This window comes from Prunus avium, chromosome 7, assembly GCF_965620075.1.
Source record: "Prunus avium chromosome 7, drPruAviu1.hap1.1, whole genome shotgun sequence".
Lineage (NCBI taxonomy): Eukaryota > Viridiplantae > Streptophyta > Magnoliopsida > Rosales > Rosaceae > Prunus > Prunus avium.
Window position 1 is genome coordinate 21,753,431 of NC_142290.1, and position 57,699 is coordinate 21,811,129.

The 57,699-nt window shown below is 36.3% G+C and overlaps 7 protein-coding genes and 2 pseudogenes across 19 annotated transcripts; 6 read left to right on the plus strand and 3 right to left on the minus strand.

The window, feature by feature from the left end:
* Nucleotides 1-3,301: 3,301 nt before the first annotated feature.
* LOC110748791 (uncharacterized) lies at nt 3,302-3,970 on the plus strand. Its single transcript, XM_021948743.2, has one exon. The coding sequence runs from the start codon at nt 3,302-3,304 to the stop codon at nt 3,968-3,970; it is 669 nt and encodes a 222-aa protein (XP_021804435.2).
* Nucleotides 3,971-8,084: 4,114 nt separating this feature from the next.
* LOC148293129 (uncharacterized) lies at nt 8,085-11,662 on the plus strand. Of its 8 annotated transcripts, none has more exons than XR_015825608.1 (7): nt 8,088-8,572; nt 8,771-9,029; nt 9,230-9,386; nt 9,817-9,913; nt 10,026-10,080; nt 10,326-10,394; nt 11,346-11,662. XR_015825608.1 is itself a non-coding variant. In XM_088243929.1 (6 exons), exons 1-5 carry the CDS (start codon nt 8,334-8,336, stop codon nt 10,369-10,371), a joined length of 798 nt encoding a protein of 265 aa, XP_088100055.1. In that variant the 5' UTR covers nt 8,090-8,333; the 3' UTR covers nt 10,372-10,394; nt 11,346-11,662. The 8 variants fall into 8 exon arrangements, 3 of the variants coding, with proteins under 3 accessions (XP_088100055.1, XP_088100056.1, XP_088100057.1); XR_015825610.1 differs by having other exon boundaries at nt 9,835-9,913; XR_015825612.1 differs by lacking the exon at nt 10,026-10,080 and having other exon boundaries at nt 8,085-8,572; nt 9,213-9,386.
* A 2,404-nt stretch (nt 11,663-14,066) lies between these two features.
* On the minus strand, nt 14,067-18,009 carry LOC148293130 (uncharacterized; annotated as a pseudogene). Its single transcript, XR_015825613.1, has 11 exons — nt 17,728-18,009; nt 17,307-17,403; nt 16,617-17,029; nt 16,449-16,506; nt 16,086-16,268; nt 15,647-15,942; nt 15,487-15,542; nt 15,204-15,298; nt 14,821-14,960; nt 14,587-14,701; nt 14,067-14,441 (listed from the first exon to the last, which is right to left on the minus strand). The product of XR_015825613.1 is annotated as an uncharacterized LOC148293130 (transcript).
* Nucleotides 18,010-18,265: 256 nt separating this feature from the next.
* Nucleotides 18,266-20,741, plus strand: LOC110748788 (uncharacterized). Of its 3 annotated transcripts, none has more exons than XM_021948739.2 (2): nt 18,266-19,906; nt 20,242-20,741. In XM_021948739.2, the coding sequence occupies exon 1, from the start codon at nt 18,277-18,279 to the stop codon at nt 18,982-18,984; it is 708 nt and encodes a 235-aa protein (XP_021804431.2). In that variant the 5' UTR covers nt 18,266-18,276; the 3' UTR covers nt 18,985-19,906; nt 20,242-20,741. The 3 variants fall into 3 exon arrangements, with proteins under 3 accessions (XP_021804431.2, XP_021804432.2, XP_021804430.2); XM_021948740.2 differs by having other exon boundaries at nt 20,140-20,740; XM_021948738.2 differs by having other exon boundaries at nt 20,232-20,740.
* A 1,591-nt stretch (nt 20,742-22,332) lies between these two features.
* LOC110748742 (amino acid transporter AVT1A-like) lies at nt 22,333-27,684 on the minus strand. Its single transcript, XM_088255886.1, has 12 exons — nt 27,268-27,684; nt 26,145-26,431; nt 25,646-25,860; nt 25,332-25,355; nt 25,057-25,237; nt 24,726-24,945; nt 24,496-24,631; nt 24,377-24,400; nt 24,122-24,263; nt 23,801-23,844; nt 22,972-23,034; nt 22,333-22,643 (listed from the first exon to the last, which is right to left on the minus strand). Exons 1-12 carry the CDS (start codon nt 27,450-27,452, stop codon nt 22,551-22,553), a joined length of 1,614 nt encoding a protein of 537 aa, XP_088112012.1. The 5' UTR covers nt 27,453-27,684; the 3' UTR covers nt 22,333-22,550.
* A 1,952-nt stretch (nt 27,685-29,636) lies between these two features.
* LOC110748794 (uncharacterized) lies at nt 29,637-31,644 on the plus strand. Of its 2 annotated transcripts, XM_021948747.2 has the most exons (5): nt 29,637-29,770; nt 30,276-30,393; nt 30,486-30,558; nt 31,083-31,148; nt 31,236-31,644. In XM_021948747.2, the coding sequence occupies exons 1-5, from the start codon at nt 29,740-29,742 to the stop codon at nt 31,485-31,487; spliced, it is 540 nt and encodes a 179-aa protein (XP_021804439.2). In that variant the 5' UTR covers nt 29,637-29,739; the 3' UTR covers nt 31,488-31,644. The 2 variants fall into 2 exon arrangements, with proteins under 2 accessions (XP_021804439.2, XP_021804440.2); XM_021948748.2 differs by lacking the exon at nt 31,083-31,148.
* Nucleotides 31,645-33,706: 2,062 nt separating this feature from the next.
* Nucleotides 33,707-35,858, minus strand: LOC148293131 (RING-H2 finger protein ATL54-like; annotated as a pseudogene).
* Nucleotides 35,859-41,825: 5,967 nt separating this feature from the next.
* LOC110748728 (coiled-coil protein) lies at nt 41,826-47,081 on the plus strand. Of its 2 annotated transcripts, none has more exons than XM_021948676.2 (6): nt 41,826-42,087; nt 42,772-42,864; nt 42,973-43,215; nt 43,555-43,716; nt 44,835-44,924; nt 46,478-47,081. In XM_021948676.2, exons 1-6 carry the CDS (start codon nt 42,078-42,080, stop codon nt 46,672-46,674), a joined length of 795 nt encoding a protein of 264 aa, XP_021804368.2. In that variant the 5' UTR covers nt 41,826-42,077; the 3' UTR covers nt 46,675-47,081. The 2 variants fall into 2 exon arrangements, with proteins under 2 accessions (XP_021804368.2, XP_021804376.2); XM_021948684.2 differs by having other exon boundaries at nt 41,826-42,047.
* A 1,516-nt stretch (nt 47,082-48,597) lies between these two features.
* Nucleotides 48,598-52,465, plus strand: LOC110758100 (phosphatidylinositol 4-phosphate 5-kinase 5-like). The gene is made up of 8 exons (XM_021959890.2): nt 48,598-49,937; nt 50,224-50,391; nt 50,560-50,725; nt 50,824-50,943; nt 51,068-51,261; nt 51,380-51,510; nt 51,609-51,681; nt 51,850-52,465. The coding sequence occupies exons 1-8, from the start codon at nt 48,742-48,744 to the stop codon at nt 52,139-52,141; spliced, it is 2,340 nt and encodes a 779-aa protein (XP_021815582.1). The 5' UTR covers nt 48,598-48,741; the 3' UTR covers nt 52,142-52,465.
* The last annotated feature ends 5,234 nt before the right edge of the window (nt 52,466-57,699 follow it).

Below are 57,699 nucleotides of genomic sequence, written 5' to 3' on the forward strand. Positions count from 1 at the left end.
TATTCACCCACTATTTTGAGTTAGTTCTTGACATTTTATAGCTTTTTACTTCTTTTTTGTGTTTTAATAGGTTTTACCTTGGTTTGTATGAAAATGAGCTAAAAGTGCATTATTTGATATAAATTCTGTTTTTGTTCATTTTCGTAGGTCAACTTCGTGGCCTTGGATCAGCATGTTCCGGTCCTTGGATGAGGTGATGATCTTCATAAGACTTGTTCCAATGGATGTTAACTACAACATATCCAAATTTGAGCTCCATTGGGCAAGTGTAGCCTATCCAGCTGATCGGACAATTGACGCTGGCTCTGGATGTTTGTTTTGGCCCAGTTTTCACCCCCACTTAATAGCATTTTATTTCTACTTGTTACCACACCTTTTGGTAACAATGGATTGCATTTGAGTGGCATTTCCTGAGTCAATTGGAGCCTTGGATTATACCTTAAAACAAGGTTTCATCATTTGCAAGGGGACAATGGGCAATAGCTTTAGAGAAAGAATAAGTTTTATACTAAAAGAAAAGCTGGAAAGGAGGAGAGAGAGAAGTCAAAAGGGATTGCAATCAGATTTGGGGGAGTTTTTGCAACGGGAGAGAGGGTATTCCACCATTCTACACAATTGAGAGCAGATTTTGGAGCTTGGAGCTAGGAGAAAGACAAGGTGCAGTCAAGAAAAGTGGAGAAGAAGACTTCCACCATTGATGATCTTGAAGCTTTCATCATTTTCTGAAAATCTGTAAACTCTTTCTAATTTCATTTTGAATTTGTGTTTGAAATGATTATGAGGAACTAAACTCCATAGCTAGGGCTTAGGTTGAAGCCCTAAACATGATTACCTTATTGTTTTGATGCTTGAGTGTATGAATTTCTAGATGTTGTTGATGAACCTCATTCACTAATTGAATTTTATGATATGTGTTTGCTTCCTTTGCTTAATCACCTTAGGTTGTATGCATGTAGCTAAAGTTGAGAAGTTGTGTAAGATAACCAAGAACACAATTTCTAATTAGCAACAAATGATTGAACTTGTTTAAGTGAGCATCATGTGAATTGGTTTCTTGACAACAATTGATGAATTCCAATTCACCAAATTAATCTATCCTTGATGTGTGTTTTCCTTGATTGATTACCTTTGAAAGCATGCTTCTTGAGGTTGTTGGGATTATGTGTATCTTCATGTTTTCCTAAGCAATAGATGGATGGAGTAAGAACCATCCATGTGAATTGGTTTCTTGAATACCTAATGTAAACACCATGCTATTAGGGTTCTTGTGATGTTCATATTCTCTTTGAACTTAATGGGTTTTCCTTGCAATCGAATCGAAGTACGAACCATACCTAGGTTCGGTTATGAGGAGGGCACAAGTATTGTAGCACGAACCATGCACTTTACGTATATTAGAGAGAATCAATGCGTCTTGAGCCACGACCCATGGTCTTGATTGCGAACATCTTCATCAATACATTTAGAGTTCATCACTTGAGTATCCATGAACATGGGTAGAATTGTTTAGGGTGGATTCCGAAACCCTAGTGTTTGTTACATTTTAATTTCACATTTTGATAATTCATCTCTGCCATTCACATTTAAATTCAAAGTCCATTTACTTTCATGCAATAGAAATAGGTCACTTGAACCAAATCAAAAAACCCCCCCAATGTGTGTGTGAGTTGCGTGTTTGACACGTTTTGTGTCTTTGTCACTGAATTTTGTTTGTTTCGTAATTGTTTTGGACTTTTGGTCCGCGTTGTATTCTTGCATTTTCTGTGCTGATTCCAACCGTATAAAGAACGTGAATTTTGGATAAACGGTTGGAAAGTTATAGGTCAAAAACTGGACAGAGGTCGAAACTGAAAAACAGAGAAACGAATCTGTCCAAATGGTGATAAACGGGTGATAGAAAGTGCTGTTTGTGTTTTTCTTTATTTTCTTGTGTTGTTTCATTTCTTTTATCTTCCTTACTTCATTTTTAGTTTCCAATTTGTATTGTGTTTGTGTGTTGTGTAAAATTAGTGTTCTTTACGTACTCAAATTAGAACTTATAGGAAACCGACAAGTTCTTCGTGGGATCGACCCCGTACTTACATAATCTATACTTCATTAGATTCGTGCACTTGCGGGTATTTTTAATTGGTTGTTTGCACATTAATTTGTGTCCTTTTAGGAATGCAACAAGACTTCACGCTCACGGGAGAAACGTTCCTCTCACTTGACGAAGTTGTTTTCAAAACTGTTAGAACCCGTTCGACCTTAACGCAAATGTACAGGGAGAATATACTATTTCTATTACTCAAAACACAATACAATTCAACATACCAACTAATGCTGACTAACCTCCTAATATAGTAGGTTGGCAAGATTACAAAGACTAAAACACCCTTGGAATCCTATCAAAAACGGGCAATTGCAACCCGATTGTAGCATAACGAGTTCAACCATGGGATTGATCTGATGGCTATAAAGTTAACCCTGCACAACTTACCCGGAGCAAGTCCACCCATGAAGGCTAAGAGCAACTCCACCCATTTGCCCCTTGCCATGGCAATGGGGGGGGGGGGCTAGGGCAGCCACTATTCATGTGAATAGTGGTTGCCCTTACAAATAGTATTGTGTGTTTCCACCCGTTGCCATGGCAAAGGGCAATTACTATTCATTTTTTTATTTTTTTCACAATTTTTTTTACCTCAATACTTAATTTGGATAGTATTTTCGGATAAGATTTTCGGGTTCCTACGTGTCAAGACTATTCATAATCGGATAAAATTTCCGGATAAGATTTTTGGGTTCAAATTTCGGATGAATTTCAAAATTCAAATTTCAAATTTATGATGAATTTCAAATTTCAGATAAGATTTTCATCCAATCAAATCAAGCCACGTGGCATCTCTATCTGGCCAAAATTTTCTATAAAACCAGAGGCTCAGCTCATACCTCTCACACCACATCTTTCTATATTTTCATTTATGAGAGTTTAGAATTCATACTCCATTTTCAAATGGAAGATTTTAGGAGATGCTTGGAGAGGCAAGAGCGAGAAACAAATAAGAGAAGCCATAGAGCAGATTAAAGAAATATGTTGCAGAGAGAAGAACATGAACAAGTTGTCATAGCAGTGGCTTTGCTTGATGAAGAGAACCAAGTTCGCCGCCGTGGTTCACAAGTCGGCCGTCGCTGGAATGTGGACAGACATAGGTAGTCTCGGGGTAAAAATCTTTTGGAAGATTATTTTATCCCAACTTGTTTGTACTCTAATGTTGATTTTCGAAGGCGATATAGAATGTAACCCCATTTGTTCAATAAAGTCATGCATGATATTTGCAATTATGATGCATACTTCGTTCAAAAGTGTGATTCTGCTGGGGTTTTCGGACTTTTTCCGAAACAAAAGCTTACAGCTGTTATACGAATGTTGGCGTATGGAGCATCTGCTGATCAGGTGGATGAGATTGCCTGGATGGGGAAATCCATTACGTTGGAGGCCTTGGTAAGATTTTGTGATGCAGTTGAAACTCTGTACACTAGGGACTACCTGCGCAGACCTACTCCCAGGGACCTCCAACGGGTTCAACAAAAAGCCAAATCTCGAGGATTTCCAGGAATGATTGTTAGCATCGACTGCATGCACTGGCAATGGAAGAATTGCCCAACTGCCTGGCAACGTGATTACGAAAATAGAAAAGGCCAAAAATGTATCATCCTTGAAGCTGTTGCTGGCTTCGACACATGGGTTTGGCATGCCTTCTTCGGAGTTGCTGGATCCCAAAATGACCTCAACGTGCTGGGTCAATCCCTGGTCTTCAACGATGTTTTGAGAGGCCAAGGCCCCAATATCACCTATCAAGTCAACAATACAATCCCAGAAGCAAAGATTATTTGCTACCTATCAAGAAAAATACAGGAAAGATGTCGAAAGGTGTTTTGGCATTCTTCAAGCTCGGTGGTTGATAATTCGAGGTTTAGCCCGTATGTTTGATGAGGAGGTCCTCAGAAGCATTATAATGACTTGCATCATCCTCCATAATATGATTGTGGAGGATGAGTATGATTATGATGCTGCAGAGGTCTACGAACCGGATCCCATGAACACGGCCTTGACAAGAATTTATGAAAGGCCCATGGGGCCAAGTAGAGAACCATTTGAGCTGGATCCGTTGGTTAGGGATGGTCGTTTCATGACCCGTATGATAGATCGATATATAGAGATGCAATCTTCGTATATTCATGAAAGGCGTTAACTTGACTTGATGGAGCATCTATGGGCGGTGAAAGGCAATGAAGATGAATGATGGAGCATAGATCCGTTGGTTAGGTTTTATTTAGTTATGGTTTGGTTGTGTTGTTTTTTATTTATTATGGTTTGGTTGTGGTTTGTTATTATTATTGTGCCTTGTTTGTAGTTTTTTATTATTTTTTATTATGCTTTGGTTGTGGTTTTTCCTTTTAATTATGTTCTGTTTGATGTATGGAATATGTTGAATAAAAAGGTATTTTATTGAATGCTTTGTTTATTAAATAAAGAAAGCCAATACAAGTCATTAAGAATTACTACTACTAAAATAAAATACATGAATTACAAGAACTTTAATAGAAAACATGAAAAATACAAATACATAAAAGGTATGCCAACTAATTTAATGGTTTTGATCATTTAACCAATCAGTGTAGCTAGGTCCATCATCCTAGAAAAGTCTTCTTCTCATAACATCCCTTCGTTCTAGCTTCCAAAATTGTTTTGTTTCAGGGGACATATGGCTTGTATCCATCGCCATGGTTTCCAGATCCGTCTTGTCGATCTCTTTTTTGCGCAAATACTCCCTTTCTTGTGCATATTCTGCTCACATTGCCATCTCATTCTCTTGGCGTTTCTGCTCCATTTCAACTCTTACTTGCAATTTCCTCCAAATTTTTTGATGTATTACTGCTCAAATTACCCCCTTTCTTTGCCTTCGCAGCCTTTCAGCCAATGGGCCTCGGCTCCTTTTCGATGGGTGAGTCTTGACTCATAGGGGAATCGAGAGGTGAATCCGATGTCATTGAATCAAGGAGTGGCGTCTCGTTTAACATAACGGCGGGACCCGTGGGAATTATTCTGAAGCGTTTGCAATTTTTCACCACCTCCCAACATTCATGATGGTTGAAACTTTTTTTGCCTTGCCCAATTGCACCAAACCACATCTGTGCTTGAATCATCTATTAAATAAATAAATAATGGACATGCAAGAAATATTTAAAATATATTGGATATGCAAGTAACAAAAAAATAAATAATGAAAATGCAATTAACCTTACAAATATATTGGAAGTGCAAGTAATATTAAGAAACAATTGGAAATGCAAGAAATATTAACAAAATATTGAAAATGCAAGAAATATTAACAAAATATTGAAAATGCAATAAACATTAAAAATATATATATATTAGGACATTAAACTTAATAAAACGAAAATTACAAAATACTTACCTCGTTACTAAGATTTTCCCCGCTTCTATGGTTGTCCATCGCTTTTGCCAAGGCATCCCTCCATTTTCCCAACTCTTTATTGAGAATTTTCCACCTACTAGACAATGCCATTTCCGTATGAGTTGACCCCGTAATTTTTTCACAAAATTCGGCATGAATTTTTTTCCACATATGAAAAAATTTCATCTCATTGCCTGACACGGGACAATGACAAATTTGGAGCCAAGCCTCACATAAGGAAACATCTTCCATGGTGCTCCACGCCCCTCTGGTTTCGATAGAAGAAGCCATAAATATAAGAAATAAAAATACAATTTGAAAGAGAAGAAAATGTTGAGTAAAGAGTGAATAATAGTGGCAGCCCAGATAGAGGCCTGGGCTGCTCGTTGGAGTTGCTCTAAGGCAAGGCAAGAGTTGTCACTATTCATGTGAATAGTGGCAGCCTTGCCTTAGTTGGTTCCACCCTTGAAGGCTAGGGCAAAGGCAAATTCTATTAATTTTACTTTATTTCCTATTTTTTTATACTTCAAACCATTAATTTTGATAAGTTTATCAGGTAATATTTTCGGTTGTCACGTGTCACTATTTATTATAAAATTATCACCTAAACTTTCAGATAACATTTTCGGATCAAATTTTTGAATTAAATTTTCGGATAAGATTTTAATTATGGTTTATTTTGTGTGTTGTTTGCAATAAATGAAGGTTTGTTTTTAATTAATCTTTGTTGTGATGTGCAAATATTTTTAATAAATAGTCATATTATTTGATGCATTTTTTTATTGGAAAGTAGTAGAAAAATGTGAGTGGAAAGTAACAAATATTGGAAGGAGAAGAGTTTGTATGAAGATTTGGTATGGAAAGTGAATAAAATTGTTATGTATTTATAGGGAAAACATCCATAATTTTTTGATTTTTTTTAAAATAAAATTTGAATTTTTTTCGAATTTTTTCGAATTTTTTTTGGCTCGCTAATGTCAGCACATTCGAACTGAAGCCCAGACAGGATTTGCCCGTGGGCTTGCCCGGGTTGGTGGGACCCAGGTCTTGCCCGGGCTTCTTCTCTCGCGCTAGATGTATGCTGGGCTTGCCTGGGGGGCCTCTTGGTCGGTTTGATGCAAGCGCTGGACTTGCTCTTAGAGCATGTCCACCCCACTAGGCTAAGGCAAGACTAAGGCAAGGTAAGGGCTGGCACTATTCACATGAATAGTTCCAGCCTTGCCATTTTTGGTTCCACCCCAAAAGGCTAAGGCTAAGACAAATACTATTCATGCTACTTTATTTCCTATTTTTTTATTTTTTTTTTTGTTTGAATTTTTTTATACTTTAAACTATTAATTTTGATAAGCTTTTCAGATAATATTTTCGGTTGCCACGTGTCACTATTTATTATAAAATTATCACCTAAAATTTCAAATAACATTTTAGAATTAAATTTTCGGATAAGATTTTTGGTTGCCACATGTCCATCATTTTTCAGAAAAGATTATAGGGAAAAAATCCAGTATTTTTTTAAAAAAATGAGGGCCATCAGATTTCTAGAAAAAACCCATCGCAGCGTCTAGGATGCGCCACGTGGCGTTTTCCCGTTGGGTTCTGTCAGGCGCTGACGTCAGCGTTCAGCGCGACGTCATGCCTGACTTCAGCGCCTTTGGGCTGCAGCTCAGTCAGGATTTGCCCGTGGGCTTGCCAAGGTTGTTAGGACCTACCACTTGCCCAGGCTTCTTCTCTCGCACTGGAGGTCTCCTGGGCTCGCTTGGGCTGCCTTTTGCCCGGTTTTGAGGGAGCGGTGGACATGCTCTTATAACTTGCCCCTCATTATAGTTTCACCCAAATTTGAATTGGATATCAGGCCAGCCCAGCAGCCTTCCCCTCATTATTTAATACGGGTCAGAGGAATAGGGTTTGTATATGTTATCTTGTGTGTATTGGAGAGGAGACAGCTACGCTATGATGATGATGATGAAGAGCATGATGCTGGTGAAACCAGCGGAAATCCTGTCAGATGTGAAAGCAGACAAAACTATAGTTTCGCAGTTGACAACAAGAAGACTAGAGTTCCAGCAAAAAAATACAAGAAGACTAGTGGCTTCTTATACAACTGATGTTGCTCCTCCTCCTCCTCCTCCCCAATCATCCGCTCTCCGCCGCAGTGTTTCGAAGAGAACAAAAACACTGGGCAACCCCTGCCTTGATCTCTATTTTCGCGTCTTACCAAACACCCGAGCCCCCTACAAATATCTCGACCAACTGCTGCCGCTGGCCTGGTCCCACGACTCCCTAACCACCCTCAAGCTCATCTGCAACCTCCGAGACGATTATGATCTCGGAAAATCCTATTTACAAGCGTTTTACAGGGCGGCGCTTTGGCTCCATCACAACCACCCCAAGACTTTAGCCTGCAACGCCGACACTATCGTCTCCGAGTTTTCCGAGTCTGTCGGGACTATGAATGACCTCATCGAGATTCTCTACCGCCTCAGTAAGAAAGACAAAAATAATAGGGAAATAGCGGTATATGCCACCAAAATTATAATCTTAAGTGAAAATACCACCCATTTTCAAAAATTGTAAAACTATCACCTATAAATATATATTTATTGTCCACTTATTGCACAGATATCACTGTTACAGAAATTTTGGTCTCTCAGCTCCCTATTCACTCTCTCTGCGTTCGCTTGCTCTCTCTCTCTCAGCTCTCTCTCACAGTTCTCTCTTCCTCTCTTAGCGCTTTCTCTCTCCATCGACCACCACCACTCTCTTTCTCCCTTTGTCGCGAAAACGTAAACAGCACTCTCTCTTTCTCTCTCTGCAGTCAATGTTAGGTTTTGTTGAGGGGGTTCTTGAAGATGAAAGAGAGGGTTTCTTCGTTAAATGCTCTCTCCCTTCAACAATCTCTCAGTTCCCTATCTTTTCATGTCTTCAATCGACGTCTTTCTCTTCTCCTCTGCTCCTTCAGGGCCTCAAAAAACCCTAATTCTTGGTTTCGATTCTGACTTTTTTCACATACTTCCTCCTCATTCTCAATCCTCTCACAGACAAAATTCGTGCTTTTCTTTAGGTGTTTCTGGGATTTCCAATTTGGTTATGTGCGCAAAACGAGTGATTCTAAGGTAGGTTTTGTATTTGTTATTGACTAGTTTGTCTTTTTGTATGGTTTTCATTTGAGAAGGATAATTTCACTAACCTGTGACTGATTTTGTGAAGTTTAGTAATTACAGAGATTGGAAATTTATGTATTTGAACTGTGAATTACTTCATGCTTGGATGAAACTTCTATTGGTCTGATTGATTTTGCTTTATTGATGTAGCCTCTCCAATCAATTTCCAAGTCTGGAATTGCATAACAGAGAGCAGAATGGTCGGGTTGATGATTTATCAGCTTCTAAGGTAAAGGGGGAACTACATAAGTGTTTGAATGGGCCTGTTACAGTTGCTACGGTCTTGTTGCCTCGTGGTTTAATCAATTCAGGGAATCTGTGCTTTCTCAACGCAACGCTACAGGCTCTTCTATCCTGTTCTCCTTTTGTTCAGCTTCTGCAGGAATTGAGAACTTGCAAAGTGCCTAAGGTTTCTTTTGTTTATTCGATTACTTTGTATTTACGTGGTTTTAGTAGAATTGCTATTTGCAAAAAACAAAATTTATATAGATTGCTGATATCAGAAAATAGGAAGCTACCTTGCCTATGCTTGTTCTTTTTCTGGCTAATCACTTAACTAATATGTTGTCCATTTGAATTTGATTTTATATAGATTGGGTGCATTTGCAGAGTTCATCTCTGAATTTGACATGCCTAGTGGTTCAAGTTCAAAGAACAAAGATGCAGGTGTTCTTGAGACTGGTTGGCCTTTTAGCCCTGCCATGTTTGAAGGCGTTCTTTAAATTTTTACTCCAGATGTACGAACTAGGATCTTGGGCAGGCCAAGGTGTGTATCTGATCTGGGTGAATAATTTTCTGTTCTAGGTTTTGTCTTTTTGTATTTTTTTATTTCTATGTTGAGCCTTCTTATTGCAAATTTAATCCTTGATGGTATTGCTGGCTGAAATTGTAAGGCATGATCATTGCAAAAAGATTTAGACACATGCATCTATTTGTGGTCACAAAAGTTGTCCTTCCCTGCCACTTTTTTTCTTTTAAATCCCTTATGGATTCTTATTTTGCCATTAATTTCAGTTATTTCTATGAACCATATGATTTTCATTTTTGAGACCTTGAGTAGGACAGTTTCTGGTTTGGTTTGCCTTTGTATCTCTCACACTAGATGCTGATAAAGCCTCCTTCCAAGGAAAATTCCATTGAGATTTAGTTAGGATTTTATTACTTTTTATTTTTATTCTGATAACTCGGTACTCTAGTTTTTTCACTGGTTTTAGATAACAAGGATGATGAAGTGCGAGTCAGCAGAACAAGTGTGACCTTATTGTCAATCTTAAAACTTCAGCAAACCAAAAAGTAGGTAAACTTAGTTTTCATCCCTTTCAAGCTTGTTCTGGTGCTTTGGATTTTGGATTGCCATATACAATTTAATAAGTTAAGTTCTTTACTTTCCTTTTGGTCTTGGCAGTTGTTGTGGTGGGATAGTGTAAATTTTAAATCCAAAGCTTTTGACTTTGATGATGGTAATAAATTTGCTCATTTTATTAAAATAATCATGAATCATCATTTACAACATAGGTCAGATTACAAATGTTGGTACTACTATATCTGCTTGTTTTTGTAATTAGTGGGGCTAATGCTGATGGAAATCAGTTTGGTCCTGCATAAGTCCTTCATCTTGATGATGTCCTTTTTTTTCCTCATTATTGATACCTTAGAATGTATAATGCTTTTGTCTAATATATGTACGCATTAAATTTTTTTGCAGGTTACGAGTATCAGTCTTCGTAGAGAAGGTGCTGACATTCATGTAGATGTTGGTTTGTGTATCACTCAGGTATTGCTTAAATATTTTACTTCTTTGAAGTTCTTTATATGCTTTAATACGAGAAACTCTTGAAGATTGAGTATATGAGATGGAGAAATAGAATAATCTCTTTTAACTTTGGCAATATCTAATTGTTTTTAGGTCACCAACAAACTCAAGTGTAAGAACTCAAATGGATTTCATTGGTTTTGTGTATTTGGATCGTTTTTCTGATTGGATATTTTGGGCTCTGTTTTAGGTTGCTTGTTTGCAATTAATTTTGGCTATTTCTATGAACCCTATAATTTCGTACAAGAAATTCAAAAGGGAAAGAAGGTTTGACTAAATTTTCATATGGCCCTTGAAAGAATGCATGTCCTACTTGAACAAGAAAAGTATATGATCGTTTTTGAGTCTTTACACTCTTTGGCTGACCTTGTCCAAGCAAGTATTGGATGTTTTATAGGAACAACAAATTAGTGAAGTACTCATCCTAGCTTCAAATCCCATTGGGAGGTAAAAATGATAACTAGGATTTTAGTTTAATAGAAGAAGTCACTATTTTGTGCAGTGTATATATTGCTGGAATTTATCTGTGACGCACTATGTAAAGTAAAGTGGGTTTTATACCAATATTAGTCCTATCACGGTTCTTGAATATTCATGTTAAGGACTTTTCTTGAGAAATCTTGTACTTGATAATGTCTAATTTTATGTTTACATGTTAAAAGAAGATATTTTGTCTATTTATATATTCTTCCTTCTGGATGGTGCTTAGGACTTATAAGTTTTGGGAAGTACTCATAATTGTACTTTCGCCTGAGTAGGAATTTTTTTCCCAGTTTGCAAGAATTGTTCATCAAATTTATATAAGTTTGTAGATAGCACAAGCATGCACCTTTGAAGAAGCACATATGCGATTCTCATCCAACCAATTCGTTGTAACAAATTATGTATCTCTGACTCTGTTTTTTCCCTCAGGCTGGATTAGCTCTTGGAGAGTTGCGAAAGGAAAATAATTCCTAAGAAGCCTTTGGCCAGTAACTAATCCACCTTCAAGTCAAGAACATCTTTTACATCCTCAACTTTTACAGAAGCCTCTCCGCCCATTCCTTGCTCGAGGGTATTTTGACGATGTAGGAGTGTAAAATGTGATTCCATTAAGGACGTCGTGTCCTATTTGTAATATGTTGTAGATTATGAATATATAATGGGAATGTGGAGTTTTTGTATTGCCTTTGTATTGCTCCCCTATTGTATTTGTATTGTCATCGTATTGCCATTGTAGTGTTGTGTTATTGCCTGGTTATTGCACTTATATTTCTATCTTATCACCTGTTTTTCAAGTCTATCTTGTGAAGAAACTTATAAGGATATTTTGTAAAAGAAAACGCTTGATTGTATTAGTTTATTTTGTAAAGGAAAATGTTAGATCATTATTCTTTATCATATAAATAAGGTATAACAAGCACCGTAGATGTATCTCTTCAAAGTGATTGATTCGTGTTCAGCTATTGGTGTAAGAATGTGATTCCATTATTGCTTTTTTATTGATTATTGATTATTGTAAGAATGTGATTCCATTAAGGACGTCACGTCCTTTTTATAAATCAAACTCATAGTTGCTTTCCCAGCAACAAATTATGTTAATTAAGAAAATCAACCAAAAAACAAAAAATTCGTTAATAAAGCATTATAATTGGTTTTCTAGTTAAAATCGTTGTATAGAATCACAGGAAACAAAAACCTAAATGTAACAGCTTGGGAACGTATTAGACGACAGCTTTAAAGATAATAAAATGTAGTCTGAATTGTTAGGGTTCGGTGGCGATTTATTTTGCATGTCTAAATTGTAGTCTGTAATGGATGTGTGTGTATTGCATGTAGATTGACTTAATATTGCTGTCCTATTACATGCGTATTGTACTAATATTGCCTTTGTATTGCGTACATATTGTATGCATATTGCCACACTATTGCATGTATATTGTGATGTTATTGCTGTTGTAGTGCCGTTATATTGCCCTAATATTGCCTCTCTAGTGTATGTATATTGGCCTAATATTGCTATTATATTGTATATATATTGACTACGGCTCATCAATGGGTTTACGGTTTAGGCCCTACTTCATTAAAAAAGAAGACGACGACGAGAAAGAAACAACGTGCCTTTCAAAAACAGGCGTTCAGGTGCATTATAATTGCACCGTAAGACATTGTAAGAAATTATTTAAAAAAATAATAACAACTAAAAAATAATTTACAAAAAAAGGAAGGTATGAATAAATATGCAAATGCTTCGTGATGGGTTGAAGAAAAGGATGATTACATTTGGTGATTTGATTATGTTTGGTGATACGATATATTATTCGTCTTAATCTTCATATATGTAATTGTTGTATTAATACTTGACACAAATTCATCTCGTACTCATCCAATTATTAAAGCTAAGTAAATGAAATGAAACAAAAGAAGAAGCCCAAAATAAACAGAAACAACAATTTCTAGCACCCTTTTATCACTTCTGTATTGCCACTGTATCACCAACGTATCGCCAGCTTATTGCGTTGATCACCATTAGTTCAAACATTATGTGATCTAATAGGGATAACTAATTTTTGGAACAACTAATGAATCTTCAAAAAGATAAAGAACAACTAGTAAACTAATGTATGCAGTTTAATTTTGCACGGGTCATAGTGCTCATCAACATGATATATGGAGGTGTACGAAATAGTTCAACTTCAAAATGGAAACAGTTTATGTGCCATGTAAGGCAATGAACATATAACAAGGTGAGTCTTCAACAAATTAAAAGTGGGCAATTATTTTCAAACAATCTGACAGCTGCCCGAGAGAACTGAGGGAGTTAAGGCATGAGATGCAAACATGATAAACACCGTTAAGCACTCGGACGAACCCATGCTATAATACAAGCCAACAGACAACCACCACCAAATTGCTCTTCAATATGTTGGTCAAGGGTGCAAATCTGTTGATGCTTCTCCAACTTTTGTTACTAAGTGGTTGTTCTTCAGACCCTAATCATTAAGCACAACAATTTAAATTCATGCCATTGAAAAGGAACCACAAGAATCTATATGCATGTGAAGCAAAAAGAAAGAAATGAAATGAAATGAAGTCAATTCCAATCTCTGTTCGGCAGCCAACTTGTAAGGCCCAAAACGCACACTTCTACTGCTTCGATGGGAATACTTTATTCATAGAAGTTGTTCCAATGGGTATCTAGTATAACATATCCAAATTTGAGCCCCATTGGATACGTGTGGAAACCTCAGGCCTTCCTACACCAAGACTGGTTCAGAAAACTCTTTTTTGTTCAACAACCAAAAGAAGACCACATGGGTTGGCAGCAAAAGGCAGCCACAATTGACATAATTTGTTGCAGGGAAAGCAACTATGAGTTTGATTTATAAAAAAGATGTGACATCCTTAATGGAATCACATTCTTACAATAATAAATAATCAATAAAAAAGAAATAATGGAATCACATTCTTACACCAATAGCTGAACACGAATCAATCATATTGAAGAGATACATATACTGTGCTTGTTGTACCTTATTTATATGATAATGAATAATAATCTGACATTTTCCTTCACAAAATAAACTAATACAATCAAGCATTTTCCTAATACAATCAAGTTCCTTCACAAGACAAACTTGAAAAAATAAGTGATAAGAAACAAATATAAGTGCAATAACCAGGCAATACCACGACACTACAATGGCAATACGATGACAATACAAATGCAATAGGGGAGCAATACAATGGCAATACAAAAACTCCACATTCCCACAATAATTTCATTCCACATTCCCACTATATATTCATAATCTACAACGTATTACAAATAGGACACGACGTCCTTAATGGAATCACATTTTACACTCCTACATCGTCAAAATACCCTCGAGCAAGGAATGGGCGGAGAGGCTTCTGTAAAAGTTGAGGATGTAAAAGATGTTCTTGACTTGAAGGTGGATTAGTTACTGGCCAAAGGCTTCTTAGGAAATCAATTTCCTTTCGCAACTCTCCAAGAGCTAATCCAGCCTGAGGGAAAAAACAGAGTCAGAGATACCCCTTGGATGCTGCTGCAGAAACAAATATTGGCTCTACAGGGCTGCATTTTATATCCAACACACTGTAGCAGGGAAAACAAAGGTAAATAGCAGCACCAATGAGTACACAATAGTACCAGTAATATTAGGAAGAACCTTGGAAATGCTTCACTCGTATTAAGATCGCAGACAAACTCTCTTTGCATCGACATTCCATGCTTTAATGCCTCCATCAGCAGTGCCTATGAGAAGCTTTTGTCAAAAGAAAAAAAAAAACACTTAAAAATAGATATATCCAATCTCAAATAATCAGAGTATGATTTCAAGGCCAAGCAATATTTGAGTTCATTATGAAAATCCAATCTGCATACCAATCGGTCAGATTTACATTCCCAGTCAAGTGACATAATTTTGGCTCCGCAATAAATGGTTGCATTTCTAGATGCCGGAGTTGATGAGTCATATGTCCATATCATATTTAAATATGTATGAAGAAATACAGATTATAAATCTGGAACCAGCAAACAGTCAAGGAGTTGAGAAATCAGCCAATAGTCAAGGAGTTGAACAATGAACACATCACACATAATAACATAGGCAACCCACGTAATGCGACACCTAGGTGTGGACAGATCTGTTAATATGTGAGGGGCCACATTCAACAGGTCACCTAGGCAGCTGACACGTGATACAAAATAGAAGGCAATGGGATTAAGTAGACTTGACAGCCAAGGTTATAACCATGAAATAATACCTTACTGTGCCATCTTCAGATGCGCTGGCTATATTGTTTCTAGATGCAGAAAAGCGGCAGCGAGTGATTGGACTTGTGTGGCCCAAAAATGTCTCCTACAAACCATGATGATTCAAAAGTTATGGAGTCCCCAATTAAATGTAAACTAGTGAAGCTAAAGAAAAAATCAGAAAAAAAAAAAAAAAAAAAAAAAAAGGGGAACTACAATATGCAGAAGCTCAAAGAACAGAAATATGAGTTTGTAACATCAACAAGAACTAATCAAGCTTTAGACGCAACTTACCTGAAAGTCCACTTTAACTTCAGGGAAGTCTTCTACATGGCTTTCCCTGCCATTTTCTGCCACATGACATTCAACAGTTATCAACAGATAATCTGAGAAATAGTTACCGCACTGTCCCCAATACACCAAGGAAAAGAAGTCAGATATAGCTGTTATATACCATTATAGGGGCCATCCTGGAACAGCTGAATAGTATCAGCAGTTCCACCATCTCCTGCACGAAGGCTTGATTGAGAACTTAAGTTAGGATCAGATTTGGATATGTTAATTTCTGGTCGAATTCCAGCAGGTCCAGCCACAATCCAATCTTGATTCACCTCTGCTTCCCCTATTTGAAAAGTAGCAGGAGGGCATGTTTCCCGAGTATCTTTAGATATAAGACGATTTTCCTCATACACCACACTTGATCAACTCTTGGTTTCTTCAGTGCTTGCATCCACTAATGATGAAGCATTACTGAGTTTCACAAAAATAAAAGAATTACGAAGGAAAAAAAAAATCATAGGATCACTACCGATGAACCCTTGCACCAATTATATAAAATTCATTAAACATGATAGTCTCGACTCTGAAGGGCTCAAACAATTAAAAAAATTTACCTTCTTAACTGCCATAACTGACCATCTTTTTCCTCCAACAAAGCCTGAAGTATGACAACTTGAGATTAAGTTGCTTGATGTGTTTTTTTAGACGGTTGACAGTGGTCTTCTCCGAATTGATTTTCAAAAGGGCTGGCATGCGTGGCTAAGTTAAGGGCATTTCTTTTTCAAATCTTAGTCATACTGTACCATAAAAGGGGAATAACCAACGAAAAACCAGCCAACAGTAGAGGAGGTTAGTTGCTTCCACTTGAAATATATAAATTCACAATAAAATAGAGTAAGGTTCATCTAAACAAAGATAAGTTTATATATATATATATATATATATATATATAAACTAATTCCGAAGGATATGAGTACCATTGAAGATCTCACTAAAGAAGTTCCTCACAGATAAACGCAAGGCCTCATACCATTCCTTTGAAAAATATATACAAAACTCAGGATCAGAGTTTGGTTTCTTTACGTATGGAATGGCTGCATCACACAATAAAAAGTGTAAATGAAGGAGAAAGTAGTTCACTATACCAAATTAGAAAGATGAAATGACAAACCCACCAAACCATGCAGCCCAGTCCTGGCCCCTTTGCAACAAATCATTCCCATTCATTCCAAAAAACTCTAAAACTTTGTCCCTCCTTCCTGACTGGATGGCACTAACAACATAGTATTTCCTACCTGTCCTTCATACGGATCAAAACCCTTCCAGCCTCTTCCTTTGTTTTAGCTTCTACCACACCTCTTGCATATGCCTCCAGACTTTAAAGTAATTTGCCCTTCGATTGTTCATCCATATCAAAACCCGAAAGTGCACTAGAGAGCCCAGAGACGGCTGATTCTGTCTCACGCCGGAAAAGTTTTCTTATTGCAGGCCAGGTTTCACTATTAGCTCCATCTAGAAGGGCTTCCACCGGTCCTGATAAGGCCTCCTTCAATTTTGCCTACAAAAATAGTTACAATATCAGCCAGGTTCCTGAGACAATTTAGTCAACAATATACATATAGGGACTGAAAACCATTGAGAAAAAGTTCGCCAAACTATAGATGCCACTACAAACCTGTCAATTCCTTAAAAATTAGCATATCAAACTAGTTTAGTTTCCGCTTCATCCCACCTCCCTTTTAGTTTCTTCTTCCAGTCAAATTCTTGCTCGAGTTTAAAATTACCAGTCACCCCAATCATTTCACAAGAGTCAATGAATAAAATATATATTATACCTCATTAAGTGCAGTAAGTTCAGCTAGCTTGGCAGCACGAACTGAAGAAACTCCCTCACAAGCTCCTATGCATATTCTCCATCTTGTCCAACTCGACCTACAAACATAAATTTCCACCTTCTTCATGTGTGAACAAAACGCATAAAAGAAATTACATTTCATTATTTATCACTGATAAAATTCTGATTATTCCAAGCTATATGACATGCTTAATTTATTTAACAAAGAATTTTAAAAAAAAAGTTGCAAAAACTATGGTTTTATCTCACATTTTGCCCCAGAAATAAACAATCAGTCACCATTTATAATTGAAGTAAAATATAGCATTAAGTTGGCAGCATAAATAAGAAAGACAAGGGGCTTAAAGAGATCTAGGGTTTACAGCAATTGAAATTTGAGGAATTGCAAGAAAGAATGGTACCTTCTTGTGGAATTGCAGATGAAGCGCAGGGGTTTTGTGATTTACAGAGGGACCTGGGAAGTCCGATTAGCTTTCCCAGGTGGAAGGTAGAGTGAGAAGTATAAGTAAAAATGAGATTGGCGCGAGAGAGAGAGAGAGAGAGAGAGAGAGAGAGTGAGAAAGACCGAAGAGAGAGTGAGAGCTGAGCAAAGACAGAGGAGCGACAGAGAGAGTGAGAGCTGAGCCACAGAGAGAGACGGAGCCAAGAGAGTGAGAGAGAACAAAATTTCTGAACTTGTGAAAATTCAGCAATAAGTGGACAATAATTTTATATTTATAGGTGATAGTTGTATAAAAATTGGGGAGTAGTGGTATTTTTAATTGAGATTATAATTTTGGTGGCATATACCGCTATTTCCCAAAAGGGTCATGCTAGGGATACCAACTTGGGATACCAACTCTCTAATAGAGGTGGAGCCCACCAATGCAATGAGTCCCATGCTCTATTAGAGAGTTGGTATCCCAAGTTGGTCTCCCTAGCATTTTCCTTCCCAAAATAATACCATTGCCATGGCCAACGGCAACACGGATTATCGGTTCCTACACGACTGGGTTTCGGATATATTTGCGGACTACTTGAGGGAAGATATTCAAAACTTGGAGAAGCAGCAGGAGGAGATACTAAGCTCAGCTGCCTTCTTTTGCCCTCCCGTCGGCTCCTCCCTCGACCGTGCCACGCTGCTGTGTGAAAGCATTGCGAGGAAGGTTTTTCCGATAGAATCCCAAGGGCTTCAGGAGGCACACTACGCGGACAGAGTCCGAGATCGGCTGAGTAAGGAGGTGCTGGTGCCCTTGGCAGAGTTCTTGAGTTCTGAGGTCTCTCAAGGAAGGGGCTGCCCAATTAAAAAGTATTTGGAGGACTTGAAAGCCTCCAAGATTGAGCTTGAGGCCGAGGCTCTGCTTCCACATGAGATCATAGGCTATGCGAATGATGGGGATGTCGGACAAGCGGCTGAGCTTCAGTGGAAGGCAATGGTGGAGGAGGTCTACTTAAAGCAGGGCAAGTTCAGCAACTGCTTGGTTGCGTGTAACGTCTCGAGTGGACTCTTCAAGAATGTGTCTGTGGCTTTGGCTGTGCTGGTGTCTCAACTGGGTGAAGAGCCATGGAAAGGAAAGGTGATCAATTTCAGTCCAGAGCCTGAGCTGCATAATTTGGGGGATGACATTGACAATGATGCTCTCATGTCCAAGTGCGCCTCTGTGGGGAGGATGGTCTGAGGCAGGGAAATTGATTTTCGCAAAGTGTTTGATATGATTCTCCAAGTGGCTGTGGATGGGAATTTGAGGCCGGATCAGATGGTCAAGAAGGTATTTGTGCTCACCCGTCACGAAAACTTTGATTGGGCTGGTGGTAGTTGCTGGGAGTCGGATTATGAGGCAATACAAAGCAATTTTAAGGAGAAAGGGTACGGTGATGCAGTGCCACAGATTGTGTTTTGGCAGCTAGACCACTACGACAGGGTGCCCGTGCCTTGTCGTAGGCGACCAGGGGTGGCCACGCTCGGTGGCTTCTCCAGTAATTTGTTCAAGTCCTTCTTGGATAAAGATGGGGAAGTTGGCCCGCACCATGTCATGGAAGCAGCCATCTCTGGCCCACAGTATCAAAATCTGGCTGTAGTGGACTGAGAGACTCGTTTGTCTCTCGATCTAAACTGGTGGTGTGATTGATCAGACATTATTATAAATAATGTTAATCTTTAAATATCAATCCTTTATGAATTTGTTTAGTTAATTCACATTCACTAGTAGCGAGCTGCGTTTGTGATTATATCTTATCCTTGTTATTGGGTTGAGTTGATTTTTCCACCTGGTAAGTTGGTTCCTTTGCATTTAGAAATTGGTTCGTGTATCAACCTGACCTCTATTACAAATTAACTCCATTTTAATTATATTTGACTTTACAAGTGCTCCTTAAAATTTCATATAGCCTTTTGACGTTCATTCATAGTCCATATAGTTAACAGATGGGGGAAGCTGGCAACTCAGAAACATGGTTAAGCCATTCTATCAGTTATCAGTCAGTCGAAGACGTGAAGGTTGAATTGGATCCACAATCCTAGTGGATTATCAGTCTTTTGAGTTATGATACTCAAAAGATGTTCTGGAAGGATCCTCGAGTTTTGTTCTTCTCTGTTCACAGGTATGCTATAATTTAAACTGATACTCGTTCTTTTGGAATCTCACACCACACGTGGAGAATTCATAAATAATTAAAATTATAGCATCAACTATGTTAAATACATCTCTTATGATATTACAAATCGAGATGTCAAAATTGAATATTCATCAAATTATGTGTAAGATGGACAAGAAAATAGATCTCATACATCAAATTTGGTCCTTGACTGTTTGTTATGTACACGCTATATTTAGGTCATTGGGAGGAGGCTCTATAATAGATTGTTTTTGCTGAGTATCTAGTCTACTGTGGTTATGTCTTAAAAGTTGGTGATGTTATGCTGAAGAAACATGCAGAAGCTGGAGTAGCAATTAGTGATTACCGCTTCCTGAAGCCTGAATTCGGCTCAAAGCATCACCAAGAACAATAGCGACATCTCATTTGATGCTGAGGAACTCCTACAAATTGGGACAAGATGTAAAGAGGTGTGATTGTTGTATCCTTGTATTTTTTGGTCTATTTTAAAGATGGCTTGTTTGGAACAAAAGAGAGAAGAGGTGAGCAAGCCTAGCATACCTGACCTGGTCTATTTCAATTTTTTTATTGAATTAGAAAAAAAAGCAGTTAAAGCGGTTATTTGAAGTACATACCTGACCTGAGTTTGATTTGAGAGTTGAGAGTGAAATATCCAAAAGCAATAGAATACTACCATTAACCTTGTTAATCTGAAGTAAGTACTCTGAAAATTCATCAATCTACAATTGTTGCAATGGCAGTTAGTTGGGAATTAAATTCAACCCTTTGTTTACTTCTTTTCTTGTTACAATCGTGCAGGCAAGTATTTATCCAGGAAAAGTTTTGCCCCTCCAATTTAATAACCACAAGGGTTTAAGTACCTGAGTGGCATGAACATATTCATTCAATGCCCTCAAATTTCACTATTTGAATGGTACATTTAAACTATAGCATTTATCTGTTCTAGAGTCCTGCATGTAATTAACTAAAATTTACTTTGATGCCTATGGATTTTGAATTCTGTTTCTTTCGCTTCTTTGTTCGTTGACTCACGCACCCGTTTTCCTTAACTTCTAGACCAGAAGACGACTACCTCAGTGTGCATATTAGAACTGCTGGAGACTGGAGTTATCAAATATACAGTCTTTTTCAAGAGGTAAAAATTGGGAAAATTGAATAGAAAGAGTTCATCAAAATTTGGAAAAAGCTTATGAATTACAGGGATTTTTCTTTTTGAACTTTTACGGGCAACATTATCTGGAGTTAAGGGCTATCCCAAAGTACACATTGATGGGCCCTATGGTGCTGCCTCTCAAGACCATGTCAAGTATGACATTGTTGTGCCAGTGGGTTCTACCACAGTGGTGGTGACTTCCCCCTCCCCACTACGGCATCCCAGTTCGAAACCCCATGTGTGCACATTGGTGCTTGAGCCCCCTCCCCTTAGAGTAGCCTATCGTTGCGTTTCAAAACAAAAAAAAAGTATGACATTGTTGTTCTAATTGGTCCAGGCATAGGTTTTACACCTTTCATTAACATCCTTAAAGATGTTGTCAATGGTGCTGAAAAATCACATTGTGATCATGTAAGATTTTCTTGGCTTGGTTAATTTGTTATACTCTGTGTTTCATTTGAGACAACTAACAAATCCTTCTGATGGGTGATGGGGGTATATTTAAAATAGACTGGTTGCAGAGAATGGAGCTTAAGAAAGGCTCCACTAATATAGAATAAAGAAAGGAAAGTAACGCCATAGTAGCCGATTAATCCTCCAATAATATTCAAAATCAATGCCCTTTTTATAGTCTATTATTTATTGTTGCAGGATTGAATTTTCTTTTAAAAACTTCTGTTATGGTTCCCCTTTGCGCCCCCCCCCCCCCCCCCCCCCTCTCCCCAAAAAAACACATAATCCTAGGTCCGTCCCTACTCCGGGTTTGAGTACACTTTGTTATTATATCGCCTATTTGTTCATATCCGAATCCTCTCTAAATCTAATTTATTTCTAGTACTGGTGTGTCGCCTATAACATCATTTGTGATTAAAATTTGAGAAAACTTATGCTTCTAGTTGTTGGGAGAGTTTATCCCACGTTGAAAAGTTAAGAGACCTAGCATGATTTTATAAAGAATTTGGCTAATCCCTCCTATTGCCAATTGGTTTTGGGGTAGAACCTCAACTTTCTTCCCTAGTATATTATTACATATAAATTATTTTGCCATGGGAAAGAAAAGCTCAAAAAACAAATCATAGGTTATTTACATGCAAAGCACAAGCCTAGAGAATGTTCGTAATTGAAAAGGTAAGACCCCTTCAATTTTGCTACTTGCCCTAGTTCAAGCAAGAGTGATGAGATTATTCAATTAATCAATTTGAATTACTCAAGTAATATGGAATGAGAAGGAAGAAGTTAGTGAGATAAAGCCACTGTATAATAAAAGTCTTCACCTTATGCCCAATCTCCAACCACAATCAATCCATTCAAGACCAAAAAGGAAAAAGTAAACAAAAAAAGAGAAAAAAAAAAAAAAACAAATCAAGTACAATACCTATAAGGCTATCTAAAATTATAGGTAGAACGCATATATGCGGCGCAGGAGCAGCAAAGCAATGCACCGGTATTATTTAACTGTTGAACCACTTGAATATTTCAATAGCTCTTCACAATTTTTGAGACTGAAGAATATGTACCAAGGGTTGCGGCAAGTATGCCCAAAGCAGCAACTGTGGTACTAGAAACAACCTAAATAACCACAAAAGAAAGCATTAAGAAGCTTATCTCATGCATTTTGTTCTCTGTTTGTGGCTCGGCTTGGACTATATTAGAGTCGGGTTCAAATCAGTTCTTATGAATCCCACCTATCTAGATGAGACTTGTATAAGACACAATATGTTGGACTACTGTTGTCCATTTTAATAAGTTCAATCGCAAAATTTATAAGTTCACTACACAGCAACTAGGACACTTGTTCAATTTAATTGGAATAATCCAGTCCAATCTGAGCCACCAAATGAGCTAAAGAAAATGCAAGATGCTTTCAGTAAAAAATTAAGGTGTAGAGTTCCCTTACCTGTACCGTTGTAGCTTTCCTTCCTGCTATTTTCAGAAAGCATAGCGACGGCACTATTACTGACTGCACCAAAGCCACACATATCAAATTGATTATTATTTTTTTTTATATGTGTTTTTAAATATTTAATATCAACACCAAAAGAAAACGAGAAGGAACAAAGAGAAGATAAGAGATGCTAGCCAAAAAAAAAAACTCATGTCAATTTGCACAAACTCATATCACAATTTTCAGTCTATCAACAGACCATGTCAATTTGCACAAACTATTTCTCAATCAAGACTAGTCTTGAGGAAGAAGAATCCAGAGAAAGAAAGAAAATAAGACAGAGATCAGAAATCTGGCCTTATTAGTCTCCATTGCTAAGGATGTAAGGCATAATGACCATGTTTGGTGACTGGGATAAAATTGAATTATGATGTAGAAGTGGATCGCACTAAATTACATTGGATTGGAGATGATAACACTAATCCAGTGATGCATTTGGTACTACATATGATTAAGGAGCTGGATTAACTGAAATATAATATTACATGGCCTAACAAGATTAGACATAATCCAATCCAGCTTAATCCCAACCTTTTGGTGGGATTCATAATCCTACTACATTTGGGCCTAGTACGATTACGGTTTAGCTCCTAGCTAGCTAACATATTGATGATTAACACTTAACAGAGGAGACCTCACCTAACATGTACAGAGTAGCCTGGTTTTAGTTCTAAGATTAGATTGCATAATTGGTTATGGCACTGTTGACTTCAACTACTTATAGTTTGTGTCATTTTATGAACTGCAGCTATGTAATTGCTGAACAGAGGTGTAAGCTTACCACAAGAATACTGAGTAGAGAGCCTATCAAAGCCATCACAAGACCTGAAATAAGAAAAATACAACTGAGGTATTTAGGTTTTACAAAATTTGACTGGCACAGGTAATAAATGCATGAAAGATAGCAGTGCAATACTTTCATAATTTTTGTTTGAATTATAAGGTTTTGAACAATTAAATCAGTTCATTATCGGACTAGGGGAGAGCGAGCAGACATCGAATGATTAATTTCTATTTCTCGTTATCGTGGAATTCGTCTAAGTTCTACAGCGACCTAGCTGAAAGGTTTGAATTGAAGTAAGTGATTGAAGCCAAAACTTACCGAAGAAAGGTATAAGAAAGGCAGCACCAACAGAAGAAATGACAAGTGCTGTTCTTAAAACAATGAAACACCAGGTACTATTAGAAAGTCCAACCGGCAGCAGCTCCTCAAGACCCCTTGCTAATGGGTTCATCAACAGGGCATATTTGCTCAATGTTAAGGAAGCAAATAAAAGCTAACCACAGAATTATCAGATTATATCGACTAATATAATATCAAAAGTAACGCACACATTCACATATACAGTCTAAAAGGATATTTACTCAATGGGTTGATAACCTGTGAAAAAAAAAAAAAAAAACCAACAAAAATGAGCTCAGAAAGCACATATTTTCATCAAATATGAAGAGAGAATCCACAAATCTTAGACTTACTGTTGTCCAGAGTGCAAATTTGGACAGAAAAGCATGTGGTGGCATGTTTAAAGTTATCTGGGACAATGTTTGTTGACCAAACATGAGATATCCCATGACTGCAACACTCCCATATAAGAGCACACACAATATAAAACTGCACAAGAGAAAAGGTGCAAGGCATATAAGAAGGAAGGCCAAGGAATGTGTATGTACGTACGAAAAGGAGCAAAGCATTATAGGTTTTACACCATATTATCATCGCCTTGCTAAATTGTCGTCTGTCTGCCATGGATTGATAAATGTTTGGAAACACAGTATGCCCAGCAAAGCAAAACCCATACACACCAATTACAAGTGGAATTCCATTCCAGTTCACTGCTTGAGCATTGTGATGAAACCCAATCCCACCAGCGGTACCAAGTAAAATTACACACAGAACAATCAAAAGTGTGGCAATCACCCCACCAGCTGCCAAAAGAAAACAACTAAGAGTTGAGTTGATTGCATCGGAAATGAAATCATTCATATTTGCGAAGCTTGGAAACAATGTGGCATTTGTATAGAAGAAGTTTGCAAAACCTGAAAGGAAGGAAAGCAAACGAAGATCCCTCAACCAAACACTTGGTAGAACAACGAGGGCAGTTACTATTCCAAATAAGTGCAAGGAGTCCAGCTGAAAACCAGCCCAATTTAGGGATGTTCCTGGGAATAGCCTGCTGAGATTATCTCCTTCCAAAATAATGAATTCTACACAATAAGACTGCATATGTGGAAAAGAAATATTTTTTAGTATAAACAACTTATGGTTCAAAACTTCAAACACAATGTAAAACTAGAATCAACGTTTCACTTACATATAGTTCTGCGTACAAAACAATCTGCACCGTTATCAGAAGATGCAATGATATCAGAAAATATTGAATACAAAAGTTATTGACACGGAAGTTCTAACAAAGATAAGCAAATTTATATATCCAATAAAATTCAATGACACTTGGCCAAATTAGACTGTAAAGTGCTTCAAATAAATTTCTGTATCTTAAAATTGACCAGAAGAAAGATAAGCATTGGTATGTCAGCAAGCAATAACAACCATATTGAACTAGCCTGCCTAACTCTTCATTGCTAATAGTCAAGCCATATATAGTGCCAATAAGTTGCAACTTACGGATATGAAAAGACGCCCATATCTTCCAAAGGCAGCTTCTCCTAAATCTGGATAAGTTGTGATGCCTTCTTTGTTCTCAAAGCAGTATCTCATGAGTACCCCCGTGTAACAACACACAACTGCAAAAAGAAGTAGCACCACCAGACCCGCCCAGCCAGCTTCTTTCACTGTAGAAGGTGTTGAAAGAAGCCCAACTCCAGCCATTACATTAATTCCTGTCCAGAAAGATTGACACAATGAACTCAAGCAAATACAGCCACGACACGAAAGTGTAAACTACGGAGTAAATGCAGACACCGAATAGATCCACGTAACTACTGATGTAGCCTTTGTTTGCAAATGCTATATTTATTTAGTAAGCAGAATCATATCAAACCATAAACAAGTATATGAAAATTTTCTCACACGAACATTAGTTCTCATATCAACATCAATACCAAATATCATACAAAAACTAAGCAAATCATATCACACACAAAAAATTAAATCAAAGGTATACCATTGAAGATGGTTTGAGTGAAGCTACAGCCATGACCAATAGGTAGTTCTCCCGTCTGCTGCTTATGCAGAGTAGATTTTTCTGACAATAATGATTGGGTTATTGATATCCTATCCAAATCAGCCTTTTGAGGAGCAGATTCATTGGTAGACAGGAATGAAGACTTTGCAATCAGATCTAAAATGCCTTTTGAATAATTGTGAAAGCTTGCATAGCTACTAGTTGGAACAAATCCAAGATTTGCAATATTTGGTGATGCTGCGATTGAGTAAGAATCGATTGTCTCCCTGTCAAAAAATAACATAAAATACAATGTGATGAAAAATTCGTCTAAGAAATCATTATATAACAACTACTCTGCAAAATAAATCAAAATTACAATGATGCATAATGTACTAGATATTTTACTTATCCAACCGAGGCGAGACGATCCATACATGATCAGCCTATCAGCTCCCATAGTTGAGTGATTTAGTTTATCTTACAATGAAGTGATTTAGTTCTTGTTGAGCCAACATCCACTCACAAGTCACGCTACTACAGATTAGTTCAGTTGATGTGCCTCATTGAGAACTTAACAGGGCGCCTACGAAGGACCATATAAAGAGGCACATCAACTGAACTGGTTTCTGCTATTCTTTGGTACCTTTGGTAGGCGCCTACGAAGGACCGTTTACCAATGGTATGTGCAATAAGATAAATGTCTTCTTTGGTACAATCTCATGTGGAAAAATAAGCTCTAAATGATGAATTGGAATATGTGAAGTCTTTTGAATTGGTTTCTGCTATTCTATAACCTATCTCCTTCTCCAACACTAGAACTAAAACATTGGTTTCTTGGTGGACCATATTTCTCTTTTCTCCCATTTTCTGCCTTAGTTTTCCGCACAGCATAAAGAACATCTTCTTGCTGATTAAAAATTATGCATAATTGAAACAGAGATGGAATTCTTATCACACAATTGGTACGAAATTAACTTAAATTTTAATCCACATAATCTGTTATGACAAAAACAAATCAAATGGCAGGAGATTTCTACAGTGTATATCTCTTGATATCAAAATGGAACCAATTAAGAATGACCCAATAAGTTATCAAAAGGGGTGAAAGGAAGATGCATACTTGTAACTCTGAGGCCATTTCTGAGAAGTAAAACTAACAGGAGAGGAAACCTCAGCATGGTCACCACCATGGCTGCTACTAGAACTGCTCCCACTCTCAGTCTTGTTCTCCTCAATATCATCGTCTTCATCTTCACTCTCATACAGAAATGGATCCGTTTCTTTCTCCTTATCCTTCTCAGCCATGGTTGGTCAGCAAAACACAAAAAAGAAGACACAGAAACAGAAACAGAGGAGGTGAAAGAATTATTCCTAGTACCCTTTTTTTGTTAGATTTTATAAAATGTTGCAATGATGAAGAAGAGTGTAAGAGTGTTTTGTCTTTGTGGGTGGATTAATATGGTAGTGTGTTTTTATGCGTGGCTGAGAATGGCAGTCCAGAATGTTATAGAAGGCTAGCTCATAAAATCATGACATGGAATGTATGTGTGGGAGGTTTTCTAGGAATTCGGGTAAATATTCAAGCAAGTACATAGAACCGAATCGGTAATCACGTGAGAGTAGGTGATTTTTGGATGCTAATAAGAATTTATAATCCAACATACTTTATTAGGAAAATACTTTATGCCCAGTTTTTATTTATTTTTCCATTACGATGCATAAGAAAAAATTATCCTATTTATAGAACCTATAAAATAGTGCAACATTGCCATTAAAATTATACGGACAATAACATTATCGTCTTATAATTATTAGTTCCTTGGTTATGTGTCGTTCAAATGACAGTTGCTTACACATGAATGTTCAAAAGAAGACTAAACTATAAGGGAGAGGAGGTTTCTCACACACATACACACACTACCAAGCAACGGTGGAGCCAGAAAATATATCAAGAGGGATCAACCTCAAATGACAAGAATTAAAACAAAATTGAAAAAAATCATATAATAATAAAATCCTTTGTATTATTAAGTTATGTATCTATATATATAAAGCAAAAGGCAGAGAATGGTGAAACATTCAAAATATCAGAAAATATCTTTGGTTAATGCAAACATTAAGAATTGAAATTATTAATTAAACTGTTACAACAACAAAAAAATCTTAATTAAATGAGGATAATATGGTAAATTCACACTTTTTCATATTAAAAAAAAATTAAAATTAAAATTAAAAGAAAACCAGATAATGGATCCTATTTTTATAGAACACAACTACCCATTATCTTTTTTTAATTCTAATATAAATTTAAATTTTTTTTAAATAAAAGGCCTCTCGCAGGCGCGTAAGCACGTGCAGAGAGGCTAATTACAACTAAAGAATTAATTAAAAGGGTAAGAAGCATAAGTTAGGGACATGCGAGACAAAAGTTTTTATCTTCTGTAAGTCAACATTTCACTTTTGTAGTTTTTTCGAAAGATAAGATGGTGAGAAGGGTCACTTCACCATTGTGAGCTTTTATTGGCTGCACTCTTACTATCAAGGTACAATGGAAATTCGAATATGATACCATTGATCTGTCATGAAGGACAACAAACTATTGGCAGGTACATAGAAACAGTGATGAAGTGATGATGTTGCCATGCTTAATTATTTCCTTGACATGCGGAATGTACATAAGATTCTCTCCTCATAACAAACAAACGCATAACCAATCCAACAAATGCCTCTCTCTCTCTCTCTCTCTCTGTCATAGTTTTGTGGGCTAGTATATTAATGTCTACAATCAGACAAAGAATGCCAAGTTATATGGCTACAATGCGTCTCTTTGTGCCGTCCACAAAAAAAGAGTGTCTCTTTTGTAGCAGCACGTGACATATAAGTAATTTGAGTGATGAGATGAGACAGTAATATTATATAGCATATGTATATTTATTAATATTGTATCTTATGGCAGTCATCTTCCATCGAAGATATCTCAAATTTATGTGGAGCACACTTTGTGGTGTTCATTATAAATTTATTTTCGTGATATGTATCATCTACTTTACAAGTCTTCATTCATGGTCTCATAAATCATCTTTACAGAAAATTACACAAATTAAAGATTATTAAACATCTAGTTGTAACCAACAAAATCAACGAGCACATACTAAAATGACAACAATTTAATTGACTAGTCAAATGGTTTCGAATTCAAATGACTTTTTGTAGAGATGATCTTTTAAGGATACATAGAAATACACGGTTGAGATCATTGAAATATAACGTAGAGTGGACCTCACACAGGGCATTCATCAAATAAATTTATTTGAAAGAATTTCTCAATTAAAGCTCTCCATACATCAACATAACCATGAGTTGGCATTATGCATCGGTGGCCCAAATTAGGCAATTGCAATATGCGTTGCTTAATGCCTATTCCATATGTCTCCTGTACATGTTGTATTCTCTAAGGTTTTGCTTCCTCTTCCTAAAGAAGCATATATTCTCTTTCCACTTTGCAAGTCACAATATTGAGGCTTGGATCGTATTAAAGCACATCAAGCTCTCCCCTTTATTTCTTCACCATCTCCTGAAAAAAATATAGAAGATGGGCCAAACTCTGAAGAAATTATCTCCTGGTACTCTCTCTCTCTCTCTCTCTCTCTCTCTCTCTCTCCAATGGGCATTTCACCAAAAATTTATTGCTCTCTTATGAAATGATATAAAAGTCAATGTTTTTCTTTTAGTTGTATTATATAACATTCAAATTCAATAACATCGCATTGCTAGCCTCTCCACATGCGCTCCCTTATTAGACATCATAAAGATTTTTTTGGTTTATCTTGTGCTTGAGAATTTTTTCTTAATCACACATTTTAATTTATTTTTAGTTGATATGTGGTTGTCTTTATTTTTTATGGACATATTTATCATAATGGTTCTTGATAAATCGTGTGACACCATAGATTTCGGCCTGACTTTATAATAAAAGAGATGTATAATAGAGTTCTCTAGTGTTTGAGGATTATACTAGTGAACTCTATTATACATAAACAATATTAATAATCTAAATAATTAAAGTCTATGTAATTGCGGATTATACTATTAATGTCACCCTGAAATTTCCCTTATATTTATGCGCAGGAACGGAGGAGAACAAGATTAAGGAAATTGTAGAGAAGTGCTATGAAAACCATTTTCCAGCCACCTTTAGGGAACCAACCTTTATTGACTTTTACCGAGCAATATGCGAAACTGTCGAGTATAAATCATTTACCTCACAGTAATTATTATTTTTTTATTTCTTTTGGGCCATGAACATATGTGCTAACCTTCCTCCCATATTTTTGGTAGAGAAATCAACAAGAAGCTTGGTAACACACAATTTTGCTTGCCAACGGAAAGCAAACTCAAGCAAGCATACGAGGTAAGCATTTCTAAGGGTCCGTCTGGTATTGTTTTCTAAAAAGTATTTTTGGAAAAGGAAAAAAAAAACCGAGAAAACGAATTTGTATTTATAAGATCTACGAATATGCATATGGTAGCTTAATTAGAAAACAGTTTCAAAAAAGAAAAAGAGTAATGTAAGAATAACATAAACAATTTATGTGTCACTTCCCTTCAACCTTAATTTTCCATTAAAATGCATCATGTATACTGTTCATATGAGTCATTTTTCAAAGTCATCTGCATTATTGCCAAAATGTAGGGCACCATTTATATTGTTCAGATGTGTAACCTAGATTCATAGTTTGACAACGTAACTAATTTTGATAAATAAAAAACACTATATCAAGCATACGAAACTCTCTTGTCAAATTGTGCATGTGTTGTCATATTGTAAATTTGGACAATTAATTAGGTTGATGTATTCCAAATTCATACTATGACAACATAAGTATTTATTTGACAACATTAATTTTTAACACTACCCAAATCATGCATATATAGGAGAATTTTCCAGTAAGGATGCCCAACGTCCATCAGATGGGTCTATATTTTAGGATGGGCATGAAGGTAAAGGTTATAATAATGTGAACAACAAAATTATAATATTTTATAATGTGAAAATATATATATATATTAATTAATATATAATTGTAGAGCCACCACCAAGGCAAAGGAAGATCATTGACAAGGGAAGAGTTTCAAAGGATTTTCCAAGATGTGATTTTTAGTGCAGGATTTACTGGTGTAGGAGGAGCCAAGGACACACTGATTTACATCTTTGGTGTTCCACTCACTGCCTTGTTTGTCAAGCAACGACTGATGCCACGTGTCATTCCTAATGAGATTTTCATTCCATGCATCACCTCTGCCACTGTCTTCGTACTTGCTAAGCTGAACAAGATATGAGCAATGGAGCACTTGCCAACTGAGGGTTTTCCATAAATGATACATTGTCCAAGATTGAAATCAACAATGAATTATTTTAGTATAATTAATGTATTAATTTGTTGATGATCTGTTTACATCTTTTAAAATTTGTCTGAATTGTTTTCTACCATCAGAATTTTTGTGAAAAAATTTCTTGAGTCTGCCTGGGAAAAAATTGAATCCATATAGAACTTTCCTTTTTCAAAAAATAAAATTCTAATTTTGTTGAATTTTTTAATCAATTGAATTTTAATTTAAAATCCTTGATTAGAATTCATGCATTAATATATCAATTATGCATACTTTTTCAAACTTATCCTGTTAGACTGTATTTTTGGTTTTTGTTTTTGAAAAAACATTTTGCTGATACGTGAAAGTCGCGCAACTAATCATAACGAAGTTAAGCCTCAGTCAACCCTCCCTTTCCTTAGCTGGCAAAGGTTCCTTGAGGGTGTTCTTTAGCTGACAAAGTTGTTTGGTGATGTATTCTGAATATACTTGGAGTGGCCAAGTAAGGATGAAACCCCAACTGTCAATCCCTGTAATAAGACAATACAAGATATCTCGGTTGATCGTATTCAGTGTACTCATTCTCTAATGAACACCCATATGGTCCTACGATTAGAAACCTTTTAAGATATGAGCTGGAGAGCAAAAGTCTCCTAGATCTAACTTCTTTAGATCACTTTCCTCGGCTTATAACTCACGGACTTGTCATTCATATAACTAACTATTAGTGAGACTTTTATCAAACGACACTATTACCCTTGTGATTTAACTTCAATAGTTAGTTAACTGAAATACTCATAAAAGTTTCATCTCTTGATTGATTTTTAGGGCACATTTCCAACAGTTAAAGTCTCCTATCTCCTTGTAATTAGGCATTCATCTCCAATGCCCAATGTGTCAACTTTGATTCTTGATGTGAGCAGGCATTTCCCATACTGCTTACGAATACTGAAGTGCAATGTATTATGTTGCAAGCTTGGCTTCAATTTTTAACTTAAAAATAAATTTGCTTATCATGATAATCGAACCAAAGATCAGCTAGTAAATTAAATTATGTTAATGTCAATTGAACCATAAGGATGTTTATGTCATTGAATGAACTAAATTATGTAAATATAAAACAAAAAAGGCACCCAAAATTTTACTAATGATACATTTCATTTGTTACTTTCCCAATCTTTTAGAATCTTAATATAGTTAAACTTTATTTAACCCACACATTATTAAATACAATAACATTAACTTCAAATTTTGGATTAAAATGGAAACTAAATTAAAGTAGACTACTTTGTCGTAAAAAATTAAAGTTAAATTAAATCTAAGTATATAGAAATTAATTACACAACTACTTGAATATCAGGCCTGATAGAGCTGCCCAAGGATTTACAAATCATACCCCACAATGGCCGGGGTTGATATTGTCCATAGTGCCGAACGAGTGTAGCCCATTTCCGAAAAAAATTATGGCCGGGTTTGGGCTATCACATTTGTGGCATTTTTACATACCTTGTACTGAATGCGTTCGATAGAAAAATTTAAAAGTTCTTATAAATCATAAGGGTGCACTTTGTTTATGGGAAATGGGGCTTGAGAATGGACAATTTCCCATGTTGAATAAGTCCAAGTATACGAAATGGTTTCCTAACACATGCCACCTTACCATAAGAAACCAAGGTTAGTTTTATTCAATATTTTTTTTTTCATAACTAATTTGTTCCTATTAACAATTTAGAATTACAATTTTATTTAAACAATAAGGGAGGTTGATATTATTTTTTTAATTTTATTTATTCCATATTTCTAACATGGTATAATTGAAGAAGTAAATAAAGTTTGTTTTCCATTCCTACACAAACTAAAAATGAGAAAATGGCCAACGGAGTCTAGTCTAGTGGAAAAGGGTCTTGACTTGCAAACAAGAGGTCTCAGGTTCTAATCTCATGGCATCATTTTTTTGTGTGTGTGAGAAATCCCCCTCCTCTCTAGGTTAGACTATGACTTGTACTATAAATAAAATAACAAAAGAGAAAATGACATGGGAAAAAAAATTGGGTGTCGTTAAACGAACCCTAAAATTAACTGATTACACTCTATGATCTAAATACACTCTAATATTTAAATAAAAATATAAAATTAACTAAGTGCACCTTATTTAACTACCAAAAAAATCTCTGGCACACCCTTTCACACTATTGAAGATTAGAAAGCTCAAAACTAATCTTTGAAGCTGATAAAGAATCCATGGAAATCGATCTTCTTGGCTCCGAAACTCCATTATTCACTTCTTCAATTCAGATTTCATCTCTTTGTTTTCCAGTCACCTCTTTGTTTTCCTCTGTTTCAATTCTAATCTCACAAATTTTCTCTCCCATTTCTTCACTAGATTCACCGATATTTTCCGAAATCTATACCTAGGTTTCTTCTTATGGAATTGAACTAACAACAAGATTTGGTTCTGGTGCAGGCATTGCCAAGGGTTTAATGATTGGTGCGCGACACTTGGGGCAGTTGGAATGGGATCTAAGCCAAGTATCAATACGAGGAATATGAAAAGCATGATTGCATTTAGGCCAAATGTGTGGGCCCAAATCCTGCGCGCCAGGACAGTTTGGCAAAGGCCCATTTTGAAAGAAGGACTTGTTGGGCTTTGATTTAAAAACACAGAGATCAGCCTAGATAGTTAAAAATGTAGAGATCAGCCCAGATGGTTTTAGGAAGCCCAGACCTTTAAGGACTAATTAAATATAAATGGGCTCAGTTTCAAAAATCTCCAAAAACCCAAAAGAATCAATCACCACCGTTGATCTAATCAAATCCAAAAGCAGATATTATGGAAGGTCCCTCTTCCAAAGAAAGGCCCATGTGACGAAGAAAAGTCAAAAATCTCAACTAGAAAGTGATGGGGAGTTAATGAAAGTAGGTTAACCAGAAGAGCACTCCCCATAAACCATTCAAAATAATCAGAAGGAAAGGACAGCCAAGTTGCACTTCTACACTCACAGAGGACTCTACTGTGAAACATATTGAAATAGGATGTGTTTTTCAAAGGATAAAGCAGGAGACAGGAGAGTTGTTCGCCAGAAAAGCTAGGAAAAGACAGACCACCATAGAGTCTGACTGTTGACGGTACCAGCTCTGCTAGAACAATAAATTCCTTCTTTTTGGGACATTAGAGAAAAAAAAATCTTTTCAAAGACTTTCTTGTTACAAATTTGGTTCAGCACACGCCAAGTCAAGCAAAATTCGAGTTTTTCATAATATGAAAACCTCAACAAATTTACAGGAAGTTTCCAGGTGCTCAGAATTGCCAGAATAGCTTCTGTTTAAGTCACGATCAAGCAAAATAGGTACTGTGATGCAGCTCCAGGCCAGCACTCCTCAATCCAGCCATCTTCCGCTCAACTCAGGCTGAAGTGATACCATTTCTGCCCAGCCAGCCAACCCATCCATGGCCAGAATAGATTAAAGCTCTGCCAATTCAAAAACATTAGTATCGATTTCCAACTGAACCTCATCGGTTGAATATACTGGCGTGCAATCCCAGTATAAATGGATCTAGTCCAGCCCAGTTCGCCAAAACAGACAGAAGTCACAGTCCAATGTTCTGCCTTTCCAGGCTTGGCAGCTTTTCTCCGTTCTAATTTTGCTCAGTATTTAGTTCAAGTTTATCATTCCAAACAGTTTGAACTCATTTTTCAGCTTTTATTTTTGGCTAGAATTGCTAGTTTTGTACTGTGAAAAATTGTAAAGTCCTCACCAGTTTGAGGCAAGAAAAAGAACTTACTGGGGAGATATTCCTCACCCAAATTCACAATTGCTTATTTAGAATTAGTAACTTGGGGCGCAAGTTATCTATTTTTTTAGAAGTTTGCTAGGGTTCTAAACCGCTAGCAGTGGCACGCTCATGCACAAAAAGAAAGTTGACTTGTTGACCATAAAATGGTTTTCAAGCCAATGGGGAACTTTACCCTACCATCACAGGATCATACCATAAGCGGGTGAACACTAAAGTCTCAAAGTCTCATCTTCTTGAAACTCACTCAAGCACACAGAACACTATGTACCTTCAACAAGACCATTACCTTTCTTGTATTGACATACTATGATCGAACTGGTAATCGATTGCTGGAGATTGACAGTGTTGATGTACCAGATGGGGTGGTCAAGCACATGCCCATGATCTTCATCTATATAGTCATCATCGGTTTCCTCCGATAAAGGTGGTTGTTGTGGTTGTGATCTTCTTCTCTTTGAATAGTACTTTACATAGAAAACAAACAAACCAACAAGAAGAAAAGAGGCTACAATCAAAGATGATTCATCAGCCAAGAAGGTGTAGAAATATATAAATATTCATTAATTTACCTAATTTGTGATAAATTCTTTAATACTAAGGGCCCGTTTGATAACCATTTCAGTTTTCAGTTTTTAGTTTTCAATTTTCAATTTTTAGTTTTCATTTTTCAAAAATTGAAAACAGAAAACTTGTTTGGTAACTAATTTCAATTTTCAAAAAAAGTGAAGTGAAAACTTCACAAAAGATGTTTGGTAACGGATTTCAATTTTCAGTTAGTTTTATGTGAAACTTGGAAATGGAAGTTTTTGGGGTCCAATTGTGAATTTGAGATCACAAAATGAAAGTGCATGTTACAAAGAGTTCGTAGTATTTTTTGGTGAATTTTTTGGAATTAGGACGATTTTTGGGTGAATTTTGGAAATGGAGTTCTTGAGGATTGGATTGGGTACATGGCCAAGCGCAAGAATCGAACGTCCAGGTCCAAGTCGGGAGGTCCCAAATACCAAATTTTGATAACTAGAGTGCATTTCATGTGTCTTGATGTAAAATTAATTAATGAAATAGGGGCGCAAAAAAAAAACGAAAACTAAAAACTAAAAACATGTTCAAGTTGTTTTAAAAAATAATGGTGATTTTGAAAACTAGATTTCACTTTTTTGAAAACTGAAAATGAAATATGTTAACATGTTTTCAGTTTTTAGTTTTCAAAAAAAGTTAAAACGAAAAATGAAAATGAAATGGTTATCAAACAACCCCTAGGTTGTGTTTGGATGAGGTATTTTGAAGTGATTGGACTTCAAAATCCACTTCAAAATGATGGAATTTTGAAATGAGGGGATTTCAAGTGATGGGATTAGCAAAGTAACTTGTTTGGTTAATTATTGAGTTGGTGGGATTTCATTGGGTAATTTTTTATTTTATTTTATAAATATGTTTTTTTTTTTGCTGGTTAGCTAAAAAATCTGAACTGTGCCCACAACTAAATAAATAATAAAAATCTAAATAATCTAAAAAGATAAATAATAAATAATACATGTTTGATCTATAATAGGCCCCACAACTATTTCTTCTCTTCTTCTCTACTCTCTGGTTCATATGGCTTTTCAAATCCTCAAATGCAATCTTTTCCCAACTACATAACTCAACCCCTCTCAGTCTCCCACTTCTCCTCGTCCCCACCGTTCGATCAAACTCCGGCATAGACCAACCCCTAATCTCAGACGAAGCAAAGGTCAGATCCAATGGTGACAACATAGTCAACGTCGGCAATGATTTTAGTGCGAGGTGAAAGGCAATGACTTGCTAGAGGTCGAGCATCTCGCGGAATCCATAAAATCAAGATGATATGGAGCCTTCAAAATCGATCTACGACCTGAAGAGAGAGTGAGAGGGAGGTCTGCTAAGTCAGGGAAGGAGAGAGAGAGAGAGAGAGATATATATATATATATATATAAACTGTGGGGTTGGGGGAGGAAGGTCTGAGAGAACTCCTACCCTGGATTTTGGAGTAACGCCTAAGTAGGTGGAATTTGGAAATAGGACTTTGGGCATTCCAAGTTCCTTTCCAAAATCTCGCGGAATTTCATAAGCTCCATTTTAAAACTTGCCAAATAGGGTCATTGAAGATTGGGATTTGTAAATCCCACATAATCCTAAGTTCCCCCCTCTAAATTCCTCATCCAAACACAACCTGAGTATATCTACTACCAAACTATTTATTAAATTACTAATTTACCTTAATATAAAATGACCAAAAAAGATATATTGAATTGTGAAACAAATGTAATTTTAATAAGTACATCATACCCACCATATTCAACCCTCATCAAACATAAGTGAAAAACCCTACTTTCAAAAACCTTTTAAGGTTGTGTTTGGATGAGGGATTTAGAGGGGGAACTTGGGATTATGTGGGATTTACAAATCCCAATCTTCAATCTCTCAGACCTCCCTCCCTCTCTCTCTCTCTCTCTCTCTCTCTCTCTCTCTCTCTCTCTCTCTCTCTCTCTCTCTCTCTCTCTCTCTCTCTCTCTCTCCTTCTCCGACTTAGCAGACCTTCCTCTCCCTTTCTCTTTAGGTCGTAGATCGATTTTGAAGGCTCCAGATCATCTTGATTTTTATGGATTCCGCGAGATGCTCGACCTCCAGCACGTCATCACCTTCCTTGTCGCACCAAAATCATCGCCGATGTCGACTATGATGTCATCGTTGTCGTCTAAGATTAGGAGTTGGTCTATAATGGAGTTTGATCGGATGGTGAGGAAGGGAAGAAGTGGAGACGGAGAGGGGTTAAGTTATGTAGTTGGGAGAAGATTGCATTTGAGGATTTGAAAAGCCATACTAACCGAAGAGTAGAGAAGAAGAGAAGAAATAGTTGTGGGGCCCATCGTAGATCCAACATGTATTATTTATTATTTATCTTTTCAAATTATTCAGATTTTTATTATTTATTTAGTTGTGAGTACAGTTTAGATTTTTTAGCTAAATAGCAAAAAAAATGCATATTTATAAAAAATTACCCAATGAAATCCCACCAACTCAATAATTAACCAAACAAATAACTTTGTTAATCCCATTACTTGAAATCCCCTCATTTCAAAATCCATCAATTTGAAGTCCAATCACTTCAAAATACCTCATCCAAACACAACTTTAGTTAATTTTAGGATTCACTTAACAACACCCAAAAAATTTCAATGCCTAAAGCGTTATCTATAGTTGCTTCTCTAACAAGCACTTCCAATTCATAATTACGGTCAGAAAACCACTAGAACTCTGCAACTTACTCGTTCTCTATAGCTGCTCTTTCTGTCATTCCGCTACTGTCGACTTCTATCTTCCTTTCCCTCTCCAATGTCTCTCTCTCTCTCTTCGGCCATACCAAAACTCCCAAATCCCTTCTTCAGTGATACATTCAAACTCTAAACACCGTCATTCAATCTCAAGCAAAACCATCTGCACAGGTAATATTGTTTTCTATTTTCTCAAATTTTTAGTTTCTCTTTGAATTTCTGACTACATTCATTTGATTTTAGTCCCATTTTTGAGTTGATCTTTCTAGTCGCCCTCAGGTTAAAAAATTGTCGGTTTTTTTTTTCTTTCATTTTTCTTTTGTTGGGGTGTGATTCATGAAATTTTGATTGGTTTTTGTTTTTGTTTTTGTTTTTGGTTTTATCAGTCTGCATGTTAATTTTCTATTTCTTGTAGGTTGCATTTGTGTTTTTTCGTCTGTGTGAGCATCCTTCTATGCAAAAAGATAAAATTTTCTTTTAATTCTTCTCTTCAATCCTCTTAGTTACTTTTAGGTTTCTGTTACTTTCTTGTTCAATTTTTCTTGTGTTGGGTTTTATTTCTGATATGGTTATTAATTTTGATTTGTTTGATTACGTTTCTTAATTGCTGCTTTAATTTTTCCTTTAAATCCGTAGTATAGAGAACTATTTTGTGCTGGTGGTTGTAACCAATGTTTTGAAAGGTGAGGCGTTGATGCAAGGCGTTTTAGTCGCGTTATGAGAGGCGTAAGTCTTGAAGCACTGAGGCGTAAGCCTTTTGAACATTAATTTATTTTGATAAGAAAAATTTATGAATAATACTATACACATCTGTGCTCTTTGATGCATACAAACACACTTTGTTGGCAATACAACTTAAACTTTTGTATCTCACGGTTTGTACAACCTCCTTACTACCATTTTATGACATAAATGCATATCCAATGTCCATTCGAGCAGCTTTTGTCTATCATTTCATTATGATTGACGAATTTCATAACATGCTCCCACTTCATCACATAAAACAAATGGCAACATGGGATGTCTTCGCTTTCATATTTCTGATAATTGCACTCTATTTGAACATCTTTCTCACCAAGGTATACACAACTTCAATTATTTTGCAGTTCATCGTATTTCGCTAAAATATACAACCGTCCTCCAAAATTATAAATTATTTTTTCATGAATGAGTGCTGACGAAACATTGATCTCATTACTTACCAATAAAAAGCACCTATGAGTGTAAATTTGGGAAGCATATTGCTGAAGACTTTTTAGTGTTGTTATAAGCACTTTCTTTGATTGTTTTGGTCAAAATCATCCTTCCCCGAGGTATTCCTCATTCGTGCTATGGCCCTATCAATTGCTGGAATACATTCAAACAACTTAACATCTTTCCTCAAGTAATCTTTCACAAACTTGTTCATATACTCCACACATTGAGTAGTGCACATACCAACGAAAAACTTGGGTCGAATGCGTGATTTCGCCCACGCATCTCGTTTTGTATACATCATTTGCAGCCATTCATTTTGTTTATGTGTAGTAACTCTATCATTCAAAAACTCTCATTTCTTTTCAAACTCATTAATTGTAATTGGTTCTCAAAGATATGCTTGAAATGATCTTTCCAATTTTTCATCCTTTAAGTTATTCTATGCATTCCTTGTCTTGTGCCATGAGCACAACCTATGATTGCACATGGGCAACACATACTCAATTGCTTTATGCATATTGCCTCATCCCCATCCATCAGTATTGATATAGGCTTCTTGCCTTTCATGGAGGATATGAATGTCTCCAATAACTACTTTTATGTTACAAAGGTCTCATCAAGTAATAGGGTACAACCAACACTCGCCCGGTGGTTGTTTAAACCAACAAATAACACTAGAGGCTTGTCATATATATTGGTTTTGTATGTGCTGTCGAATATAAAGACGTCTCCAGAAGCAACATAATCCAAAAGTGAAATAGAGTCTCTCAAAATAAGTTAGCAAGCCTATTCTCTTCATCTACACTGAACTTACAAAAAAATTCAAGATCCACCGACGCTTTCGCTTTCATATAGGCGAGTGTTGCTTCAGTGTCGCTGTCTAACAATATTTCCCTATGTAATGCATCCAACTTATTCCTTAAGGATCCAAGTCCTCAGCTCATGCATTAATGGAGGCTTAAATCCTACACCATATACGGAAATCCCTTCCACCATAGGTAGCCAAAATGTATCATTTACAATATTAAATGGGAGTTCTCTAGAGAAGAAAAAACGACAAATCTTTCGACAAACTTCCTTTCTTTCTTCTTGTTTGTATGCTGAATTTAATATACTTTACCGAGCTTCTAAAGTGACAAATCTATTCATTGATCATTTTGATTTAGGTTGTGCTCTAAGAGCCTCATCAACTGCAACACTTATAGTACCGGGGATTCCATATTCTTCATCCAATGAAGTTTCCATACTCTGAGCCCCTCCTCATGGACCATCCCCAATCTCTCTAAGCATTTCATTTTTCTTTCTTTTTTGAAGATGAAAATTTTTCAAAGTTGTGACACACTCTTTTTTCACATCCTCAGGAACTTTCTTACATGGTTGCATACCATGATAAGTTTGACCCAAATGATGCTTAAGTCTAAAAATTCCTCCACTGCATCTTTGATCACAAAATGTGCATCTCAAGTATTTTTCCCCCTATATTTCTTTTGCATACTTTCACGTAGGATCTTTTCGATTCAAGCGCTATAAAACAACAGCATTAATATTTCTAAGATACAAGTATGATGCATGTATGTCAAATTTCTACTATATCACATAAACGAATAAGATAACTAATATATTGAAAAAGAAAATTGAAAAAAAATTATACGGAACTTCAAATTATAGTTGCAAAGAATTAGAGACAAAAATAAAATGGCTTGCTTACAGTTGAAAGATGAAGAGAATTCTTGAAATTGTTGGAGATTATTTGATAAGGGTAGAAATTAGGTTGTACTATACAATATATATATATATATATATATATAAGTCCATGTATTAATATATTAATACAGCCGTAGCTCCAACCAGGTGGAGTTTATTACAATAAAGGTTAGAAAAAAAAAACAGAAACTTGCGTTTTTTTAATTTCAAAACACTCCAAGTGAAACGACGTCGTTTCATTTAAATTTTTTTAAAACACTGCAATCGAAACGACGTCGTTTCATAACAATAAACCTATAGAAAAAAACACGCGAGTCGTCTTGCTCGCAGAGTCGCAGCCAATTTGCAGACTCGCAAAATTTCTTCCGGTTCAGAAGTGTCCAGATCTTGCTCCGCCTGGCCACGCCTTGCAACGCCTCCTCACGCCTTTCCCGCGCTAAACGTGCAACTCGAGAAACAGCCGACCGCCTCGGGCGATTTCCTGCCGCCTCGCTTCGACGCGCTCGCCGACGCGCGCGAAGGCATCCTTTGAAAACACTGGTTGTAACCCATAACAGAGCTTTTATCTAAATGTCAACTGGTGAATAAATCTCGATTTGTTTGGGTTTTATTAATCGCTTCAAATTTCTTCATTTTGTGCTCGTGATTGTAAAGAATGCTGTTTTTCTAAAAAAATTGTAAAGAATGCAATTGCTTTGATCAAGAATCACGCGGAATCAAAGAAAATTTTCTGTTAATGATTAAGCTTTTGCACACAAAACAATATATGTGTGTAGGTTCCTGCTTGTCATCTGTTTTACGCATAGAATAAGAACTGTTATCTCCAATGTATTATGCATCAGTAGTGAAACATGGATTCAATTCTTTTCAGGAGATTTATGCATAGGATATTTGAAGGTTTTGTATTACATTATATACAGACTCATGCTTACTTATCATGCACCAAATATTGAAGGGAAGATTTCATCCAATCAACGTTCTCTGATTTTTTTTTTCTTTTTCATTTATGCAATTACTCTACCAGATCAGTGATATGAACCTTATTGCTACATTTGGGCTTTCAATTATTGTATCCTGAACTCTGTGTTATGTGCATTACTTGGTCTACTATTACTGAATGAAACTAAGCCTCTGTCTCATGTTTATAAAATTTATCACTACCAGAACGACATCTGCACATGAGTAGAACTGTTGGGAATAAATGGAGATGGTGAAATTTGCATTTAGATGATTTAGTAATATTATTTATTCATTCTCATGGCAGGAGACATGAGTGATTTCTCAAGGGAAGCAACTGATCTGACAAGAGATGGCGAGACACAGCTGCCGCTGCAGGCGGACATGTCAATAGAAGAAGGCCAGTTTTATATCAGTAGCTAGCATTGCTTATGATTGTAGTGCATATTGCTTCCTCCTATTTCCGAGTTATTATAGCATAATTATGACCTACTTGTTGTAACTACAGATTGGGAAGCTATTGCAGACCGCGAACCTGATGAATTACTCTCCTCACAAGTCTTGCCTGAAGTATCAAAACTTTCTTTGGAAGATACCAAAGTTCAAACCCCTAAGCGACGTGGAAGAGGAACATTTTCATATAAGAAAGATGAACTTTACAGTGATCAGATACCTGATAAGTTAATTATTGATATGCGAGAGGATGAAGATGGGTGCCATAATTTAGAGGGAGATCCAAAAATAAGAAATTGTAAGTTTTATCTTTTTGATGTTTGAAGTTCGATGCTGTCAATATGCTTGGTTTGTATAGTCATATATAGATTCTCTATATAGTAAAACATACTTAGATGTTTCTTGGCTTTCAAACTGTTAATGCTTTTGACCCAGAAAAGAAAATGTTGATTCCGTACAAAAGTCTGCACATTGGCTGAACATGAAAGAACTTCTCAATTAAATTAGTTTGTTAGAAGATCTTGCTATTTTTTGTTTTTAAGCATTGTCAAATAGCATCTAGATGTTTCCAGTCTTTTGGTTTGGATTTTATCTCAGGCAGTATACAGGATCTAAGGATTTGTTGTTGTGAATTCAGCAAAATTTGGCACACAACATGTTCTTGTTCTGGCTGACTTTCCACCAAGTACCACGACAATAGAGTTGGAGAAGCTTTTTCAGGACTTCGGAGATCATGGAGTTGTTATTCGCTGGGTCAATGATACGGTTGCTCTAGCAGTTTTCCAAACACCATCAATTGGTAACATATTTACTCAGTTTTTCAACCTAATCATTTTGGAATTTATGAGATTAATTAAATTTAGATAACTTTTTCCAAATTACATGCCATTTGACATGCTAGTGTTGTTATTCATTTATGCTGCTCATGCCCTATTAGGATGATATATCATGGCTGCCCAAAAACAGTTGTAGATTCTACTTAATGGACAACCGATCACTTTTGTTGTTTTTGACTAAGTACGAACCTATAACCCCTAGATTTAGGCAGAGTGTTTACCATTTGAGTGGCATGGCTGTGTGTGTGGTTTGATTCCATCTTGGCCATCTCTGTATTTTATTGTTTATTGTAATAAAATTTGTTTCCTTTTCAAAAAAAAAAAAAAAAATTAATTTTTATTATATTTATATAATTTATCATATTTTTATTTTCTTTGAATAAATAATAATAATAATAATAATGAATTTGTTGACACCACTTGCAGTCAGTCATGCACATGGTAAAATATACCATGGCAACATGTCTAGAATCCTTCAAAAAAATGCTCAAGACGTTCCTTACTGTTGGAAATTTGAGCTACAGGATGATATAGAGTTGTAAAATGCAATTACTAAACTGTTAGAATCATTTTTCAAAGCGGGGCATTGAGGGGAGGTATTGTATGTCTCGCAAGCCGAGATGCAAGTATATAGATAATTATTATAACTAAAAGTAAGTATATAGATAATTACCAGTCTTTCTATATCTATATAAAGGGAGAAGGCCAAAATGGTGAAACTATCATAATATGGGACACAATAAACTAAAAAGTTTAAAATAAAGTTAGAAAATTAGAAAGAAAAAAACACGGTAGTTAATTACTCTTCTGTTTGTCATTGTTTTGGCTTTGTTGTTCTTACCTTTTTTTGAGAATGAGATGATGGCTTCATGGACGAAGATTATGGAGCAATAGATGTTTGTCATTTTGTTCCTAGTAGGTTGCTGTAGACTGGGAGTTGCTTTTTTTGTTTAGCCGTAGAGCTGCCTTTCAAGCCTTAGTTTCTGATCTTATTTAATCATAATTGTGATTCATTGTGTTGATTTGAGTTTCCGCTTCAGAATCATTTTAATCAATTGACGATCTCTAATATTTGATGCAGCACTTGAAGCTCGTAACTGCATTCGATGTGCAATGAAAGTGCGAGTGCTTGACGAGAATGATACCCTTTTGAGCTCAATTTCACCCAAAGGTAAAATAAGGAACATGTATTTTTAACCTATTACTCTTCAATATTCTCATGCAACATACAGCCGCAGAGCCCTATTGGTTCTCCACATTTGGAAATGCTGTTTGCCTAGTCATACAGAAATTAAATAGGAGAGATTCAAATATGTTCTTCCTCCATCTCTAGGAACTAGTGTTCAAATTTTGTACAATTAGCCGAAGTATTTTACCCTATAATATCAATTTCACCCAAAGGTAAAATAAGCAAATAAGTTTTTCCTCCACTTTGGTTGCTTGATATGACCTGTGTGCATTTTAGGTCACATGAGTGGTACAAGACTGTTGACCCAAATTGTTACATATTTTTGCTGTGCTGAGGAGTATGGCTTTGTGAAATTTTGCAAGGCTTGAGAATATGGGGAGCAGTAGTTTTGGGTACCTTACTTCATCTACGTATTGTAGTCATGTAGATAATCAAGAATTGAACAGTGGGTGCTCACAAGTAGCTATAAGAGAGGAGGTTGCTAATGAAATGTCTGCCGTTTAAGAAACAATCTCCTTCAGCAGTTTAGACCCAGTTTCATCTAATCTTTCTTGTGTGAACTAAGAAATTTTAAAAATTGGAGCATGAATGAGATCATCAGTACATAAACAGGCTCAAAAGGCTACAAAGGTTGAGGAAGTGCTCTAGGGCTGTATGGACTGAGGAAAATAGAAGAATTCGAAAGAGAAAAAGAGGTGGAGAAGGATACTAGGAGAGAGAACAATAGGGAGGAAGATAGGGTTTCACTTTGTAATATCAACTCACTGTTCAAGTCTGATCCATTAGGTTCAATAAGGTTTTATTTGTATAATAGCCAGCTCAAATCTAATGAGGAAATAGAGACACAAATTAAGTGTAGGAAAATATACCCTACAAGTAGTAGAAAATCCCTATTAAATTAAGCAAGTTCTAGATATGATATAATTCCAAAAATAAAATGAAATATTAAAATATCTCAGTATAATCTCCATCCCTAGCCTCTAGTTACTGCCCATTAGAGCTCTACTAACACTCTTTAACTATCAAAGGGGGTTTGTCTAGGTTAGCGTTCTAATGTGGAGGATCCATGAATAACTGGGACCAAAGAGCATATTTCCACTGCCTCTAGAAAAGAAAGAATAGAAAAAAATATAGACGTAAATGAAGTGTGCAAGAAATTAATTCAAATGTCCATTGCTCTGGTACCCATTATTACATAGAAATGGTGCAACTACAATAAGAGAGAAAGGAGGAAGGAGGAAGAATAGCAATGACGATAAAAACAGAGGTTTTTTTTATTAACGAGGCAGGTAGATATATCCTTCTATTTTGAATTTGCTACTAATTAGGGATCCAAGTCTAAATTGAGTGACCTCCCACAGTACTAGGTAGCATCTTCTCCTGAATTCATCATATCCTTCCTCAGCAGTTTGAGGTACTTTGTACTCCTCTATGCTTAGTTTTTATTGTGAAGATCTAAATGATACGAATGAAAATTTGTCTGTAATGGCTGCCAGATGATATACTCATACTTTCATTGTATTATTCATTGTTAGATCTGGAACCGCCACGGCAAAGGCCACAGACATCAGTAAGAACTGCCCAGAGGCTCATTGCGCATGGAATGGGAATGAAACTGCCTTCCACAGCCTTTGGGTCTGTGGATTTGAAGAAACAGGAAGATGATCGAAAAAGCCGCATCGTCATGAGGCAAAAGTTGAAAGATGATGCTTGGGGTACAGATGAAAATTAAGATTTTTTCATTATGGTAATTGCCTATTCCATTTCTTTCCTCCCTCGGTAATTTTAAAAGGTCTCTGTATTCGGCCTTTTAAGCACATATGATCAATTTCAACACTAGAAAAATGTGAGTTGCTTGGTTATTTGCCTTGAGCAACTAAATAGATATTTATTAGATGTGTGGGGTTTAGGATGCTTGGTGGACTTAACGTGAGTATAGCATCTCAACCTTTGGATCTAATATAGATTTATGAAAATTGGTCGCGTGCATCTCTACTATGTAAATGTTTGGTTGTAATTAACAGTTTAATAACATTCCCTAGTAAGAGAACATGATCCCTAATTTGCGCGTCTAGAATTGGCGTTGCACTTGCTTTAAAAAAATGGGTAAATGTTTTATTTCTAGAGTTTTTCACTTAACTACATGCCCTTTCTTGTATTTGCTTAATTATTTGTTCAGTTATTCCAAAAACAAATAATAATAATAATAATAATAATAAAAATGTAATTTCAACGAATTTATCCTTATAAATTTCAAAAATTACAATGCATCTAAAATGTACATTTTGGTCATTAATTTTTGTGGTCTGGTTATCAGATTAATTTAAGCAAACTACCCTTTTTTTTTAACTTATCATGGCCACAGTCCGCATTTCTGTCACAATATTTGTACTTCTGCCTTGGCAAAATGAAGGTGAAAAAGTCCATGTTTTCTCTTTCAACTAATGTGAAGGACGTGTAAATTTAGGCCACACTGAAAATGCTACTCATAATCTTGGGATAACTTAATCCAACTACTCCGACCCACTAACCCCGAACCTGAGACCTGTGTCTGGAGACCCTGTCGATCGAGATGGAACCAGAACTCTAGTACCCTAATCCTTGACGCCATTGACCTCGGCGCGAGGTGCCTAGCATCCGGGATCCGAAAATTCGAGTTCAGGATACCAAAATCACACAAAACAACATTATGTAATTAATCCAACTTTTAAATCTTATGTCACGCCAATTCGTTAACAACCATCCAATTCAGTATCTTGCACACTAAAGGTTGGGTTTTCGAGTTTAACTCATGGAGGAGAACTTGGCTTAGTCAGGTAGGCAGCCATTAGAGCAACAAGAAAAGGGGACATTTGTATAAAGTTGGATTAAAGCGATGATTACTGAAAGCATTAAGATGCTAAACTAGATTTCTCTTTCCCTTTAATTCCCCAGATATTTGTCAAAGGAAAACTCCGAGAGAATGCCAGAATGGAAACCATCACATTGACCCTGCCAGTGTCTCCAATTTTGTTATGGCTCTTAGAGCTTGTAGGAAATGAACGAGACTCTCTCTCAACCACAAAGCAACAACAAACTTAGGAAAAGACGTTGCATGCAAACACCAACCAACAAGCACAACAAAATCAACTTTTTTCTGTTTTGTTCTTTTCATATATAAAAAGGAAAATAATAAAACCAAAGGTGTGTAATTTTAATGTATTTTCGACAAAATTAGACGCAACAACATAATCTGATACTTTGGTTTTGTGGAAACAACATAATCTGATAGGAAAAAAGAAATATATAACAACAAAAGCATTTTTTTGTTGACAAACAAACATAACTACATAACCATATAGATGCATTTTAGCAGCCATGTTGCCTAAATTACTTACTTCCCTTACGATAACCCCGCCGGTTTTTAGTGTTGGTTTTAGGGGAAATAAGCTCACCACTTGTCAAGATTTTGAAACTCAGACGGACACTTCTTGATCTGGTTCAGAAAGAAAAGGCACCTCTTTTGTTTCAATCGCTCTTTTCGCTTTCTTCACAAAAACAAAGAATATCATCACACAAAAAAAATAATAAATAAAAAATTCTTTGAATGAAACATTCAAAATTTCCTTGTTTTCATCATTAGTTCTTGCTGCATTGTCGATTTGATTCCTTTTCTTCATGATCTGGGCATTGATTCATGTTTTCTCTTGTAGAAGAATGATTTGATTTTGGTTGTTGTTGTTTATTTTGCAAAATTTCATTGTAGAAAGATTGTATATATGCATATGGAAACGTGAAATTATAAAGAGTTGGTGCAGCGATGAGCAAAGAAGGCAGTAGTAGTGTGTATAAGGCATGGGAGGCTACTGTGCGCAAAACGCAGGCTGCAAGGAAGCGTGCTAATAGCATTTTTGGAATTTCAGTGGACCATGCAGACGAGGATGATCATGATCATAGCAGTGACGAAAGTGATTGTGGCCCTGAAGAAATGATATATAATGCAGATAGGATTCTTGCCAATGGAGACTACTACACCGGTTTTTGGTGCGAAAATTTCCCTCATGGCCAAGGCAAGTACTTGTGGACCGACGGGTGTATGTACGTTGGAGAGTGGTTTAAAGGCAAAACCATGGGGAAGGGCAGGTTCAGTTGGCCTTCCGGGGCTACATATGAGGGCGAATTTAAAAGTGGGTACATGGATGGAATTGGTACATACACAGGGACAAATGGTGACACTTACAAGGGACAATGGGTTATGAATTTGAAACACGGACACGGTACTAAGCATTATTCAAATGGGGATTGGTATGAAGGAGAATGGAGACGCGGGTTGCAAGAAGGTCATGGGAGGTATCAATGGAAGGATGGGGATAATTATACTGGGGAATGGAAGAATGGAGTGATTTGTGGAAAGGGGTCATTTATTTGGAGTAATGGGAATTTGTATGATGGAAATTGGGAAGATTCGGTGCCTAAAGGGAATGGGACTTTCAGATGGCCTGATGGGAGTGTTTATGTAGGGAATTGGAGTAAGGATCCAAGTGAGCAAAATGGGACTTATTATCCATCCCAGTCATCTCCAGATGCCAATCTTGAATGGAACCCTCAAGATGTGTACAATGTTGATTTGAAGGATTGTAAAATATGTCCCGGGGAGAAGGTTTCGATTTTGCCATCGCAGAAGAAGCTTGCGGTGTGGAGATCAGCAAAGGGTGAAAGTGTTAAGCCAAGAAGAATGTCAGTGGACGGAAGGGTAAGTGTAGGGTTGGATAGACCATTTGATAGGCTGCAAATGTGGGATGGTGGGGATCATGATCCACCTTGTAATGCTGGTGATCATAGGCCTTCTACTGTGGGGGGAGAATTGGTTGAAGATTTGATGGGTTTACATGTGGAAGATGGGAATCAAAGGGGACTGGCAATGAAGGTATCTAAGACGGGTAGGAGACAAGGGGAAACAATCAGCAAGGGGCACAAAAATTATGAACTCATGCTCAATTTGCAGCTAGGAATCAGGTTTTGATATACTATTAACTGGGATTTTATTCCTTTTTCCTTTTACTTTTCATTTTTCCTATTTCTTTTCTTTTTCATATTATCTTGGTTAAACTTTTTTCTATGATACACTAATTATATCCATCTTCACACAACAAAAATATGTAGTATTGTTTCCTTCTTTTTTTATTATTATTTATGAATCAAGGATCATTACAGGAGTGTAATTTGTCTGATGCTGTTATGGATTTGATTGCTGTAGTGTTATGCCAGTCATTTGATGTATGTGGAATAATTCTATGCACAGGCATTCTGTTGGAAGACCAGGTCCATCTGGATCCCTTGACCTGAAGCCTTCGGCTTTCGACCCCAGGGAAAAATATTGGACAAGATTTCCTCCAGAAGGCTCCAAATATACTCCACCACACCAGTCCTGTGAATTTAAATGGAAGGATTACTGCCCTTTAGTCTTCAGGTCTGCCCTTGTATAAAGAGCATGCACATAGCTTGTTGTTGCTTGTTTCTTTAACATTGCGACAAAGAACAGGATATGTTTAATTGGTACTCAATCGTCGCTTGATGTACATTGTTAGTTCATTTTCTAACAGCTTACTGATTACCATGCAAAATTTGTTCTCTTCAGGACTCTTAGGAAGTTGTTCAAGGTCGATGCAGCTGACTACATGTTATCAATCTGTGGGAATGATGCTCTTCGGGAACTCTCTTCTCCTGGTAAAAGTGGCAGCTTCTTTTACTTGACCAATGACGATCGCTATATGATCAAAACTATGAAGAAGGCAGAAGTAAAAGTGAGCTCTATTTCTACTCCCCTCATATATTTTCTGTTACAAATCAACATTGGTTCTAACTAAGTACTTGGCTAATTTGTGTTTCGTGATGAACTAAGGTGCTTATGAGGATGCTTTCGGCCTATTATAACCATGTTCGGGCATATGAGAACACTCTAGTGACTAAATTTTATGGTCTGCACTGTGTAAAACTAACTGGCCAACCTATTCAAAAGAAGGTATTTGTCCACCTGTAACTAGTTTGAATTTATGTGTCTGTCATTCGGAGAAAGATGGCCATTAATGCTAATATATCCTACAAATAGATTAAGCACTCAATTGTATGATTATCTTATGATCCAGGTGCGGTTCATCATTATGGGGAACCTTTTCTGTTCTGAATACAAGATTCATAGGCGTTTTGACTTGAAGGGGTCTTCCCTTGGTCGAACAACAGATAAGCCTTTGACAGAGATTGATGAAATGACTATCCTTAAAGACCTTGATCTTAACTTTATATTCCGGCTTCAGAAGTCATGGTTTCAAGAGTTTTGCAGGTGAATTGCTCTTCTTTTCTTTTGCTTTCCATTCTTTTGTTTTCTTCTTGTCAACTCAACGAAACATTAATTCCGTTTCTGTTTTTTTTTTTTCCCTGTTGTTGGCCTTGTTTTGCAGGCAAATTGATAGAGATTGTGAGTTTCTTGAACAGGAGAGAATAATGGATTATAGTCTGCTGGTTGGACTTCATTTCAGAAATACCTCAGCTGCCGGGGATCTGATTCCTTCTGGAGCCCTCACTCCCACTGGTTATTGATTTTTATGTGCTCTCTTTTGTTTTTCTTTTCCACTTTGGATTAACAATGTGCTCACCATACAAGACGCTGCTATGTTTTCTTTCTCACAGATGAAAATAAGAGCGATGGAACCCCCCGCCTTTCAAGAGCAGACATGGATCAGCTTCTGTTAGACCCATCGAGGTGAAATCTCTCTCTAATTAAATCATTACTTGCTGCTTAATTTAAGTAATTTCAACATGTTATTCCAAGTAATCTGGTTTTATCTTTTATGTGATTAAAACAAAGCTAGAGGCTGAAAATAATAAATTTAACTGGAAATTTTGTTTTGAAAAAATATTGCTATTGCAGGTGGGCTAGTATTAAACTGGGGCTGAATATGCCAGCAAGAGTTGAAAAGACTGAGAGAAAAAGTGATTGTGAGTTTCAGCTTGTGGGAGACCCAACAGGGGAGTTTTATGAAGTGATAATGTTCTTTGGGATCATAGACATACTTCAAGACTATGACATTAGCAAGAAGCTGGAGCATGCATACAAATCCATCCAATATGACCCAACTTCGATCTCAGCCGTTGATCCAAGACAATATTCAAGGCGCTTTCGTGATTTCATATATAAAGTATTTGCTGAAGAGACTACTTGAAACCAATTTCTTGTTTCTTCAGCCATGTAGATTATATTGTGTGCACAAACTTTCATCCTTCGGAGAAAGCTTCTGTCCTTTGCAATTTTTTGTTTTTTTTAAATCATATATTAATTATACATACAAGGCCATAGGTAGATGTATTAAATATTTCCTTTAAATTATAGAAAGATGCTGTGAGCAGGAGCAGCAGTAGTGCATTGTAAATTGTATCAGAATCTAAAATTTTCTGATCAATCTATTCCATTTGTCTCTTTCTTTGAGTTTGAGAGACAGAGAGGTTTCTGGGACTTGTAGCCTCTGTATTGTATACAGGAAAAATGAAATGGGATTCTGATGTTTGTTATTTCTGAACACTACCCCAGTTTCTCACATCAGTTGAGTTCTTCTAGCTCCCCTCAATTGTGACTTCAACCAATTTCTCACAAGCATTTTCTTTCTTTATTGAACTTTTCATGTCACCACCACCAACCAAAACATATATGTATTGGTGAATAAGATTCTGCTATTGGGGCAAAGCTTAAAATCAGTGGCCAAGTATCACGCAATTTGGCGCAAATTAGTGGGCAAAACGTTAATTAAGATATATTTATTATGTTTGAAGGATCCTAAAGAGGAGGAGTGTGACATGATATTGCAGGAAGTGGGATACGAACACAGGACCTCAGATGCAGGAAATTGCTCTTAACCACTTGAGCTACAAGCCCCTTGCAAAGAGTGTGATATGTTTACTTAGGGGAAGTGAAGAATTGAGGAGAGAATGAATGGGTATGAGATCAATCTAATTCTTGTTTTCACTTGTGAAGACCATACTTTTAAGTAAGGTTTTTGAAAATCTAAACAAAATTTATGCATCCCTACATTGTCACGTTCATATGAATATGAAAAAAATGAGAACCAAGAATCTTAATCCATTTTAAGTTACATTATCTTATGAGAATACTATCAAAAGCAGACACATCAAGAATGAGAGAAAGCTTTCGTTGTTTCCTATTCTATATTGAGGAAATAAAATCAACGATGGGAGTGCATTTTACAAAACCAATTAACATCTAATTCAAACCATATTCATAATACAATAAAGGGTGATTTATTGGCACCCCAAAATTTGCTCTTTGCACCTCATTGAATTTTAGTAAAATTTAAAAATTACTCACTATACCCCATTTTTCTTCCAAAATTGCCCTCATGAACCCCATTCCTTAACTTATCTGTGTAAATCCCACCGAAATCGTTACCTTATTTTAGTGGTAGTCCATCGAATCTGTTTCAATTTTTCAGTGGTAGTCCACCGAATGTGTTTCCGTTTTTCAATGGTAGTCAAGTGAATTCGTTTCTTGTTTCAGTGATTATCTACCAAATTCGTTACTGAGTTTGTTCTTAATATTGTTTTTAAGATATGAAGAGGACTTGCAGAGGTACTACTGAGGCTTCATCATCTCGACCTGATGGACAACGTCCCACAGCGCCAATGAGGAGACATAGAGCGGCGAGGTTAGCCTCTCAAGAGAACCAGCCCCAACATGGTTCCCCAGACCACTTTGAAAATACTACAGAGGTTGAAGATATAGCCGCTGATAGTAATGTTGACGCATAGGTTGAAGATGTAGCTACTACTCATAATAGTAATGTTGAGGTAGATGTCGAGCCTACTGAGCCATCTTGAGTAGGTCTCATTGATCCATCTTTATTTATGAGTTTTAAAACTCACATAGTAGCTGCAATTTGAAATAACCAGGTAAGTCGTTTTACTATAACAATATAAGGCATAATATAAGTCTAGTTCATGGTAATTAACCAAAATACTTTTTTTTTGTATTTCACTAGGAACGTGAGCCCCGTAGGTGCATGTCGAAGACATCTACCCTTCGTGAGTGGAATTGGTGGGCTAATCCAAATAATGATATATTCAAAGGGTACATTCAGATGTCTGGATTAGAGCCACTTATTAGGTGTTCTTATCGGAATGCAGATAAGATTGTTGTATCTACTTTCGTTGAGAGGTGGCATCCCGAAACAAACACCTTTCACATGCCTTTTGGTGAGATGACCATCACATTGGATGATGTGTCATCTATTTTAGGGGCATCACCTTGTTTTTGTTCCTTTAATGGGAGTAATGTCAAAATAGCTTGCATTAAATTTGTGGTCGACAATAAATTACTTAAAAAATAAATATATTTCGGTTCATTGCCATTAAATTGTAGGTAAAAATTCGGTAATACACCATCGAACACCATTCCATGTTACGGTAGATCTCCACCGCATTTTAAGTTAACGGTTGGTCAAACACAACCGAAACAGGTGCAATGTTTAAGTGGCATCCCACCAAATTTACATATCGTGTTCAGTACTGGTGTGCTGAACCCAACCAGCAACCATCATGAAATCCTAAACTTGAAAAAGGCCAAAAAATAAACTCATACCTCATTCGAAGCCTCTCTAACTTCAGTCTCACCCTTCATAAATAAATACAAGATATTTTTTCACCAATATAAGTGTATAAACCTCGTTAGGGTTGTCGGAACATGATGATTTGAGAAAAAAGTCTAACTAGGGTTGCAGAAACATATGTGGGGTGTAGTAAGCAAATTTAATTTTTATTTGAAATGATTTTTGTCCTTAGCAGTAATTATGTACAAGGGTAAAATAGGTTATTCATATTTAAAATTAGTATGAGGTGCAAAGAGCAAATAATAGGGTGCCAATAAAATCACCCTACAATAAATAACCCAACATATTAACATTTGATGTTATATTCATATTTGGATTGGTGCACTAGGTGCGGTCATATTTAATGAGTCATTGAGTTATTGAGGTTTGATAATAGTTTAAATTAGGTTGTACCTTGCGGCTCAGAACCTCTTTGAATTAATGAAAGTTTTGAAGCCGATTAAAGGGGTCCTAATTACTTCTTTTTGTGTGAACCGTTGCTTGATGGGCTTAGAGTGGTAATCAATCCAAGCCTCGGTGATGAGTAGAGACGACTTGACCTAGCCCTATATAAACTTAAGAACTTGCTCTCATCAAATATGTTCTCTAACCCTAATCTCATACTGAAATAGTTTCTGAGAGAGGAGAAGCATTAAGCCATTCATGCCTTGCTTGCGTTGCTACTGTCGTTCAATGAGTTCTGTGGTCATGTGCTCTAGAAAGATGGCGTGAGGTATGAGTTCTATGTATTTTAGTTTTGTGTGAAAGATCTTAGACACTATAGAATCTAACATTTGATTCAAAACATATTCGTAATATCATAACAATCACATAACTCATTCGCATTTGAATCAAAAAACCAATTGAGATCACCTAAACGTTTGACCCATTCACATTAACGCCACCGAGTTGCAACCAAAAGACATGCATAGAGGAAGTGTAGAAATTTTTTTGCCGAATTTTAAATACATCATATATGCAATTCTATCAAATATATATACATATCTATAACTCTTTATTTCATGTTTCATTTGCATATATGTCTTCGGCATTTTTCATTTTGGCTTTTCCATCAACCAAGAGAATTAACAACAATTAAAAAATGAATGGTCAATGTCCTATATTCATGCAATAAATCATGTCAATATATACGGAAAAAAATATTCTAAACCATGGTGTTAATAGATCAATATTAGAGCCAATAGGGTCTAGCCTAGTAGAAAAGAGCCTTAACTTGCAGACCAATAGTCTCAAGTCCGAACTCTCATGACACCTTAGTAGTGTGTGTAAAACCTCCCTCTCCCTTGTAGTTTAGACCATTGCTTGTATTAAAAAAAATTCAATATTAGAATCTCGAAGTATCCATCAAGTAGTGTACAATCAATTTTTTTTTGTTGTAGTAATCACTCTTGATATCATGAATGGAATTGCACTAAAAAGTAAAACTTTTCAAAATGTATAAGAGAAAGCATGGTTTTCATTTTTGTAAAAGTGTGAAAGAATTCAAAAGTTTAAAAGAAGCTTTTGGTTTGGGCAACAACCATGGACAAGACCTATATATTTTGTATAAAAGAATAGTTTCTTATAACTTGTTTTATGTACTGATAACAACACCTTTAAATCTCCGCAGCACACTCATGGCATTAGTGACACTCAACATACTCAGCAAAAGCATGTAAATACCTCAAATTCTCAACACACCAAACATACATATCATATTTTCAATTACAGTCAGACCTCATATCTTGCTGGCAATGGATGGATAAGGATCACTGTTTTGTCTTTATTCACCTACAAGAATAGAGGGATAGATTTATTCTTTGTACAGTAGTCAAGAGAAAGAAGAACGTTGCGCAAGAAGAAAAACTGTCAGACAACATCTCATGTCTTTCCCTCCTTTCCAATAACCTAGAAAGGGTAGGTTTTCTTATAGTTAGTGCCGGTTTGGCTTGCTTATTTGGGGTGAAAAGTGATTTTTAAATAATTTTGGGAATCCCAGACCGTTTGGTAAACTATGAGAAAATAACTTATTATTAAAAATTGATGTGAGAGAAAGCTATAAGGGAAAGCAGCTAATGAGATGCTTTGATTTTTTGATTATATTGGAATTAGTTTCGAAGAGGCGCTGGGTTTAATGATTATGCGGCAATCATTTTTTGATTATGCGGGAATCAGTACCAACAACACTTTTAACAAAAAGTTTACCAAATGCCAAACTGCTTTCTCTCACATCTGATTTCTCTCACAACAAATATGACAACGATTATTTTCACAGCAAAGCAATGCCAAATTGGCCCTTAGACACGAAGACGAGGACAGCTTGCCCCCTAATGTCTACCGTGGAGCTATGTCATGAGTTTCCTTGCACACATATTATGGTATTCACTAAGGTATTTGATTACTCCCTATGGCATTGGGTGTCCATTACCAAATCGTTGACTGATCCCACCATAAGATATGTGGTTCTGGGATTACGTGTCATATATAGGTAAGCAGAACCACAATATTTTGCTTAATGAAAACTTGTAGTTTTCCATCTCTTTATTTTGTTTTTATGTTTTTTTAGGGACATAACTATAGTCATTCTTCATGTTAATAATTGTGATGGTTATAATCACAACAATATCTTATTGTACTCCATCCAAATGATTAATGGTAGGGGCGTACTTAATGTGTCTCATGGAATAAAAATATTCACCTGATCTAGAAATGTTTAGGGATTTGGTTCATAGTATCCATTACGGAGGGATACCTAACCCGAAGGAAGTGACTCACTTTTGCAATGTCATTGATTGTGAAGAAACATTATTATATAAGTTATTATTCTTACAATTTGAGTGGCGTTATGGTGTATTTTAAATTTTTTCTAATTAATTTTTATAGTTATTACTTTATTTGATTGTGTACCACCCAATTCGTAGAGCTTTTGAAGGAAAGATAGAAATTAGGCTTTGGATAGTGAGAAATTTTCTTGAGTTCAGCAGAAGGTTCTTACGACCTAAGACACTACATAAGAGAATGTTTAAAGCTTGGGACAAAAAGTTTGGGGTCGATTTGGTGGACCGAACTGCCTTATCAAAGTTTTCCCATGTAATGTCATCGCGAGTCAAATTAGGGTTTAAATG

Coding starts and splice junctions, on each gene's coding strand:
- LOC110748791 (XM_021948743.2), top strand. CDS start 3,302: ATGCATGATATTTGCAATTATGATGCATACTTCGTTCAAAAGTGTGAT.
- LOC148293129 (XM_088243929.1), top strand. CDS start 8,334: ATGCTCTCTCCCTTCAACAATCTCTCAGTTCCCTATCTTTTCATGTCT. Junction 8,573..8,770: donor GCAAAACGAGTGATTCTAAG/GTAGGTTTTGTA, acceptor TTATTGATGTAG/CCTCTCCAATCAATTTCCAA. Junction 9,387..9,816: donor AGGATCTTGGGCAGGCCAAG/GTGTGTATCTGA, acceptor TCGGTACTCTAG/TTTTTTCACTGGTTTTAGAT.
- LOC110748788 (XM_021948739.2), top strand. CDS start 18,277: ATGGCCAACGGCAACACGGATTATCGGTTCCTACACGACTGGGTTTCG.
- LOC110748742 (XM_088255886.1), bottom strand. CDS start 27,452: ATGGCTGAGAAGGATAAGGAGAAAGAAACGGATCCATTTCTGTATGAG. Junction 24,264..24,376: donor TCAACCCATTGAGTAAATAT/CCTTTTAGACTG, acceptor TTGAGCAAATAT/GCCCTGTTGATGAACCCATT. Junction 23,845..24,121: donor CTTTCTTATACCTTTCTTCG/GTAAGTTTTGGC, acceptor TTCTTATTTCAG/GTCTTGTGATGGCTTTGATA.
- LOC110748794 (XM_021948747.2), top strand. CDS start 29,740: ATGGGCCAAACTCTGAAGAAATTATCTCCTG. Junction 30,559..31,082: donor AACTCAAGCAAGCATACGAG/GTAAGCATTTCT, acceptor ATGCATATATAG/GAGAATTTTCCAGTAAGGAT. Junction 31,149..31,235: donor ATTTTAGGATGGGCATGAAG/GTAAAGGTTATA, acceptor ATATAATTGTAG/AGCCACCACCAAGGCAAAGG.
- LOC110748728 (XM_021948676.2), top strand. Junction 42,865..42,972: donor GGACATGTCAATAGAAGAAG/GCCAGTTTTATA, acceptor TTGTAACTACAG/ATTGGGAAGCTATTGCAGAC. Junction 43,717..44,834: donor TTTCCAAACACCATCAATTG/GTAACATATTTA, acceptor TATTTGATGCAG/CACTTGAAGCTCGTAACTGC.
- LOC110758100 (XM_021959890.2), top strand. CDS start 48,742: ATGAGCAAAGAAGGCAGTAGTAGTGTGTATAAGGCATGGGAGGCTACT. Junction 50,392..50,559: donor TACTGCCCTTTAGTCTTCAG/GTCTGCCCTTGT, acceptor TGTTCTCTTCAG/GACTCTTAGGAAGTTGTTCA. Junction 51,682..51,849: donor CTTCTGTTAGACCCATCGAG/GTGAAATCTCTC, acceptor TTGCTATTGCAG/GTGGGCTAGTATTAAACTGG.